This window comes from Triticum dicoccoides, chromosome 1B (assembly GCF_002162155.2).
Source record: "Triticum dicoccoides isolate Atlit2015 ecotype Zavitan chromosome 1B, WEW_v2.0, whole genome shotgun sequence".
Taxonomy (NCBI): domain Eukaryota; kingdom Viridiplantae; phylum Streptophyta; class Magnoliopsida; order Poales; family Poaceae; genus Triticum; species Triticum dicoccoides.
This window is the reverse complement of record NC_041381.1, coordinates 264,039,858-264,111,946: the sequence shown is the minus strand read 5'-3', so window position 1 is coordinate 264,111,946 and position 72,089 is coordinate 264,039,858.

Sequence of the window (72,089 nt, the reverse complement as noted above, 5' to 3'; positions counted from 1 at the left end):
TCTATAACATGTAGCATTTCGGACTGCGTCATGTACACATGAGTACAAACGGATCGTGAGGTGTAAGACGGGGATGGTCAAACCATCTATGTAGAAAGCACTTGGTTGTCTTGAAGTTCTAGCTGAATAGTTCCGAGCTCGGAGCACAAAGAATCGAAAGATGAACAAGAGTCATATGGAAATATGATCGACAAAAGTTTGCCCACTAGTCTAAGTTCTCGTCATCAGTGATGTATGGCGTGGCTTGAATCTACGTCGGTATTTCCCCATAGAGGAAGGGATGATGCAGCACAGCTACGGTAAGTATTTCCCTCGGTTATGAAACCAAGGTTATCAATCCAGTAGGATAACCAAGCAACACTATGTAAATGGTACATGCACACAAAGAACAAATACTCGCAAACCCAATGCAAAAGAGGGGTTGACAATCCCTCTAGGTAAAAAGATAGATTAAATTGTATCAGATTGGATAAATAGACCTAGCAAAAACACAAAATAAAATAAGTAAAGAAAACATGTAGCAAGGTATTTTTGGGTTTTTGGAATAATAGATCTGAAAACAATATGATAAACGATAGACCTGGGGGCCGTAAATTTCACTAGTGGCTTCTCTTAAGAAAATAGCATATGGTGGGTAAACAAATTACTGTTGGGCAACTGATAGAAGAGCAAATAATTATGACGATATCCAAGGCAATGATCATGTATATAGGCATCACGTCCAAGATTAGTAGGCCGACTCCTGCCTGCATCTACTACTATTACTCCTCACATTGATCACTATCCAGCATGCATGTAGTGTATTAAGTTCATGGAGAAACAGAGTAATGCAATAAGAACGATGACATGATGTAGATAAGATATATTCATGTAGGAATACACCCATCTTTTTATCCTTAATAGCAATGATACATGCGCGCCTCGCTACCCCTTCTGTCACTGGATGAGGACACCGCAAGATCGAACCCATCACAAAGCACCTCTTCCCATTGCAAGAAAAATCGATCTAGTTGGCCTAACTAAACCAAAGATTCTGAGAAGAAATACGAGGCTATAACAATCATGCATATAAGAGATCAAAGATAACTTAAATAATATTCATAGATAGATCTGATCATAAACTTGCACTTCATAGGATCCCAACAAACACACCGCAAAAAGTCATTACATCAAATAGATCTCCAAGAACATCGACATGAACATTGTATTGAGAATCAAAAAGAGAGAATAAGCCATCTAGCTACTGCCTACGGACCCGAAGGCCTATGGTGAACTACTCACGCATCATCGGAGGAGCACCAATGAGGATGATGACCCCCTCAGTGATCATGTTCCCCTCTGGCAGAGTGCCGAAAAGGGCCTCTAGATTGGATCTCGTGGTTTTGGAACTTGCGGCGGCTGGAATTGTGTTTTGATCCCTCCCCTAGGGTTTCTGGAATATTTGGGTATTTATAGAGCTGAGAGGTGGTGGAGGAGACCTCCATGGGCCCCACCACCCATCAGGGCATGGCAGATGCCTCTAGCGCGACCAGGTGGGTGGTGGGCCTCATGGGCCTCCCCTCTGGTGCTTCCTTGGCTCCCAAGTTATCTTCTGGTCCAAAAAATATCCAAAAGTTTCGTTGTGTTTGGACTCCATTTGATATGGATATTCTTCGAAGTAAAAAACAAGCAAAAAACAGCAACTGCCACTGGGCACTATGTCAATAGGTTAGTCCCAAAATATGATATAAAGTTGCTATACTCTGAATATAAAACATCCAAGAATGATAATAAAACAACATGGAACAATTAAAAATTATAGATACGTTGGAGACGTATCAATGTACACATCAATGGCTAAGAAATAGACTTGGATCTTGAATCACTTAAAATCAATTATGAGAGATATTTATTTGAGTGGGAGCACAATTATGTATTCATTTAGTTTAATCTCTAGTGCAAATTAATTATGAATAATGTCTATGGTTTGCATTATAGTTATAGAATTATGCTGATGGTTCCACTTTTGTTATTGAAATTGATTGTATGTTATTTATCTGGTTGAATCTTTATATTTGAGAGGATCGTCCTCTAAAAGTGCCCAAAAGGATATTTTTTCTACTACATGCTTACAATACTCTCTTGCTAATGCTATTGATGATGGGACACACGTCCTTCGATCCAAAAGTTAGAATCGCATTATGGTCTACTTGCTTCCGAGAAACCCAAACTTCAAAATGTTTGGGATAGTTATGTGATATTCTTGGAACTGAAAATTGTTTTCAGAAACAAACCAAGATTAGAAGATATGTGATATCTAAAGGAGAGTTTTGTCTGCAAGACCTAGTGAAGTGTTCAACTATGATTAAGACTAATATGTGTAACATCCGAAAGAACGACAGTCATGAGTTGGTGATGGGAACTTAAAGAGAAATAAAAAAGCAAAGGATGTAATGAGACTTACATGCCATGGAAGTTCGGGGCTCACGCCACTCTTAAAAGTTAGATGATTCTTCTGTTGAGTGGGAGAAATATTGTAAGTAAAATTATAATAAGTTTAGAGGTGGAAGGAAAGAAGACTGGAATGTCTAGTTTAGGTATGAATGTCATACAAGTTATAAGATGTAGAGATAGTCGGTCAAGTAAACTGTGATTATTGAGAATTGTGATTAAAATGTTAAGCACTAAATTCTTCGGGAATTGTAGTCAAAAGTTGATCACAAGGATCCCGACTGGATTGCATAATGTTGCGAACCGATGCAAGAATTACTATGGCCTAATGACCAACAAATGAATGAGGTTAAAATATGTGTTGAAAATTTTGTAAAAGTTATGACACTTTTTTATCAACATACTACCTCTGAATTTATTATCATAATTCATTTTAGAGTTTTGTACCCTCTAGCCCATTGCATAGAAGTTGCAAGGAGATTGTTCATAAAGAAAACAGTAGTTGTTTGATGTAATGAACAAAAGGGGCATACTCCTATTTTGAATAGGATTGAAGTTATGAACATTGATCATAAAATTAAACATCCATAACATTCATGCTAAATGTCGCAGGAGTAAAATAATACCACATATGTGTGGCACTGCATTTAATCACATTGGAGAAACTCGCATGGAGAAATTCCATAGTGATGGATTTTGGAGTCATATGATTATGAATCATCTGACATTTACAACTTCCGTCCAAATAGTGAAGTAAACTAAAATACCATTCATAGGCCATAAAGAACAAGCAACAAAATAATTGGAAATATGCATATTGATGTATGTAGTCCAATAAGTGATGTTACAAGCAGGGGATTTATCTATCTTCAAGCATGAATCAAGTAGATATTTATATTTACTAACTGAGACATAAATCTAGATCTTTTGAAATGTTTCAAAAAGATTTTCAGTATGAAGTAGAAATTATGTAATAAGAAAATTATGTTTCTACAATTGGATTGCAGGAAAGAATATTTGAGTTACAAATTTAGGGAATGTCTGATGAGCTACAAAAGAATTTTATAGCTTGCACCTCCTAGAAACACTACTAAGAGTAGACTGTTTTTGAGTAGATGTAATCAAGCTATGTATGACACGGTGAGATCAGATATGACATTGATTGTTCCACCAATATACTTTTAAAGTGATGCTTTAGAGACTATGGCTTTTACACTAAAAAGACCACCATCAATTTTTTTGAAATAAGTGCTACTTTGTAGGTCATCCCAAATGGTTGGGTATTCCTCAATCACTACGCTAAGACAAGTGTTTTGTCATAGAGTGCGAAACTTTTGAAGAAAATATTTTCTATAAAAGAGTGAGTGGGAGGACTGTGCAATTCGATGAGATTACAGAATCTTCATGATCAGGTCAAAGAAAAGAAATGCTAGAAGTGGTTTTAAAATTTCTTACCGTGACTGATACAGAAGCCTCTACATAGGATATAGAGACTTCGGTCGAACGTGCAACTGAACTATATAGGTCGGAAAATTCGTACAAACCTTCATGGTGTGCAGACGAAATATTGTTGAAACAAACAATGAACCTATAATAAACATAGAAGCGTTGATGGGCCCTGACTCCGGAATTGGCTATACGCCAAAATAATCCGAGATAGTATCCATACACATAATTCAAGTTTATAACTTGATAGACCCTCTGAAAGACTTAAAGTCTAAATTTTAATGATGCATCTATAAAATTGACAAAGATAAAAATGTTTTATAATGCTTGACTTGTTGCAAATACTTTATGACAAGATCGAGAAGTTGATTATGACGAGATTGTCTCATCATAATAATACTTAAAGTCAGTTTGGAATAAACTAGCAATTACTAAATATTTCAGTTATGAGATATAATAGATGGATGTCAAAATGATTGCCATGAGATGGAAATAGAACCAAGGATGTATATTTGATATGGTCCAAGGTAATTTTCTCAATCCAGATGATGTTAAAGTGTGCAAACTTCAAGAGATCTAGTAATGATCTGAAGAAAGCATAGTGGAGTTGGAATCTTTGTTTTGACGAATTGATCAAGCAATACGATTTCATCGATAGAAACAAATATGCTTGTATTCACAAGAAAGTAAGTGGGAAAAGATAATATTTCTAAACACTATGTGTGCATGACACATTGTTGGCTGGAAATTATATAAAGTTCTTGACATGGATTAAGAATTTATTGGAAATAGTTTTCAGTAAAGTACTTAGGTAATATAGTCCTTATATTAGACATAATAATATGTGGAGATAGTAGTGTCTAATCAGGCTTAGCGCTGAGTGGGGCACTGAAATGTCTTGTGGCATCGGCCATGACATGTGAAGCATTTGATGGAACTTGTCTTGACGGTTTCATCCACTGGAGTTGTTTATGAGCAAGCTCTCGGCTTGAAGTTGATTGTAGTAGGAGGATGACTTGAAGATGTCAAAGTCTTCTTGTAACTTGACTTGTCATTGTTGGTTGGTGTAGGTTTCGTCGAGGTAGAAGGCGTTGCAGTGGTTGAAGCTTGAGTGTATGAACCGTAGGTATTGGAAGAGTACTTGTTGTATTTGTGATCATCTTGCACTTGTCGCTCCACCTTGGTAGCTTGGTGCACTAGCTCAAGGAGGTTCGAATATGGTTGGAAATCCGCAATCTTCTTGATAGAATGGTTGAGTCCATTCAAGAATCTTGCCATGGTTTGCTCTCCATCTTCCATGACATTGGCTCGAATCATGACAATCTCCATTTCCTTGTAGTAATCTTCAACGAACTTGGTTCCTTGCTTGTGGAGTTGCAATTTGTTGAAGAGGTTGTGGATATAGTACGTGGGTACAAAGCACGCTCGCATGGCATCCTTCATTTGATTCCATCTTGTGATGGGTGGGTCGCGTTTTGCTTCTCGTCGCTCAGTGACTTGCTCCCACCAAATGAGGACATAGTCTTGGAACTCTAGCAATGCCATGGCAATTTTCTTCTCTTCGTCATAGTTGTGTAAGCGAAAGATCTTGTCAACCTTCAATGCCCATGAAAGGTAGTCTTCAGGATCGTTGCTTTCGTAGAACTTGGGCATGGTGAACTTGAGCTTGTCTAGCATTGCTCTTCATCACGTTGTTGTCAAAGGGGATGACGCTCTTGCCGTGGTGGAGGATCTTGAGCCGCTTGCTCCTCGTGCTCCACTTCATTAGCTTGAGGTTGAGGTTGTGGAATTCTTGCATGGTTCCTCATTTCTTGGCACTCCTCAAGGTGTGTCGGCTTCTTCTTATCTCTCTCGTTGGAGGCCTCTTCTTGTTCACGCACACGGCGGTTGCGTTCATTGATGGCTTGTGTGGATTCGTGTAGGGCACATTGAGCTTCCATGCCTTGTTCTTCACAGTGTTGTTGTTCTTGTCGAAGGGTGTCGCCATCTTGGTTCACTTGGTAATCTTGGCGTTGTTGAGCTTGCTCTTGTGCCATTTGATCATTAGCTTGGCGACATAATCGTTCACGTTCCCAGAGGCGGTCTTGTAAACTATTGCCATGAAATGGTTTTGTGGAGCTTGGTGATCCTCATGGTCTTGGAGACGACATGGACAAGCTTGTGAGAGACTTGCATTTGAGGACGTGTCCGAAGAGTGTCGACTTGAATGGCGCCGTCTTGAGTATGGCAAAGTGGTAGAAGAGTGATTGGCCATCATGCCTCGTAGGTCTTTCTTGAGAGATGCCATCGATGTGTCGAAGTAGTCTCTTGTACATTGATCGGATTGTCGCAAGTCAGTAGAGAGTTGATTGATGTGATCTCCCAATGCTTCATTCTCATGAAGTCATGATGCAAAGCTCTTTGCGCGCCGAAGAGGTGATTCTTGGTGACGTAGTTGTTCGGGTCCTCTTCTTGTTTGATGAAGAGTGGGTTGGTGGAAGTACTTGGCCTATCCATCATCTCAAGCAAATATGTGAGTGGAAGGATGGAAAGAACTAGACCCAATGTACCTTATCTGATGTTCAAGATGGATCAATGATCACTCAATAGTGTAGCAAGGAAATAGAACAATTGGTACCGGATCTTGTCGAATCTCACACCTCCACAAATAAAGCTTTTGGAGTAGCTTGGTGAGGATGGTGGCACAAAATTTATGCGATTGTTAGCAAGATTTAATAATGTTGGAGAAGATTCACAAATTTGCAAGTGTAACAAGTAGACCAAAGCAATATGTGGCACACGGTAACACACACATGCACACACACGCAACCAAGGAACAAGCTCAAAATGTGTAATCCACAGAAAATGCTCTTGTTGCACAACTCTAGAGAGACGCTAGCACGATTGCTCAACAGGCGGATACGAGACTTGTGCACAACCTATGAAGCAAAATGCAATGACTTCTATCCCAATTATGCTATATATGTATGATGTTCCGGTGAGTTTTCTCACAAAGTCACGATGAACCGAGATGATCGAGTATGGCAATTGGACATGCAATGTGGTATGATGCTATGGCACTTGCTTACAAGATCTTTGCTTATCTTTCTTTTGCTTAAAAGCTTTTTGGCTCTTTCTCTTTTGAGCTCTTTCTTTGGCCACTTATGCAAAATTTCACGAACCAAGATAGCAATTGTGTATATGCGGGAACAACCTTGTGACACAAGAGAAGATATGAGGATACCAAGATTATGTATGTATGCAAAGGAATCAGTGATCACTAATGTGCACAAGTAATGTTGCCAGGCAATACTCAAATGGCTAGTCTCGGTAGGAAAGTGATGCAAAATGGGCCCGGAGTTAACAATGCAATGGCAAGGGATAACATACGAGTGCGTCATCGAGTTTACTGCCCTTGCTTACGGTTGACGGTGTCAAAATGGTGACATGGTTGTTGTCGATGAAGAATCCATGGCAAAGATGAGTGGCAGTGATGTCATTGTCGAACCGTCCCTAAGTAGCCGAAATATGTTAGAAAACGAAAAACCACAACTCAAATTCTCAAAACAAACGTGTCAAAATCGGAGGTGGTAGAGAAAAGCGGTGGTGTCAATTCAGAAGGGTGAGATGCCTATGCAAAAATGCAATGATGGGTTATGGAGTGGCAATGCGAAAGAAGGAGTGGTAGCTGAAAAATTTCGGGCGAAAAAAATTCAGTTTCATCAGGAAACATCGAACGTCCAGTATTGGTCGGACGACCAGTGTCTGTCGGAGGTCCAGTAACTGTCGGATGTCCTGTGCCTGGGCGATTTCGGGTTGCGGGGTGAACTTGAAGAACTCGTGGGAAAAGGAAAATTTAGGGTCAAAATTGCTCAAATTTCGTGGATGGAAGTGATGAGAAGGATGGAGGAAAGCTAGATCCACCTAAAACACATCAAATCTATAGATCAAATCCAACAAAACTTCATCAAACCTAGAAATCACAAAAAAAATCGGTATGGCTATATTGTGGGGATTTTTGAAATTGGACAAAACAAAGCAAAATTAGACTAGAAAGTGGGGGTAGGGACTCCAAATTCACGATCAACCTTGGCTCATGATACCAATATGATGTAGGATGGAACCCTATTAGCCGATCTTTCATGAAATGGAAGGGATTTCCTGAAGAACACGATGAACACAAAGAGAGGAAACACTCAAACCAATGAGATTCGATTACACATGTGCTAGATCCAAGTACACGAAGAGGATACAAAGGTCGAAATCCAACAAAGGAGGATACACGGTAACAAGTTCATCCCAATCCGTGAGGAAAGAGGTCTTGAATCCACTAGGGGATCTTCCCACAAGGTGGGTCTTGAATCCACTTGGGGGATCTTCTCCTAGGAGGCCTTGATCTCCAAAGGAGTAGGGGTACAAGTGGATGAGCAAGGCTCTATCTTCAAAATGAGCTATCACAATGCTAACCCTAAAATGTGGGCGGAGTCTGAATATATATAGTCTAAGGGGGCGAAGGGGTACATGGGCCTCGGCCCTAGTCACTGTGCGCACACAGGCGTCGGACATTCAGTCTTTACCAGTCGTCCGGTGGCTCGTAAGGGTCCGGACATCCAATAGCTAGAGTCCTGACTTCCGGTGTTTTGGTACTGTGATGGTGGCGCGGGAGTTCCAAAGGTTGTCGGTCGTCCGGTGCATCGGTCGTTTGGTGGGCTTTGGACTTCTGTCCTTTCAGTTCTGTGATGGAGATGTCGGATGTCCGAAGGAGGTCGGTCGTCCGGTCGCTAGGGTGTGTCGGGCACCTAGTCCGGACCGGTCGTCCAGTCGATGTAGCACTCACTGGCTGGGTCTTTGGGTCGGCTGATCTCCTAGGTGTGAGATGTCTGGTAAGGGTTGATCATCCGATGGCTGTGGAATTTTGTCAGCCCTTCCCCTTGGTGCTCGCACTTGTCATCCTCGCCATCTTGTCGATTAGATGCAGTTGATCCATGGCTTTCCCCAAAGTACCTGATCATACACAAGGTCTCCGCTTGGGGTAGTAGCCCATGTCTCACATGTGGAATGTGTTAGTTCGGAGAGGAGCGAGTTCACCTTAGATTCGATATCCCTTGTTCGAGCTCTTGTCATTGGTCCATGTGTTGTCATGGAAGACGAAGGTAGGTCCATGGGGATGACAGTAGGATGCTCCACATCACCTGGCTATAAGACCTTCTAGGAGCCCCCCTTGGAGAGGGTCGACTCATTCATCACTCACACACACACACATGCAAGGAGAAGTGGAGAGCTAGATCCTTCTTCCTCCTCCACCCAAACAGCTCAAGGAGCACCATTGTAGTTCTCTTGTGATCCTTATAGTAGATCCGGCAGGATTATGGGGTGTTACCTCCCTCAAAGTGCTCTGAACCTGGGTACATCGTGTGTCTGGCAGCGCTTGTCCCCAATCTCGTCTCTGGCCCACCGGCGTCCTCTAGCCCCAACCACGTTCGATAAGCCTACCCATGGCATATGTCATGAGGACACCATGATAAAGTCCCTACAATGATAGAAGTGCATATTGAGGACGCCTCGCAAGGTGGATATCGTTACAACATACCATGTACCGAATAGATGAGAATAGCAGATAAAGGCTTATACCCGCTACAAGCTACAACATGAATACATCAATACATAGCAAACATCATACAGAAGAGCAAGATCCGACTACGGATGAAATCAAATGAAAAGAAGAACGACGTCCACCCTATTAATCCTAGGCTGCCAATCGGTAACCATCCTATGAACAAAGAAGAAGAAGGAGCAGAAGAACTCCAAATAGAACAAGCATCGCTCTCACATCAACGCATCGCTTTACCTGTACCTCCACATGTTGTTGTCGTAATATTTGAGCCATGGGGACTCAGCAATCTCACTACCATGGGTATCAAAACTAGCAAAGCTTAATGGGTGAGGAATGCTTAAGTGGTGAGGTTGTAGAAAGCACTGAGCATTTTTATGTTGCTAACTTACAAGTACAAGAATAACAAGAGTAGTCTACACATAAACGGTCATGATCTAGTAATGATCAAGAAGTGATCCTAAACACCTACTTATGAGTCATACATAACCTCACTGTGTTCGCTTCCCGAACTCCTTCGAAAAGAGACGATCACGGTTACGCACGCAGTTGGTGTATTTTATTTGAAGTTTAGTGTCAAGTTCTATACAACCAGATATTATAAATTTACAAGTCGCCACATAACCCCTGGCACTTATTTCCGAAAGATTTAACCCTATAGGGGTGCTCCAAGTAGTCCATCACAAATTACCACACGCATCTGATGGATAAACCTCACACCATGATAACACGATGCCTATATGGAATATCGGTGGAGAAGTCACTTGTCAAAGGTAAAACTAAACCACCAAGACCCCCCCCCCCCGACATGTGGACGATCCCAATAGGAGCTGTGTATCTCTTTCTCAGGACATGGTGGATAAGCGAAGCTTGCGGTTAGCTGAGACCCAAGTTTCCCAGGGGGAGACGCAAGGTGCTCTGTTTTGGACCAACAGTTATGAGGAGCATCGGCCCAGGTTGTTGATTAACTATCCACGAGGTCCAGAAAGTCTCTATGCTTAGTTGTTATTAGGAAAATTTGAAACCAAAGTTGGGCCTTGCTGGAAGAGTTTTATCCTAAAGTGAATGATCGAGGGGGTCCCCATAAAACCCCACGCATGTTAGGAGCATTAATCATGGAACATAACACCGGTATGATGGAAACTAGGTTGGCAAGAATGGAACAAACCACCAAGCAAAAGGCTTTCCACCCTTTATACCAAGTATATAGATGCATTAAATAAATAAGAGATATTGTGATATCCCATGATATCCATTGCCCAACATGGAACAACATGCACTGCACCTGCAACTAGCAACGCTATAAGAGGAGTTGGGCAAAGCAGTAACATGCCCAAACAACAGTTTGCTGGGAAGGTAGAGGTTAGAGGCTTATCATGGCATATTGGGAGGCTTGACAAACAAGTGGTAGGTAACGAGACATAGCAATAGCATCAAGAGAACTAGCAAGAAAAGTAGTAGTGATATCCAAGGTAATGGTCATCTTGCCTGGAATCCCACTTGGAAGACGGTCGAATCCATGAAGTAGTCGAACAATCATAGTCGAATGAGTCCTCCCAATCGCAACGTTACTGGAACTATCGAGAAGAAGCACAACCTGAAACAAGCAAATAACATGATAAAGAAAACAAGCATAATCATGGCATGATGCACAACCATGCATGTCCGATTTAAAGATGCATGGCATGGCAAAGCACACAAACAATCACTACACATTAAGTGAAGCTCAATATGCAATGAGTTGCATATTGACGAAACTCCACATTCAGTACTTAGTTCACTCCCATTTATGCTACTCAACAATGTTAAATGTTGTTAAACATGGCAAGAGGTGAATCAGAATAAGACAACCTATCTAGGCAAGTTTAAATGAGGCTGGAAACCACAAAGAATAATTTCAGAAAATCCTCATAGGTAATTTTTGAATTTGGTAATATTATGCCCTAAACAAAACTTTATTGTTGTTAAACATACAAAGTAAGTGTACCATATTAATCTACATGTTTTTTAATCAAGTTGCATATATAATTTATTCAATTCAAAGTTGTAGTTATTTACTTATGAATATACCATTTTAGCATATCATTTATGAAAATTAATGCAAACAGAAAATTTAAACAATTTAAATGTTGTTATCATGATGTGGATGACATATTCAAGTTATATGAAATTTTATGAAATGGTGGCTAATATGATATGAAGCATCGATCGCTGTGGCGGAAAGAAATGGGTGCCACGGCGGCGAGAATGGAAATGGTACCACAGCAATGTTTTGATGATCCGGCAACTCGTATAGATATCGATGCAAAAGATAAGTGTGGGTGTGAGTGTGTGTTGCAAAAGTGACGAGTGGAGTGATCCCGGTAACTGGGTGTCCCATGTGTCGGTGGCATGGCAAAAGAAGGGTAACGGGCAACGAACAATCGCATACAGTGCAAACACACGGTTCATCTCATACATCATACATGCATTCGTTCACGGGCGTCATCTCAGTGGTATACCTTCGAAGCATGCGTTTTGGGGTGGACCAAGTTTGGTGCTATGTAGAGGAAGTAGTGGTACACTGTGTCAGTAGAGGTACTCGCGATCTTGGCACGATAAACGTACTCGTTCGGAGAAGAACTTGACGTATCCATGTTCTTCATGGGTCATCATTGAACTTGGTGATCCGTTGCGGTAGTTGAACTTAGGGTTTTGTGGAATTTGGCGGTACAGGGTATTTGCTATGTTTTGGTCGGGGCGGCGAGAAATCGTCGATCTTGGTGGTTTTCAAGGGTCCTAGTCGAACCTGAGGTGGTCTTAGCTTGGTGATATTGGCGCCCTGGGGCAGTGTGGTCGCAATGTTTCAAAGCCTTGACTCAATGTGCAGGGACATGAGCAGACGAAGCAGAGCATGGAGAGCCGAGGTGAATGGATACGCACTCGATCTTGGATAGGGAGCAGCGCCATGGATAGAGGAGACCCACGTGATGGCAATTGGTGGTTGTGGTGGAGGACAATGACCATTGCAGCAGCAGGGGAATGGCCATGGAGCTCGGACAAGGGGGTTGCAAGGTGGAGCTCGGCTCAAGGGGAAACGAATGACAGCACAACGTTGGAGGGGCGAGCGACGGTAACATGTACATGCAGCAGGTGGCTCGGTGGTGCACTGAGTGTTTGAGGCAGAGCTCGGGGGCAAAGACCCCAACAGATAAAACCTACATACAGTGACGGAGCCAGGATTGGCCGCCGCCCCAGGCGAGAAATTAAGGGCCAAAAACTACCCAAAAAAACTGAAGTTTCAAGGCATAGGAAAGTCAATGTATGTTGCATAACTAATAAGAAACCAAACATAATATTCAACGACATCATTTGTTCCTTGATGGGTCAACTAATAAAGCAAGATAAATCAAAAGACAATATGTAGCATATACAGAAGATGCAAAAGATTGATACCAAATCAAAGGATTGGTTTATCTAAGCCTCCCATGACTAGATATTCAATAGCAGAAGAAGCTAAACCTTCAATGACAAATTTTGAAATGCAAATCAGTGCATAATATAGCAGATAAAAAATAGTTAATAATAGACGCAAAATGTGAAAGCTTACGTCCAGGATGAGGCAAAAGGCATTTGCGATCGCGATAACCTTGAAATCGCTCAATGATCTTTGATTCTTCAATACTCACAAATACATCTTGCTCAATGTAACATACCATTCAATGATTCATCCAGTCATCACCTATTTTTTTCCTCAATCCAGTCTTGATAATGCTCATTGCTGAGAATGCCTTTTATGCTGTTGTGGTTGCAACAACTAAAATCAATGCTAACTCCACAATAAATTAGTCATGCAACATACTGAATATTTCATTTTTGAAATGACGATTGTAAGCTACCAATTACCCACCCCAAGTCCTTGAACGCCCATTAGCAGTTCTTGTATCTTCCATATTTGGCACTACAATGTTGTATTTGACACAAAAGTCTGTTACCTCTTTACAAAACTCATCCAACCATTCTGCCTTATATCCAACGTGGTTTTAATCAATCCCATAGCATGTACAATATGCTGATTTTTAATTGCAAGCTTTGTGAAAGATTGCTAGTCTTGCCCAGATCACAGACCACCAAGTGGCAAGTGGATAACTGGATATATAGAAAGCCCAATAGTACACTCCAGATTGTTGAAATTGTCATAATTTTGCTTGAAAATATAGTGAACGTACAAGGAACTCTACCTAATGAACCCGTTACATAGATGCACATAGGTCAAATACTAAACATGCACTAGATACACTTAGTAAGTTTGACCTAATTTCTTAACATTGTGGTTGAGATAAACAGTTTTAGTTGACATAAATCAATGTAAAACGCTAGCAACAACAACAGAATGTAGGTTATCTAGTGAATCCTAAGTGAGGGGGCAATGCTTACAAGATTAGGACTAATCTGGAGTAGCCTGCTACATGACAGATACTGCTACATTCCTAGTTCCTAAAAGCTATACATCAGAAGTACAAAACAGAGCTCCAGGCCTCCACCGAACAGAGCTATAAATCAAGAGAACTAGGAAGGGATACCTTTGCTCCTACTCTACTGTCTGCTCTGCGTTGCATCTCGCCAGATGTCGGGCAGCCTTCCGCCTTGCTAGGGCCGCCGCCTCGTTGGACAGGGCAGCAGCCCGCAGCGCCGCAACCTGATGCCGCAGAAGGGGATCGAAGGCGACGGAGCTGGCCGGTTGGGTAGGTACGACGGCAGCCGGCAGGCGGCGGTGGCGAGTTGCGCCGGCGGGCAGGGATGCAGGACACGCAACCACCTGACACCTAGAGTTCGTCTAGGTCGGGGGAATGGGCGGCGGGCAGCCGGTTGGTTTGTGTTCGTCCAAGACTCCAAGTCGACGCACAGGCAGGCAGCTTTTTGAGAATGGGCCTCACGCCCCATGCCGCCTTTGATTTGCTACAGTATATTTGCTACAATGTACAGGCAAGATGGGTCTCACGCCCGAGGCAGCCGCCCGGGCTGCCTGGGGCCTGTCTCTGACCATGCCTACATGAGAGCATCTCCAGCCGTTCGGCCCCCCAGGGCACCGAAAAAGAGCGGCCTGGGGGTGAGCCGGTGCTAGATCGGCCCCTGGGGTTAGTTTCTCCCCAGCCACGCCCCCAGGTGTCGCCCCCCCCAAGGCTCCCCATATTCGAACTCCATCGTTTCCGCTCAAAGAAACAACAAAGCAGCGATCATCGCAATAGTTTGGTGATTCGGCGCCACAGTTTAGCGATCAAATAAAAGGACACGCAGTAGTTCAGCGTACAAAAAAGGAAGGACGCGGAAGGAGTACATCAAACGTCGAGCTTAACCTCCAGCGGCGTCGGTGTACGCAGGCTGGGAGGAGTCGGCGTGGCTTCTGTGCTGCTGGGCGCGGCGGAGGCAACATCGGTGGGGCTGGGTGTCGCGGAGGCATTGTCATCAGCCGCCGGGCTGGGCGGCGGCGGCGGCGGCGCTGGTATCTGGTTCAAGATGAGGCCGCACTCCGCCAAGAACCACGCCTTGAGCTTCTCATCACCGCTCTGGAGCATGTCAGCGACGTCCATCAAGAAGGCGAGGTCATTGTTCCTCTTCTTGGCGTCTTGAGCTTTGAGTTTCACGGCGGCGTTGGCCCGGAGCAAGTCGAGTTTGACAGTGTTGTTCGTCATCAAAACAGCCCACCTCGCCTCAGTTTTCTCTTCTCGCTCGGCGGCCCTGGTCTTGGCATCGGCGAGGCAGTGTTCGATGGACTCTTGCACGCGCGCGGCAGCCGACTCGGCGTATTTGGCCTTCTTGGCACCTTTGTTGCCATTCGGGTGCCCGTCGGCCGCGCCCGCAGTCAGCGCGTCTGGCTTGTATGTCTCTTTGGCCTTGGCGATGGTGCGTCGGACGGCCGCCCATTTCTCGCACTTGTCGATCCTCTTGAAGACGTGGAGGTACTTGAACTCTGAGTCGCTGTTGTCATCACAGAACATGGCGAACATGCGTAGCAGCTGCGCCGAAGCAAAGAACATCAGTCGGCATGCGCGGCGCGCACACGGCGTGCACGCAGTGAAAGAGCGCGCGCAGGGCAAAAGGTAGCAGTAAGGGTGGCGTGCGTTACCTGATCCTCTATGCTGGTGCCGCTCTCCGGGCGAGCCGCGACCTCCTCGATGATCCCATGCCATTTGTTGCACGCCGTTTGGATGAGCCCCTAATGGTTCGCCATCGCCTTCGACCCACACTTCATGTGCACGCTTTTGAAGTAGGGATCGACGAGCTTCCGCTCATCGAACTCAGCCTTGATGTGGTCCCAATACATCTCGATGCTCTAGTTCGTGCCGGTGACCGGGTCGAGGCAGACGACCTTCCACGCTTCAGCAAGGCACTCCTCTTCCTTGGACGCCCACTTGATGCGTGGCTCGCCGGGCTTGGCCGCCTTCTTCTTCTTCTTCTTCTTGCCTTTCCTCGTCGGTGCCGGTTCCTCCTCCTCTTCTTCCTCCTCCTCCGGCTCTTCCTCGCTGTAGTCGAGCTCGTCGTCCTTGTCAGCGAGGTCAACCGAGGTGTCCTGGGTAGTGAACCCGGGGGAAGCGGCGGCGGCAGCCGAGCCAGCTGCGATGATGTCATCCATGTTGGCCTCCTCGCGTCGGCGTCGCCGAGATGCGACGAGGATGAGGCTTGCGAGTAGAGGCCATGGCGAAGAGGTGGCGTCGGTGAGGCTGCATAGTCCGGCGGCGAGTACGTGTACGGTGGGTACTGCACGCCGGTGAACGCGAGCGAGGGCGTGCGCTGGACTGGGCGCCCATGGGGGAAGGTGATGTTGGGGTTGAAGCCACCATGGGCGTCCCCATCGGCATAGCCCGGCGATGGCGTGCTCCATGGGTGTGGCGACGATGAGAACCCGACTAGAGTGCCGACGCTTTTCTAGCTTCAGGCCACGTACAGGTGCCCACCGGGTGGATTCATCATCGCCGCGCGCGCCGCCTCTGCTTGTTCGGCTGCATGCTCTGCCGCCACCACAGCCGCAGCGTGCGCCGCTTTTTCCCTGGCCTTCTTGGCCCTGTTGTGCCTGTCAACGGTGACGGCCTCCCAGTGCTCCACATCCTCCTTCCACTCGGTCTTGCTCATGCTGGGGGGCTTGGACAGCGGTGCCCTCGGCTTCCTTTGCTTCGGCTTAGTGACGGTGGCGGCTGTGGGATCCGCCGCACGGCATCACGTACTTCTTCGGTGGCATGGCGGGCGAAAGGGTAGAGAAGAGGCGGGGGTTTGGCGGGAGGAATGGAGAAGAGAGGGGAGCCTAGGGGGGAAGCGGGAGGAAACGGCGGGAAAAGGGCTTCCAATCGCCGACAGAGCGGCCCCACGTCACTTTTCGCTTGTGCCAGCGCGCCCAGCCGGTACCCGGTCGCTTGGGTTCGGGGGGGATCGCCGGCTCTGGATTTTGCCCAAACCAGCGCTAAACGAGATCCTGGGGATGCGACTGGGCTGATTTTTGGCCACCGACGCTAAAAATTGGACTGGGGCCTGTTGGAGGCACGGCTGGAGATGCTCTGAGACCTTGGCATGGCAGCGGTCAAAGTTTGCAATGCAAGTGGCGGGAGGTGGTCAAGGCAGAGGGAAACCACGGGCAAGGTGGTGCTGTCGGGCACTGGTAGTGGTGGAGAAGGGGACCGAGGTGGTGCAACACCCGCAGCTGGTCGGAGCTGCAAAGGTGGCCAGCACAAGAGGAGGTTGAGCGAGCTGCTCGTGGCCGAGGCCTGTCGTTGGAGGTGCAGCAGAAGACGGGCGCGGGCGGCACACTGCCCGACCGAGAGGGGAGGCGCATGAGGTTGAGGCAGCTAGAGGGGGCGGCGCGACTGCAGGGGCTTGTTGTGGACCCCGACGATGCAAGCTAGCCAGGGTGGTCATGGCGGGGAGGCGACGCCATGGACGTCGTGTGCGTGTCACCATGGGAGGAGGTCGTAGACGGAAGGAGGACGCCGAACGAGGCGTCTCGATGTATGGAAGAGGAGAAGGCTCGCCAGATTGGGAGGCGCGGGGCTTTCATTGGTGTTGCGTGAGGGGGAACGAGGCTTGGGCACTCTAGTGCGTGTGTCTGTGCGGGACTGGCCGCATGCGGGGATCGAGAGAAGGTGGAGATGGGATCGGGGCTAGGTTAAGACAGGGTGCGGCTGGGCCTAGCTGGACCTAGTGGCCGACTAGGCTGGCTACGGCTTAGGTGCAAAGGGCCGGCTAGGCCAGCTCTTTCTTTTCCCTTCTTTCATTTACACAAAAAATAGAAAGAAAGAAAAAGAGAGAGAAGAAAAGGAATTGGGCATGAGGTTTATTTCCTTGGACTCACATAAAGGAGCTTGACCAAAGAAAATAGAAGTGGGCATGTGTATGAAGTTTAAATTCAAACTCATTTGAATTAAATTGAAATGGGTTTAAATAGGAAGTGGGTGTTTGGAAGGTCCCAAAAATGTTCAGATTTTTTGTGGGACTTTGATGAATGAAGAAATATTATTGACAAGGTTTGGAGGTCAAACTTGAAGCAGAAAAGGGCATGGGATTATTTGCAAGTGTGTTCAAGGGTGATTCCATGGAATATTTTATTATAGCTATCTAATAATATTGGGAGACTTTTTATATGTTGTAAAGAGAAATCATCATGTGCATCTCCCTCGATTTAAATGGATCAAAGATCCATACAATTTATTTATTTGAGTTTTAGTTGGGTTGCAAAATTAATGGCATGATGACGTGATTTAATGCAACACTAAAAAAACAATATAATAGCAATCATGGAAAGAATTTGTCTCAGGCTGTCACAACTCCCCCCCCTTTCAAGAGATCTCGCCCCAAGATCTATGAATGAAAACGAAGAGAAGAGGTAAACGAAGTTTCTTCTGTGACAAATGAGTGATACCATAAACCTTGAGAGGTTGAACAACTTGAAAGGAGGGTACATAACAAGGACGAACAAAGTTGAAAATACTCGGCATAAAACAGAAACAAGGAACACCATTGATGCGGAGCATCCTACGGTGATCCCCATGGAACCTCATCTCCCAAAGTTCCAAGTGGACCGATGACACGAGCAGGTGAAAGATCTCTCAGGACCAAGGTCACATCTCTCATTATTGACATTATGTATGACCCACGTGAGACATGGCTACTTCCTCGATCCGGATTGCTATTTGTGCTTAGGTACCAAGAAGACCCTCTCGTAGATGCTCGGAATCACGGACAAGCCCCAAGTACAAGGATGAAGGAGCATAACGAGAGGAACCGCTGCAACAGCCACAACAATAGCCCAGCAGTGAAAGAGCTATAGGGCCCGGACATCCGGCCGAACCCTACGGCACCAAAGCCAGTGCCAGCCCGGACACAGGATGGGACATCTGGCTCGTCCCAAGTACATGCATGGAGATACAAGGCACAACATCGAGGGCCAAGTACAACAACTCACGGCCACGATCAACATCACTAAGCACCCCATGCTATTCAACCCCAGAGATCTTGTGTGGCTACACCTCTCAAGAACGCTTCCCCAATGAACGAAGGTCCAAACTACTACCTCGAGCTGATGGACCATTCAAGGTATTCGCATGGTACAACAACAACACCTACAAGATTGACATACCACACGACAAGTACAACATGAGCGACATATTCAATGTCAAGTATCTATCTCCCTTCGATGGTGATGAGGTTTTCGATCCGAGGTCGAATCTTTCTCAAAGGGGGGACATGATGTGGAGCATCCTACGGTCATCCCCATGGACATACCTCCGTCTCCCCGAGTGCCAAGTGGACCAATGACACAAGTACGTGCAAGAGCTCTCAAGACCGAGGCGACATCTCTCCTTAGTGACATTCCGTATGACCCATGTGAGCCATGGCTACTCCCTCAATCCGGAATGCTGTGTGTGCTTAGGTACCAAGAAGACCCTCTTGGAGATGATCGGAATCACGGACAAGCCCCAAGTACAAGGATGAAGGAGCGGGAAAATATGAAATAGGTTATAGTACAAGGATTATCCATCCAAAGCCTGTCTGGTTTCATCCCTACATGTGAACCTCTGTTTAAACCTATATATGCACAAAGGTGGTCAAGTAGTATATAATTTTTAGAAAGGAGGCGCTTGCCTGGCCTTAGAATGAGGCCCTTACGAGTCCGACAATCCCGCCCAGTAGCCAGGACCAAGTACCAACTACAAAGCGAAACTAAAAAGTGCCAAAGCGAGAATAAAAGGATACAAGCCCATAGGCGGATACATAGTGGTGCAGCTCTAGTGAAGGCTAAGTGACCAACGATGGCTCTCGAGGTAGCAAGTGCCCTATAGACGTCTGGAATCTGTGCCCTATGATGTGCGTCAAAGCTTGGTGCATCTTGCCCGCACCCTTCTGACGAGATCCTCCACGAGTTCTCTGTCCCGTCGTTTTGCCAGAAGCTTCCATAGCTGCAGGAAAGACACCATTTTATATAACATATCAGTCGGATGCCAGATAAAACTCCCTCTATTAGCGCTTTATTTTGAGTAATACAAAGAAACCATGCTAGGGCCCCAAATCCTAGCCCTGTCATCATCTTATCCCTTCCAGGCGTAGTGGCCACAAGCCGGTAAAATTCTGTGAACCCACTTGGGTTCCACGTAGACCCAGTTGCCGAGCGTATTGCACTCCACATAAATCTAGCCATGATGCAGAGGAACAGAATATGATCCTGGTCTTCACTTTCGCCACACCACACATATCTGCCATCTCCAAGGCCGTGTCACTTTTGGATCTGATCCCCGCTTGCGATTCTATTACGGGCGACTTGCCATAAGAAGATCTTGATTTTGGATGGCAGTCACTCACCCCACAACCCCGACAAGTCGCATGGGGTCGAATTTTTGAAAATCTCCTTGTACAATGATCCTGTGGAGAATTGTCCGGATGACTCAGGTCGCCAAACAACCTCATCCTTTTCGTGACTCAGGTTATACCCTCTCAACTTATCCCTTGACTCTTCCCACTCGGGATTTTCTGCATTCCCTAATGGGCGCCAGAAGCGTAGAGACCACTGTCCCTGTCGCCAACACTCTGCCACTTTGGCATTCTGATTTTCGGCAATCGCAAATAGAGCCGGAAAACCATCCCGGAGACTTCTATCCTCGCACCAAATGTCGAGCCAGAAGCATGTTGCCTTGCCATTACGCACTTTAAACCTAGTCCCTAGCCTAAGAAGAGGATGTACTTTCTTAACATCCCTCGCGAATTGCGACAGTTTAGCATTTCTCCTAAATTCCACCGCTTCTTCATCCAAGTATTTTCGTCTGAATATATCTAGCCAAAGGCCCCCTTGGCCGGTTAGAATTTTCCACGCCCACTTAGTCATGAGACACCAGTACATTATTTTGGAATTGATCACCCCCGAGCCCACCTCTCTCCTTGGGCTCACAGATGTTCTCCCAACTAACCATATGGTACCTCTGTTTCCCATTCTCTTTCGCCCAGAAAAAACGGGATCGAACTTTATTTAGTTCCGCATGGATTCCTTCTTGGAGGAGGTAAAAACCCATAACAAACATTGAGAGTTTGTTAGGCAATCGTTTATCAGTACCAAGCGCCCACTAGAGGCTAGAAACTTTATTTGCCATGGCTCCACTTGCGCCACTGTTTTGTATACTACCGGTTGTAATTCCCCATGGTTAAGGCTCTCGCGAATACAGGCATACCCAGATACTTCAATGGGATGGATCCCAATTCACAATTCATCATGTGGGCCGCCCGAAGTTGCGACTCCAGATCTCCCCCCGTTACTATTGCCTCACTTTTCTCAAAGTTGATTTTTGGACCTGACATCCCCTCAAAACACATCAAGATGAATTTGTGATTCACTATCTCCCTTTTCGAGTTTTTGATGATTATTAGATGCGTTATCCCTCCCAGAATTATACTTGCTGCCACCCCAGTAATATGACCTGTCATCTTGGCATGGTCCAGAATGGATGCCAACGCGTCCGCCAAAATTTTAAATAAGAGTGGGGAGATCGGGTCACCCTGTCGTACCCCCCCCCGCTTGTTCCTAAAGAATGGTTCTATCTCCCCATTGAGATTGACTGTCGTCTGACCCCCTTGAATCAATTGTCGCATCCAGCTAATCCATAGGGGGTCGAAACCCTTCGCTTTCATTACCTCCTCTATAAAATCCCATCTTACTCTATCATATGCCTTCTCAAAGTCGATCTTAAGGATGAACACCTCTTCCTTAGTAGATTTGATTTCATGCAGGACCTCATGCAATACCGCTATGCCGTCTAAAATGCTCCTCCCACGGATGAAGGCGGTTTGATTTTGGTTAATGATTTTGTTAGCCACGGCAGACAGACGAGTTGCGAACCCCTTTGCGAGAAGTCGAAAACTCACATTGATTAGGGTGATCGGTCGGAATTGACGAATATTGTCCGTGCCCTGCACTTTTGGCAAGAGGGCCAACACCCCATAGTTTAGCTGCTTTACATCAATTAATCCACGAGTGAAATCATGAACTATTTGGAAGAATTGGGGACCCACCAAGTTCCAAAACTTCTTATAGAACGTCAGCGGAAAACCATCAGGTCCTGGAGCCTTGTCACCCTTCATTGCTTTTAAATTCGCAGTTATTTCTGATAACGAAAAAGGGCGGATTAAGTCCGGATTGTCTTGCCTAGACACCCTCCCCTCGGGTCCCCACATGTTGGGGCCTATGGCACCTGCGCCACCAGATGTGGATCCCAGCAACTGCATATAGAACCCGTCTATATGCGTCCTAAGCTCGTCCTCTCCAACGAACATTCCGTCTCCCTCTTGAAGGAAACTAATTGTGCACCTCCTATGGCGCCCATTGGCGATCGCATGAAAGTAATCTGTGCTGGCATCACCTTTAAGTATCCACCGTTGTTGTCCTCTCTGCTTCCAATACATCTCTTTATAGGTTAAGATAAAAATCATTTCATCCTCGACCGCATATATCGTAGCCCATTCATCAGGCGAAAGCCCGAGGTCTGCCTTAGCATCGAGCAATCTTATTTCCGCCAGCAGGGCCTCTTTGCGGGATTGCAACTGGCTGCCCACGTTTGCCCCCCATCCCCTAAGGTGGTGCCTAGACCGCAGAATACAATGTTTCCGTTCGTTTAACGAGTCGCACAGCGGCCCATATATGTGCGGCCGGTTAGCCTTCGCCTCTCCCCAGATTCTATTCACCCTCTCCACGAAACCTGGCTGAAGAATCCATTGTTTCTCAAGCTTAGGAATTGGACGATGCGTCTCCCCAGAGTATAAAAAATGTGGCACGTGGTCGGAGCCTAGGCGTGTCTCCGCAACGAGAGAACATACGGGAAATTTTACCTCCCACTCAGTTGCAACAAAAATTATGTCCAGAACACATCTAATTGGATTGTCCTGGTTATTTGTCCATGTAAACCGATGAGCGCAAGCTCGGCCACCCAATCATTGAACGCATCTACCAACCCTTGATCGTTAATGATATGATTGCTCTTCCTCTGCCGAACGAATCAGGTTAAAATCCCCCTACCACCACGAGCAAAGCTGAGGTATGAATCTTGTTATATATTTCGTGCAGGAAATCATACGATCTCGCATGATCGGTCGGACCGTAGACCACTAACAATTCCAATATAAAGTTATTATTTTTTGAATCACCTCCACCCCCACAAAGAACTCGCCCTTGGAAAATGCCACCACCTCAAAAGTATCTTTATTTACTCCCAACAAGATCCCTCCGGATCGGCCAGTCGCAGGAGCCCATTCCCAATGAAATGCCATGACTCCGGCCAAGGAGTCCCAACTCCACCTGCGAGAAGGACGCTCGAATCGTTTCCTGCAGACCCACAAAATCTAGCTGCTGATCGCCAAATGTACTTGATGAGTTGTCTCCTTCTATCCTGCTGCCCGAACCCCCTAAAATTCCAGATGATTCCTTTCATTGTGCTGCCCGAGGGGATTGCGTCTCCACCCCGACGTTATTGTGATCACCTCTACCCATTCGCCCCTTGCCTCGGCCGCGACCATAGCCCCGACCCCGACCACGATCGGAAACTGCGCGACCAGACATCCCTACCTCCTCCCTGGTAGGGTCGTCTGGCCCTCGTGCACGGGCAGCAGCCGCTGCAGTACGGGCCAAGTCTCTTCGGGCCATGGCCCCGGCAATAGCTGCCTGAGCCTCTTCTTGTGCTCTGAAAGACTCCAGAACCTCTAAAGGGGACCGATCAGCCGTCCTAAGAATCACGTTACTCTCCTTGAAAGAAGACATGGATCGTGTAATGGGTTTCGACATAATACCTTGCAGTCCCTTGTTTGCCTTGAGGGTCATGGCCTTGTTCATCATGTTCGCGGCCTTGGATCCCGTCATCCTAAAAATGGTGCACGAGGCCCTGACCAGAGAGGCTCGCGCGCCCACTTGCTCCATGGGGGACCACGCCTGGACCTGCTCCGACCCCGCCCGAATGCTGTCGAAGGCCGTGATGTCTACTACGCAACTTTCTCCTTGTAGACGTTGTTGGGCCTCCAAGTGCAGAGGTTTGTAGGACAGTAGCAAATTTCATTCAAGTGGATGACCTAAGGTTTATCAATCCGTGGGAGGCATAGGATGAAGATGGTCTCTCTCAAACAACCCTGCATCCAAATAACAAAGAGTCTCTTGTGTCCCCCAACACACCCAATACAATGGTAAATTGTATAGGTGCACTAGTTCGGCGAAGAGATAGTGATACAAGTGCAATATGGATGGTAGATATAGGTTTTTGTAATCTGAAAATATAAAAACAGCAAGGTAACTAATGATAAAAGTGAGCGTAAACGGTATTGCAATGCTAGGAAACAAGGCCTAAGGTTCATACTTTCACTAGTGCAAGTTCTCTCAACAATAATAACATGCTTGGATCATATAACTATCCCTCAACATGCAACAAAGAGAGTCACTCCAAAGCCACTAATAGCAGAGAACAAACGAAGAGATTATTGAAGGGTATGAAACCACCTCAAAGTTATCCTTTCTGTTCTATCTATTCAAGAGTCAGTAGTAAAATAACACGAAGCTATTCTTTCTGTTCGATCTATCATAGAGTTCATACTAGAATAACACCTTAAGACACAAATCAACCAAAACCCTAATGTCACCTAGATACTCCATTGTCACCTCAAGTATCCGTGGGCATGATTATACGATATGCATCACACAATCTCAGATTCATCTACTCAACCAACACAAAGTACTTCAAAGGGTGCCCCAAAGTTTCTACCGGAGAGTCAAGACGAAAATGTGTGCCAATCCCTATGCATAGGTTCATGGGCGGAACCCGCAAGTTGATCACCAAAACATACATCAAGTGGATCACGTGATATCCCATTGTCACCATAGATAAGCAAGGCAAGACATACATCAAGTGTTCTCAAATCCTTAAAGACTCAATCCGATAAGATAACTTCAAAGGGAAAACTCAATCCATTGCAGGAGAGTAGAGGGGGAGAAACATCATAAGATCCAACTATAATAGCAAAGCTCGCGATACATCAAGATCGTGCCATAAAGAGAACACGAGAGAGAGAGAGAGAGAGAGAGAGATCAAACACATAGCTACTGGTACATACCCTCAGCCCCGAGGGTGAACTACTCCCTCCTCGTCATGGATAGCGCCGGGATGATGAAGATGGCCACCGGTGAGGGATCCCCCCTCCAGCAGGGTGCCGGAACGGGCTCCCGAGAGGTTTTTGGTGGCTACAGAGGCTTGCAGCGGCAAAACTCCCGGTCTATATTTGTATTCGATGGTTTTAGGGTATATGGGAATATATAGGCGAAAGAAGTCGGTCGGGGGAGGCTCGAGGGGCCCACGAGACAGGGGGGCACGCCCAGGGGGGTGGGCGCGCCCTCCTATCTCCTGGCCTCCTCGAAGCTTCCCCGGCTTGTACTCCAACTCTCTCGGATCATGTTCATTCCAAAAATAACGCTCCCGAAGGTTTCATTCCGTTTGGACTCCATTTGATATTCCTTTTCTTCGAAATACTAAAACAGGCAATAAAACAACAATATGGGCTGGGCCTCCGGTTAATAGGTTAGTCCCAAAAGTAATATAAAAGTGTATAATAAAGCCTGTAATCATTCAAAACAGATAATAAAATAGCATGAATGCTTCATAAATTATAGATACGTTGGAGACGTATTAGCATCCCCAAGCTTAATTCCTGCTCGTCCTCGAGTAGGTAAATGATAAAAGAAAGAATTTATGAAGTGTGAATGCTAGAAGGTGCACAAGTTTGATCAATGATAATTTCAATCACCTTTTCTAGCATCATTATTTGTCATAACAGTAGTTCATCTCATAAAATTTCTCAAGATCAAGTAACAAGCTATTCACATGTTAAAGCATAGACCATAAACTTTCTTGAGAACTAGCAAACTTCATTCTTAGTCATCAAACAATTACAATTCATCTTATTTTCAGGAAGGGTCTATGTCAGAGGTTTGATTTAGCAAACTTCACATACTCAACTATCATATAGTCTTCTACAATTGCTAACACTCACGCAATACTAATGGTTATGGAGTTTTAATCAGACACTGAGAAAGATAGGGGCTTATAGTATTGCCTCCCAACGTATTCACCTTTGGGTGATGTCAACAATAATAGTTCATGCTAACTTACATCCAATTGGATATATATATCAGGATCTTTCCAACACGAGGTGCTTGCCAAAGGATAAAATGAAAAAGGGAAAGGTGAAGATCACCTTGACTCTTGCATAAAAGTAAAAGATAGGCCCTTCGCAGAGGGAAGCATGGATTTGCAGAGGTGCCAGAGCTCAATTTTGAAACAGAGATAAATAATTTTGAGAGGTATGATCTCATTGTCAACATAACAACCAAGAGTTCCCAATATCTTCCATACTACATACATTATAGGCGGTTCCCAAACAGAATAGTAAAAGTTTTTACTCCCCCTCCAGCAACAATCATCAATCCATGGCTTTCCTGAAACAATGGGTGCCTCCAACTAACATCAAACCTGGGGGAGTTTTGTTTGCAATTATTTTCGATTTGATTTTGATCTTTTGATCATGGGACTGGGCATCCCGGTTACCAGCCATTTTTCTCGTGAATGATGAGCGGAGTCCACTCATCTTAAGAATAACCCGCCTAGCATGGAAGATACTGACGGCCCCTAGTCTCTACATGAGTGATTCGGGCATACAAAACAGATTATTGTTTGAAGGTTTAGAGTTTGGCACATGCAAATTTACTTGGAATGGCAGGTAAATACCACATATAGGTAGGTATGGTGGACACTCATGGCAAAAACTGGGTTTAAGGATATTTGGAAGCACAAGTAGTATCTCTACATGGTGCAAGGAATTTGGCTAGCATGAGGGGGAAAGGCAAGCTCAACATGTTTGAATGATCCATGACAATATACTTTAACTGAGATGTGAGAAAACATAACCCATTACGTTGTCTTCCTTGTCCAACATCAACTCTTTAGCATGTCATACTTAATGAGTGCTCACAATTATAAAAGATGTCTAAGATAGTATATTTATATGTGAAATCTCTCTTCCTTCAATATTCTTTCATGAATTGTTCAAATGACCAATACAATGCTTGCTAACCTTCAACAAATTTACAACCTCTACTTCTTAGATGTGAAGTCATTACTCCCTATGGGATAAGCAAATGAGACATATATAGTTTCAGATTTATGACAATCAACTCATTCAACCATTTACTCATAGGATATAAGTGAAGCACACGAGTAAATGACAAACTACTCCAAAAAGATATAAGTGAAGATCAATGAGTAGCTAAATAATTGCGTAACTATGTGAAGACTCTATCTCATTTAAGAATTTCAGATCTTGGTATTTTATTCAAACAGCAAGCAAAGCAAAATAAAATTACATTGCAAGGATAGCACAACTCATGTGAAGAAGCAAAAACTTAGGTTCAACCGATACTAACCGATAGTTGTTGAAGAAGAAAGGTGAGATGCCAACCGGGGCATCCCCAAGCTTAGATGCTTGAGACTTCTTGAAATATTATCTTGGGGTGCCTCGGGCATCCCCAAGCTTAAACTTTTGTGTCTCCTTAATTCCTCTCATATCATGGTTTCTCTTTTTAGCAAAAGCTTCATCCACACCAAACTCGACAAGAACTCGTGAGATAGATTAGTATAAACCAATACAAAACCTTATCATTTTCTACTGTAACAAATCACTAAAACATTATTCAACATTGCATCCTAAATGCCTCTACATATTTAATTCTCCTATCCTCAAATAGAATCATTAAACAAGCAAACATATGCAAACAATGCAAACATAACAGCAATCTGCCAAAACAGTACAGCCTGTAAAGAGTGCAAGAGTATCAATACTTCCCTAACTCCAAAAATTCTAAGAAAAATACTACGCTGTAGAATATTTATCAGAGATCAATATGCAAAAAGTTTCAACATTATACCATTCTAACTTTTCTAGGGAATTTTTGCAACAACGGTAAACTTTCTGTTTTCAAATAGCAACATGTATACTAGCAAAATAAGCATGGTAAAGGCTATCCTAAATAACAGCAAGCAAATACTAACACAAGAAAATGACACTCCAAGCAAAACACATATCATGTGGTGAATAAAAATATAGCTCCAAGTAAAGTTACCGATGAATGAAGACGAAAGAGGGGATGTCATCCGGGGCATCCCCAAGCTTAGGCTCTTGGTTGTCCTTGAATATTGCCTTGGGGTGCCTTGGGCATCCCCAATCTTAGGCTCTTGTCACTCTTTATTCCATAGTCCATCGAATCTTTACCCAAAACTTGAAAACTCCACAACACAAAACTCAATAGAAAACTCGTAAGCTCCGTTAGTATAAGAAAATAAAACCACCACTTAGGTACTGTAGTGAACTCATTATAAATTCATATTGGTGTAATATCTACTGTATTCCAACTTATCTATGGTTTATACCCTCCGATACTACTCATAGATTCATCAAAATAAGCAAACAACACATAGAAAACAGAATCTGCCAAAAACAGAACAGTCTGTAGTAACCTGTATCAAACGTATACTCCTGGAACTAAAAAATCCTACCAAATTAGGAAGTCCTAAGAAATTTGTGTACCAATACATATCAAAAAGAACAAGATCAAAATCACGTTTATGTGAATTATATAAACTAATTTACTGGGTGCAAAAGTTTCTGATTTTCAGCAGGATCAACACAACTATCACCATAAGCTATCCTAAAGGTCTTACTTGGCACTTTATTGAAACAAAACCTATGAAACATGATTAATATAGTAGCATAATCATGTGGACACACAAAAATAGTAAGGATAAATATTGGGTTGTCTCCCAACAAGCGCTTTTCTTTAATGCCTTTCTAGCTAGGCATGATGATGACAATGATGTTCACATAAAAGATAAGGATTGAAACATAACGGGAGCATCATGAAGCATATGACTAGCACATTTAAGCCTAACCCACTTCCTATGCATAGGGATTTTGTGAGAAAACAACTTATGGGAACAATAATCAACTAGCATAGGAAAGCAAAACAAGCATAACTTCAAAACTTTAAGCACATAGAGAGGAAACTTGATATTATTGCAATTCCTACAAGCATATGTTCCTCCCTCATAATAATTTTCAGTAGCATCATGAATGAATTCAAAAATATAACCAGCACCTAAAGCATTATTTTCATGACCTACTTGCAAGGAAAATTTACTACTCTCCACATAAGCAAAATTCTCCTCATTCGGAATAGTGGGAGTATCATAAGAGACTTGAACACTAAAAACTGTTTCCACATTAAAAGGATAGTGTTCAGAAAAAGGGTAATCATAATCATGACAATTTTTATAAATATAATCATCACTACTTTTTATAGCATAAGTTTCATCACAATAATCATCATAAGTAGCAACTTCGTTCTCATCATAATCGATTGAAACCTCTTCCAAGATAGTGGAATCATCACTAAAAAAAGTTGACACTCTTCCAAATCCACTTTCATATTTATCACAATAATATTCAACATCCTACAAAATAGTAGGATCACTAATTCCTAAAGTTTACACTCTTCGAAACCCACTTTCATCAATATGATCATAAGTAAGAGGCATGCTATCATCATAACAACTTTGCATATCAAAACTTGGGAGGCTAAAAACATTGTCTTCATTAAACGTAGCATCCCCAAGCTTGGGAAAAACATTAACTTCAGCAAATATATTCTCAAATATGTCATCCTCATCAAACATAGCTTCCCCAACCTTGGGCCTTTTCATATCATAAGCATAATCACTCTCATCACTAATAGTATGGATAGCACCAATAGTATAACAATTATTATCATCACAATGAGTAGTAGGAGAAACATCATTTGGGAGGGATACCTTTTTACCTTTGTTGCTCCTTCTTTTCTTTTTCTTCTTCACATTTTGTGTGGGTTCAACTTTCTTCTTTGAGCTCCTTATTGATGAGATTGGTTGAATAGAAAGCTCCTCCTCATTACCTGATTCATCATAAGAAATAATAGGAGGAGATTGGGAAGTCTTTTCACTTTCATTAGTATTATCATCATCTTCTATTTGCTTTCTTTTCTTTAGGTAATTGGCAATATAAGGATTTTCAATGCAATTCGCCGCACAATACAAATAAATCTTATCTGGACCAAAATCAAGAAATCTATCAAGACTAAATTTTGGAATACCCTCAGTTATACATTTAGTTTCTTCATACCCCAAAAGAAGACTAAGCTCTTTATGATGCTCAAGGGTAATCAAGTTATCACAATTTTTGGACATGATTCGATCATGAAACAATTTGCATTGGAGATTTAAATGACCACGTTCATTGCAAAGTTCACAAGGAGCACGAAAAATATTGAATTTTTCAGCACAAACATCAAGACTTTCTTACAACCCTTTAGTTTCTAAATACTTGTGCCTCTTGCAATATCTATTTTCCCTATTTGGTGTGTACTTGCAAACCCAATCTACTCCACAAAAATTGACATGCTTATAAGAGATATTTTCATCATAACTAGTACAATCATCATTAGTACTATGGATATTCAAAGAGTTCATACTAACAACATTGCAATCATGCTCATCATTCAAAGATTTAGTACCAAGCATTTTAATGCATTCTTCTTCTAGCACTTGAGCACAATTTTCCTTTCCATCATACTCATGAAAGATATTAAAAAGATGAAGTGTATGAGACAAACTCGATTCCATTTTTTTGTATTTTCTTTTATAGACTAAACTAGTGATAAAACAAGAAACAAAAAGATTCGATTGCAAGATCTAAAGATATACCTTCAAGCACTCACCTCCCTCGCAATGGCGCTAGAAAAGAGCTTAGTTGACGGGGTGTGAGTGCCGCTTACCTAGCCTCCCCGGAAACAGCGCCAGAAAAGAGCTTGATGTCTACTACGCAACCTTCTCCTTGTAGACGTTGTTGGGCCTCCAAGTGCAGAGGTTTGTAGGACAGTAGCAAATTTCCCTCAAGTGGATGACCTAAGGTTTATCAATCCGTGGGAGGCGTAGGATGAAGATTGTCTCTCTCAAGCAACCCTGCATCCAAATAACAAAGAGTCTCTTGTGTCCCCCAACACATCCAATACAATGGTAAATTGTATAGGTGCACTAGTTTGGCGAAGAGATAGTGATACAAGTGCAATATGGGTGGTAGATATAGGTCTTTGTAATCTGAAAATATAAAAACAGCAAGGTAACTGAGGGAGTCCTGGACTAGGGGTGTCCGGATAGCCGAACTATCACCATCGGCCGGACTCCAAGACTATGAAGATACAAGATTGAAGACTTCGTCCCGTGTCCGGATGGGACTTTCCTTGGCGTGGAAGGCAAGCTTGGCGATACGGATATGTAGATCTCCTACCATTGTAACCGACTCTGTGTAACCCTAGCCCTCTCCGGTGTCTATATAAACCAGAGGGTTTTAGTCCGTCGGACCAATAACAATCATACCATAGGCTAGCTTCTAGGGCTTAGCCTCCTTGATCTCGTGGTAGATCTACTCTTGTACTACCCATATCATCAATATCAATCAAGCAGGAGTAGGGTTTTACCTCCACTGAGAGGGCCCGAACCTGGGTAAAAACATTGTGTCCCTTGTCTCCTGTTACCATCCGCCTAGACGCACAGTTCGGGACCCCCTACCCGAGATCCGCCGGTTTTGACACCGACATTGGTGCTTTCATTGAGTGTTCCTCTATGTCGTCACCTATAGGTCCAATGGCTCCTTCGATCATCAACAACAACGCGGTCCAGGGTGAGACTTTTCTCCCCGGACAGATCTTCGTATTCGGCTACTTTGCACTGCGGGCCGATTCACTTGGCCATCTGGAGCAGATCGAAAGCTACGCCCCTGGACATCAGGTCAGATTTGGAAGTTTGAACTACACGGCTGACATCCGCGGAGACTTGATCTTCGACGGATTCGAGCCACAGCCAAGCGCGCCGCACTATCACGATGGGCATGATCTAGCTCTGCCGCCGGACAGTGCCTTGGAGGCCGCACAAGTGTCCGCTCCGACCCTTAGCTCGGAGCCGACTGCGCCAATCGAGGACGGTGGCTGGACACCGCCTCGGGGGTTGTTACCTCTACAGCAATAGAGCCGAATACCAATCCTATCCTTCGTGAAGCTCATGACTCCAAGGTGCCGGACTCCTCTCCAGACTCCGAACCTTCCGCGCCCCTGCCAATCGAATCCGATTGGGCGCCGATCATGGAGTTCACTGCCGCGGACATCTTTCAACACTCGCCTTTTGGCGACATCCTGAATTCACTAAAGTCTCTCTCTTTATCAGGAGAGCCCTGGCCGGACTATGGTCAGGTAGGTTGGGATGCGGACGACGAAGAAATTCAACGCCCACCCACCACCCACTTTGTAGCCACTGTCGATGACTTAACCGATATGCTAGACTTCGACTCCGAAGACATCGACGGTATGCACGACGATGCCGGAGACGACCAAGAACCAGCGCCTACAGGGCACTGGAAGGCCACCTCAACTCACGATGTATATATGGTGGATAGACCTAAAGGAAGCGATAACGAGGAACAACGGGACGCTGCGAAGGATAATTCCCTCGAAAAACAGTCAAAACGGCGACGTAAGCGCCGCTCAAAGTCCCGCCTCGACAACGACAGCACCCATACAGACCCAGCCATAGAGCAGGGCGAACCGGTGGACGACGAACATGCTCTCGAGCAACCATCCGAACAGGATAACTTGGATAGACAATCCATCCCCGGCGAAAACAACAGTCCGGACGATCTCACGCCGGACACATCGTTGGAGCAGAAGAACCTCCACAAAAGGCTCGTCGCCACTGCACGAAGTCTGAAGAAGCAGAAGCGGAAGCTCAAAACAGCGGAAGACGTACTCAGAATGAGATGGAGCAAAGTACTCAAGACCGCAGACAAATACGGCGATAGTCGCCAAACAAAGAGCTACCCGAAGCGCAAACTACTGCCCGAATTTGACGAGGAGGCCGTAGAGCCCCCACAATCAAAGAACAAAGAGGCCGCCCGATCGGATAGACGACCACATGACAAACAAAGAGTGGCAAGCGGCGCCACACACAAGCCGGCACGCGATCCGCATAAGGATCCTCACCAAAAGGATGGCCCGGTGAGGTCCATTTATGGGCCAAGAAAGCAAGCTCTAGAAAGCAATACAACACGTCGAGTATTCGAATATCATGGCACACCCAAATACAGGGGCGCCGCACACCCCCTATGTTTCACCGATGAGGTGCTGGATCATGAATTTCCAGCGGGATTCAAGCCCATAAACATAGAGGCATACGACGGAACAACAGACCCTGGAGTATGGATTGAGGATTACATCCTACACATACACATGGCTAGAGGAGATGACCTCCAGGCCATAAAATACTTACCCCTCAAGCTCAAAGGGCCAACCCGGCATTGGCTCAAAAGCCTCCCAGAAAATACCATTGGAAGTTGGGAAGAGCTCGAGGATTCGTTTCGGGCAAATTTTTAGGGGACTTATGTCCGCCCTCCGGATGCAGACGATTTAAGTCACATAACTCAACAGCCCGGAGAGTCAGCCCGCAAATTCTAGAACAGGTTCCTCACCAAAAAGAACCAAATATTCGACTGTCCGGACGCTGAAGCCTTAACAGCTTTCAAACATAACGTCCGAGACGAATGGCTCGCCAGACACCTCGGCCAGGAAAAGCTAAGAACAATGGCCGCATTAACAAGCCTCATGACCCGCTTTTGCGCGGGAGAGGATAGCTGGCTGGCAAGATGCAGTACCAGCGACCCAAGTACGTCTGAAGTCAGGGATGGAAATGGGAAACCACGACGCAGCAAGGACCAACGCCGGACTAAGGGAAATGGTCCGAAGAGCACGGCAGTCAACGCCGGATTCAAAAGCTCTTGGCAGAACAACAAAAAACTGCCTCTCAAGGACAACATCGACGAGCTATCCAACCTAAACAAAATCTTGGACAAGATATGCCAAATCCACAGTACCTCCGGGAAGCCTGCAAACCACACCCACAGAGATTGTTGGGTCTTCAAACAGTCCAGTCGACTTAATGCCGAACACAAGGGGCTCGACACACCAAGTGAGGACGATGACGAACCCCACAAGCAGAGCACCGGAAAACAAAGGAATTTCCCACAAGAGGTCAAAACAGTAAACTCTCTTCAAGTGACAATAGGAAAAAATAGAGCGGCGCCCATTAAAGTACGCGCTGCACGGTCCACCCCAGCGGAGTCCCGACACTGGATGTCAAAACCAATCACTTTCGACCATCAGGATTACTCCGGAAGTATCCGGAACGCAGGATGGACTGCTTTGATAATAGATCCTATAATCGACGGACTACAATTTACACAAGTCCAAATGGACGGCGGCAGTGATCTAAACCTGCTATATCAGGACATAATCCGCAGAATGGGGATAGACCCAACCAAAATTCGCCATAGCAACACTTCCTTTAAAGGAGTGATGCCAGGCCCATATGCCCATTGTACGGGCTCTCTACTGCTAGAAGTTGTGTTCAGCTCATCCGACAACTTCCATCGCGAAAAGTTAGTCTTGCACATCGCCCCATTTAAAAGTAGCTATCAAGCACTATTGGGATGCGAAGCTTTCGCCCGCTTTAACGCAATACCGCATTATGCGTCTCTTACACTTAAAATGCCCGGTCCACGTGGCATCATCTCATTAAAGGGAAACTTCGGGTGTTCCTCAAATACGGAAGAACGTGAGACTGCCTTGACAGCCACACACTAATCCGGCTTTGCTGTTCAAAGCACCTAAACAGGTCATTCAGATCCCGGACACGGTTAGGCGAGTCCGGCATAAATAAAGAAGGAGCTTACTAGCCGCGTCCCCCCTTATAAGGGGCTGCACGCATGTACAATAAGAGACAATAAAGCTCAATTTCATTCATTTTTTGAATCATACTTTGTTTATACATTTTTCGCACGATCCTTTTTTCCAACTAAGTTCTTCTCTTTTACAGATGAACACCGTGCTACACCCGTCCAGGATACGGCACAACGGAGACACAGGCGCAGACGTGCAGTAGGGACCCGTTGAAAGGATTCTTTTCAGATTAAGACCCTGCGTAAACCTTTTTTATTGTCTCTTGTTGATACACATCCCCCGGTTTCTTACTATAACCGAGGAGGAGGCTGGTGTTTTGGCATCGGCCGCGTTAGAAATTTTTGCGCGTACCTGGACACTAGGGGCTTAGGGCATTGTTCTGCCCGTTTTCATAAAGACCGAATACCTTAGGGAGTGTTCGGCGTCTCGAGTTAGGCCTTATATGCATCAGCTCTGAATCATGTCTTTGGTCAAATCTTGGGTTTGCCCAGCTCCTGTGTTTTGCTGCCTTACGTTCCGCTCTATCGGCTAATGCGGCACCAGGAGAACTACTGCGATTGTGCCCCGGTTCGTCCAGGTGAGCACCCTAGTAGAGAAAGCCAAAAACTGACTGTCATGATATAGCGAGAGACTTGTCAACCACTCGATCGACCACTGGAATGTTTAGAATTCCTCCGCTTTAACGAAGGACCGTTTCCCGGTCAGGCACATACGCGCCCCAAATTCGGAGAGCGCGGTGCCCCTAGGGGCTATATAGTAGCCCCACCATCGAACTCCTATGGCTAAGTGAAAGTGATAAAGCATTATAGTTTGGTTGCCTAGTTTGCTACGCTATCACCTCCTTCACAGGACCAAGACGTTGGATTAAGTGTGAAAATGCGCTTTTTTTTGCAAACACCCCCGCACTATGTGCGTGGGGGCTGAAGTCGAAGACTGCCACCTTTCAGGTTATATATACATATACATTAACGGCCGCACAGGAGATATTTCAATACTTGAACGCACAAGTATAAAAAGCCCTTATATTATATTTGAAACATGGTTTCACAAATCATACATGTCATTTGAACATAACATTCTTCAAGCACTGCGTCTCTATTAAACAAGCGCCCTGTAGGACTTCCTCAAAATAGTGCTCGGCAGGTACTCGGCTTCTGTCCGAATCCTGGGATGCAACGTCGGTGGCCTTCATCTCTGCCCAGTATGTTTTGACACAGGCAAGAGCCATCCGTGCACCCTCTATGCATGCCGATCGTTTCATTGCATCGATATGCGGCACCGCATCAAGGAACTGTTGCACCAAGCCAAAATAACTCTTCGGCTCGGGCCTTTTCGGCCGCAAATGAGTCACGACATCCTTCATGGCAAGTCCGGACAACCTATTCAGCTCAGCCCATTCGGTAACCGATCGGTTAATGGAAGTGGACGCTCTGGACTATGGAACTGCGACCAAAAAAGCTCTTCCATTCCGTGATCCTTTTGGCCTTGGAAGTGTGCGACCGCGTCTGCGGCACTCGCCGCCAAATCTAGATAAGCATCCTCCGCACCCCACAGCTGGCCCAACTGAGCATACTTCGGATCCGTGAACTTCCTCCGCAGCAGAAAGGGCTTTCCAGCCGCGATATCCCCGGCTTGACCTAGCTCCTCCTTTATAGCTCTCATCGCGGAGCGGGCATCCTTGGCTTCGGCGGTGGCCTTCTTCAGGTCCTCTTGCTCCGCTCGGCGTTCTTTTTAAAGAAACTCGCAGCGGTCGGTAGCATTCTTCAGCTTCACGGCCATCTCGGCCATTTCCTCCCTGCTTCGGCAGTGAGCAGCCTGTTCGGCTTTTAGCTCTTCAGCCGCCTTCAAGGCAGCCGCATTACTTTTTCTGGCTTGCTCCTTGGCTCGGGCGAGCTCCGCCCGAAGGTCCTCCATAGCAGCGGCACCATCTGCATTAAGCATACATGTTGTAAGGCACGGTCGTCAAGCTCCCATACCAGGTGTCCGCGGAGAAGCCGCATACCTTGTGACTCGTCAAGTCGCTTATTGACCAGCGTGATGTCCGCATCCGCAACGTCAAGTTGCCTCTTCAGTTCGGCAAATCCATCAGTCCGGCTGGCCACCGAAAGCTCCGCCACCTATATAGGAAAGGTGACATCTTACAACTGAGATTATGATCCTCGGCATGCTGTCACCTTTGACAACGTACCGAGTCTCAGGGGATACTATCTATACAGGGCACATTCTATATGCAAAATTGTCAGAAGGTATATCATTTTCGCGTACCTCAAACCCCGTCAGTAAACTTCTGATGGCTCCGTGCAATCCGCTCTCAGCGGATGAAATCCTTTCAATCACCGCACCCATTAATGCACGGTGATCTTCTGAGATAGACGCTCGCCCGAGAAGATCTTTCAGCTCCTCCGACCAGACACCAGTTGGTGCCGGACCTTCCGGCCCCGCCGGACTTGGGGAAACCCTCCGCGACGACACCTCAGGGTTGTCCGCCCCACCTGACGGTGTGGAAGATCGAGGCGTTTCGCTCTCCATTATCTCCGGACGAAGATCCCCCAAAGATGAGCTCTGCTGAGAAGGGCTGAGATCCGAACTACAAGGTAAAACTCCGGTTATCTTCAGAAATAAAAACAGGGATGTCCCTTATTACAAAACTCCCCTTTCTACTTACGGCTCGCTGGAGGGATGATTCCCTTGGGGAAATAGTGCGGCTGGGGCTTCTCCCGACGTAGGACCCTCTGGCGAAGATTTCTTCCCCCGCTTTGAGTCATTGGCCTCCGGATCTTCAGAAGCGGTCCTCTTCTCCCGCTGGAGGGAGGGATTCTCGATTCCCCCTTTCTTGAGAGCCTCCTTAGCGGACGCAGCAGCTTTCCTGTTCCCCCCTTCACCCTCTTCCAAAGGCGTAGCCTTCAGCATCTTGGTTAACACAGGATCCAGCATGGTCTCAGGGAGGGGGGCCGAACACCTTATTAGTTTTGCTTTTGCTATCCACTCCTGTTCAAGGGGCAACTCTTTAAAGGGCAAGTTTATGATAAATGTACCGATAGCGTGTCCGGGCACAGGACTACTTACTTGAGTATCTGGGCGATTGCAGCTCAGACCTGCGTCCTCGGTCAAGTTCGGACACATCTCTTGTGATCCTAAGAACAGTTTATACATCTCTATGGGCGTCGCACCCATGAAGTGTTGGAGAGCTCGTGGTCCCTCCGGATTGAATTCCCACAAGCGGAGGGGGCGACGTTTGCAGGGCAGAAGGCGCCGAATCAGCATGACCTGCGCCACTACAACCAGATTGATCTCCCTCTCTTGGAGGTCTCGAATACGGCCCTGCAACAGAGGTACGTCCTTGGACGGCCCCCAGTCAAGCCCTTTGTTGACCCATTACGTCAGCCGTTGTGGAGGGCCCGAGCGAAAGGCAGGTGGCGCCACCCATCTGGTGCCCCTGGGAGCGGTGATGTAGAACCACTCCTGTTGCCACGAACCAAGCTCCTCTTGAAAAGAGCCCTTGGGCCATGGAGCGTCAGCACTCTTGCTTATAACAGCCCCTCTGCACTCTGCCTGCTGCCCCTCGATCATCTTCGGCTCCACATTGAAGGTCTTGAGCCACAATCCGAAGTGAGGGGTAATGCGGAGGAAGAATTCGCATACGACAATGAACGATGAGATGTGGAGGATGGACTCCGGATCCAAGTCATGGAATTCCAACCCGTAATAAAACATGAGCCCCTGCACGAAGGGGTCCGTCGGGAAGCCTAAACCCCGACGGAAGTGAGACACGAACACCACGCTCTCACCAGGATCGGGAGTAGGAATAACTTGCCCTTGGGCAGGCAGCCTATGCGAAATTTCGCCGGTTCGATACCTGGCGTCTCTCAGCTTTAGCACGTCTTCTTCCGTGACGGAAGAAGGCATCCACCGGCCTCGCAGGTTGGAGCCGGACATTGTCGAAGGTCCGAAGCGCCTGAATCTGGAGCTTTGGGTGTTGGAACTCAAGGCGAGGGGCGGATTCGATTGAGATTGAAAGAAAGGAGCAGGCCTTGGTCTTGTTATAAAGAGGTTGAATACCAAGAGCCCTCCCCGTAGCCATTTGGGACTCGCCTTCGATAGAGGGGGCGCGCCAACGGGCGCGGTTGGGTTACCCACGCCCGTATTGATGAGAATCCCGGAATAAGGGGACACGATCTCTGCTTTGACAAGACGTGCCATGGAAACCGCTTCGCTAAAACGCGTTGAGGTGGAACAATAAAAACAATTCGAATAAAGGCTTGGCCGTGGTGAGACATCATGCCACGAAATACATCAGCAGATTGAACTTGTGTAAATATTATTCTCTCTACGGTGGTATGTGGAACTTATTTTGCAGAGCCGGACACTATCCTGGTGTTAAAAATCTTCTATGAATTATTCTGAGGAGGAACCCGCCTTGCAATGCCGAAGACAATATGCGCGCCGGACTCGTCGTCATTAAAGCCTGGTTCAAGGGCTACCGAGGGAGTCCTGGACTAGGGGTGTCCGGATAGCCAAACTATCACCATCGGCCGGACTCCAAGACTATGAAGATACAAGATTGAAGACTTCGTCTTGTGTCCGGATGGGACTTTCCTTGGCGTGGAAGGCAAGCTTGGCGATACGGATATGTAGATCTCCTACCATTGTAACCGACTCTGTGTAACCCTAGCCCTCTCCGGTGTCTATATAAACCGGAGGGTTTTAGTCCGTAGGACGAACAACAATCATACCATAGGCTAGCTTCTAGGGTTTAGCCTCCTTGATCTCGTGGTAGATCTACTCTTGTACTACCCATATCATCAATATTAATCAAGCAGGAGTAGGGTTTTACCTCCACCGAGAGGGCCCGAACCTGGGTAAAAACATCGTGTCCCTTGTCTCCTGTTACCATCCGCCTAGACGCACAGTTCGGGACCCCCTACCCAAGATCCGCCGGTTTTGACACCGACAGTAACTAATGATAAAAGTGAGCGTAAACGGTATTGCAATGCTAGGAAACAAGGCCTAAGGTTCATACTTTCACTAGTGCAAGTTCTCTCAACAATAATAACATACTTGGATCATATAACTATCCCTCAACATGCAACAAAGAGTCACTCCAAAGCCACTAATAGCGGAGAACAAACGAAGAGATTATGGTAGGGTACGAAACCACCTCAAAGTTATCATTTCTGTTCTATCTATTAAAGAGTCCGTAGTAAAATAACACGAAGCTATTCTTTCCGTTCGATCTATCATAGAGTTCATACTAGAATAACACCTTAAGACACAAATCAACCAAAACCCTAATGTCACCTAGATACTCCATTGTCACCTCAAGTATCCGTGGGCATGATTATATGATATGCATCACACAATCTCAGATTCATCTACTCAACCAACACAAAGTACTTCAAAGAGTGCCCCAAAGTTTGTACCGTAGAGTCAAGACGAAAACGTGTGCCAACCCCTATGCATAGGTTCATGGGCGGAACCCGCAAGTTGATCACCAAAACATACATCAAGTGGATCACGTGATATCCCATTGTCACCACAGATAAGCACGGCAAGACATACATCAAGTGTTCTCAAATCCTTAAAGACTCAATCTGATAAGATAACTTCAAAGGGAAAACTCAATCCATTACAAGAGAGTAGAGGGGGAGAAACATCATAAGATCCAACTATAATAGCAAAGCTCACGATACATCAAGATCGTGCCATAGAGAGAACATGAGAGAGAGAGAGAGAGAGAGATCAAACACATAGCTACTGGTACATACCCTCAGCCCCGAGGGTGAACTACTCCCTCCTCGTCATGGATAGCACCGGGATGATGAAGATGGCCACCGGTGAGGGATCCCCCCACTCCGACAGGGTGCCAAAATGGGCTCCCGAGAGGTTTTTGGTGGCTACAGAGGCCTGCGAAGGTGGAACTCCCGATCTATATTCGTATTCGATGGTTTTAGGGTATATGGGAATATATAGGCAAAAGAAGTCGGTCGAGGGAGGCTTGAGGGGCCCACGAGACAGGGGGCGCTCCCGGGGGGTGGGAGCGCCCTCCTATCTCCTGGCCTCCTCGAAGCTTCCCCGGCTTGTACTCTAAGTCTCCCGGATCATGTTCGTTCCAAAAATAACGCTCCCGAAGGTTTCATTCTGTTTGGACTCCGTTTGATATTCCTTTTCTTCGAAATACTGAAACAGGCAATAAAACAACAATATGGGTTGGGCCTCCGGTTAATAGGTTAGTTCCAAAAGTAATATAAAAGTGTATAATAAAGCCCATAATCATTCAAAACAGATAATAAAATAGCATGAATGCTTCATAAATTATAGATACGTTGGAGACGTATCAGGCCGCCACACACTCCTCCATCGCCATCAAGTTATCAGTGAACGTCTCCCCCTCGAAGCGCTCATCGAGCTGGCCGGAGGCATGACCGAGGCTCGCGCAGTGGCCTCTGCCCCGGAGTGTGCCGTTATGGATGCCGCCGAGCGAACAAGAGGAGATGAGCAGGGGGTGACCGAACACGGGGTCGAGGTGGCGCTCGGGATGGGGGATTCCGCGGCCATGAGACCCGAGCCCGCAGCACGGCCACCGCGCACCACCAACTCCTTGCCCGAATAGGGGGCACGGGGGGAAACTTCCCACTGATCAGCCCGGCTGTGATGCCCCCGATTCAATCGTACACTAATCATGCACGCAAACGTGTACGATCAAGATCAGGGACTCACGGGAAGATATCACAACACAACTCTAAAAGTAAAATAAGTCATACAAGCATCGTATTACAAGCCAGGGGCCTTGAGGGCTCGAATACAAGTGCTCGAGCATAAACGAGTCAGCGGAAGCAACAATATCTGAGTACAGACATAAGTTAAACAAGTTGCCATAAGATGGCTACCACAAACTAGGATACAGATCGAAAGAGGCGCAGGCCTCCTGCCTGGGATCCTCCTAAGCTACTCCCGGTCGTCGTCAGCGGCCTGCATGTAGAAGTAGGCACCTACAATGTAGTAGGACTCGTCGTCGATGGTGGCGTCTGGCTCCTGGGCTCCAGCATCTGGTTGCGACATCGGAGAAGAAGAGGAAAGAGGGAAAAGAGGGAGCAAAGCAACCGTGAGTAATCATCCAAAGTACTCGCAAGCAAGGATCTACACTACATATGCATGGGTATCTGTGTAAAGGGGCAATATCGGTGGACTGAACTGCAGAATGCAGAATAAGAAGGGGATAGCTAGTCCTATCGAAGACTACGCTTCCGGCAGCCTCCATCTTGCAGCATGTAGAAGAGAGTAGATTGAAGTCCTCCAAGTAGCATCGCATAGCATAATCCTACCCGGTGATCCTCCCCTCGTCGCCCTGTGGGAAAGCGAACACCGGGTTGTCTCTGGAACTTGTCTGGGTGTGTTTTATTAAGTATCCAGTTCTAGTTGTCATGAGGTCAAGGTACAACTCCGGGTCGTCCTTTTACCGAGGGACACGGCTATTCAAATAGATAAACTTCCCTGCAGGGGTGCACCACATAACCCAACACGCTCGATCCCTCTGGCCGGACACACTTTCCTGGGTCATGCCCGGCCTCGAAAGACCAACACGTCACAGCCCCACCTAGGCACAACAGAGAGGTCAGCACACCGGTCTAAATCCTATGTGCGCAGACGTCTGGGCCCATCGTCCACTACACACCTGCATGTTGCAAACGCGGCCGGTGAGCAGACCTAGCAACCTCCATTACAAAGGAAGTCGCGTTACGCGGTCCAACCAGGCGCGCACTGCTCAGTCGCTGACTTCAAGAAGGCTTTGGCTGATACCACGACGTCGAGTGCCCATAGTTGTTCCCGCGTAGTTGGTTAGTGCGTATAGGCCAGTGGCCAGACTCAGATCAAATACCAAGATCTTGTTAAGCATGTTATTAGGAAGTAACCGCGAACGCTGACCAGGGCCAGGCCCACCTCTCGCCTAGGTGGTCTCAACCTGCCCTGTCGCTCCGCCACAAAGTAACAGTCGGGGGCCGTTGGGAACCCAGGCCCACCTCTACCGGGATGGAGCCACATGTCCTTTCAGCCCCCATATCTGAATCACTTGCGGGTACTCAACGAGCCGACCCGACTTTAGTCACCATCTGTATAGTATGTATATATGTATAGTATATACCCGTGATCACCTCCCGAGTGATCACGGCCCGATAGTATAGCAAGGCAGACTGACAAGAATGTAGGGCCAGTGATGATAAACTAGCAACCTGTACTAAGCATTTAGGATTGCGGTTAAGGTATCAACAACTGTAGCAACAATGACAAGCTATGCAATAGAATAGGAGTAAGCGGATCAGTACCATGCTATACTACTCTAATGCAAGCAGTAGAGGGAAGAATAGACGATATCTGGTGATAAAGGCGGGGGGCTTGCCTAGTTGCTCTGGCAAGGAGGGGTTGTCAACTCCCTAGTCGAATGGGGCAGCGGCAGTGTCGGTCTCGTAGTCTACCGGAGAGAAGAGGGGGAAGAAAAAATAAATATAATGCAAACATAAGCATGACATGACAAGGAGCGTTGCTAGGTGTGCCCTAACGCGGTAGTAGGTGATATCAGCGAAAGGGGGAAACGTCCGGGAAAGTATCCCAGGTGTTTCGCATTTTCGGACAAATGAACCGGAGGTGAAATGTTGCAGGTTCGCTATGCTAGGGACGTGTGGCTAACAAACGGGCTGCATATTCAGATTCATCTCGTCGTTCTGAGCAACTTTCATGTATAAAGTATTTTCATTCGAGTTACAGATTATTTTATATGAATTATCAAAGTTTATTGCATTTTTAGAATTTGTTTTAATTCGTTTTTTCTAAAGGAAATTGCTAGGTGCACGTAGCAGCAGCTTAGCTACAGTGACTTGCAAGTGGGGTCCAGTGGCTGGGTTAGCCCAGTCAACATTTGACTAGTCAACACGTGAATAGTAAAAGTGGGTCATGCATGTCATAGGCTTATATATTTTTATTTGTTTTAACCTAGCAGCAGGGTCCACATGTCATTTGGCTATACTTAATCACTAATTAGTTTAACCAAAATAAACTAATAGGCCGGCCACCACACAGCCATACGCAAAGGCACAAGACCATGGCCACGGCACGTACATGAGGCCTAGGTGCCTGTGGCCTCAAGCAACAGCAGTAGTAGCTATGGCAGTACAAGCAACGACAGGTAGCAGCGGCAAGTGCATAGCAGCAGCTAGCGGGAGCAGTAGCAGGCTGGAAGCACCAGCAGTCGTGCAGTGGCAATAGCAGCAGTACAAGCGGATAGCGGCGACTAGCGAGCAGCAGGGGAGGAGCAGTAGCAGCTCGCAAGGCAGCACGAAGTAGTATGCGTGTCACGCCCAATATGCAACCCTATCCTAAAGGAACTCGAAGGTCCCACCAAGGATAGAAGCGCATATTGGAGACGTTTTTGCAAGGTGGATATCATTACATCGTACCATTACATAATAGTTGGGGATACATATAAAAGGCATACAATGCCACATCAATACAACAAACTCATACATAAGAGCTACATCCGACTACAGATGAAACACAAACAGAAACTTAAATGACATCCACCCTGCTAGTCCAGGCTGCCGACCAGGAACCTAACCCCTGAACGACGAAGCAGAAGAAGAACTCAAAGCAAGCAAGCATCACTCTCACGTCTTGAACATCGCATTACATGTACCTGCAACTATTGTTGTAGTAACCTGTGAGCCACGAGGACTTAGCAATCCCATAACCATGGGTATCAAGACTAGCAAAGCTTAATGGGAATGGAATGGATAAGTGGTGAGGTTGCAGCAAGCGACTAAGCATGATATGGTGGCTAACTTATGAGTACAAGAATAAGATGAGAAGCTACGCAAACGATCGCAAACTAGTAATGATCAATAAGTGATCCTGAACTACTTATGTTCAAACATAACCCCACCGTGATCTCTTCTTGACCCACTCGAAAAGAGACCATCACGGTCACACACGTGGTTGGGTTTTTTAGTTCGAATCTGGTGTCAAGTTAGCTACAACCGGACATTAAAAATTCACATCTCCCACATAACCGCGGGCACGACTTTCGAAAGTTTAAACCCTGCAGGGGTGTCCCAACTTAGCCCATTGTAAGCTCACGATCCGCGGAATCCTCCATCGCGGGACATGTGATCAGACTCGGGGTCCCGGTGCACAAGGCATTTCGACAATGGTAAAACTAATTCAGCAAAGCCTCCCGGCATGCCGACACCCTGATAGTACCCGTGCGTATCTTGTCTCAGGCCACGTCCAGTTGAGCACAGCGTACAGCAACTGAGACCTGAGTTGCCCCGGGGGAAGCCGCACACGACTCTAGTTTGGACCAGCACCATCAGCACTGGCCCCCCTGTATGTAGAAAAGAATCCTCGGGTTCATGATGCCCTATGCCAATTAATTATTTAGTCTAAGTATTATTATGGCAAATGTTAAAACCAATGTTGGGCCTTGCTGGAAGAGTTTTATTCAAAGCAAACTATCAAGAGGGGCCCATAAACCCACACTGTGTTAGGGACGCAAAATCAAGGAACATAACATCGGTATGACGGAAACTAGGGCGACAAGAATGGAACAAAACACCAGGCATAAGGCCGAGCCTTCCACCCTTTACAAAGTATATAGATGCATTAACTAAATAAGAGATATTGTGATATCCCAAAATAATCATATTCCAACATGGAGCAATCTTCAACTTCACCTGCAACTAACAACGCTATAAGAGGGGCCGAGCAAAGTGGTAACATAGCCAAACAACGGTTTGCTAGGAAGGGTAAAAGGGTTAGAGGCTGACATGGCAATTTGGGAGGCTTGATAAGCAAGTGATAGGTAGCGCAGCATAGCGATAGAACGAAGCAACTAGCATCACAATGATAGTAGTGAGATCCAAGGTGACTGTCATCTTGCCTGAAATCCCGCTAGGAAGAAGAACGAGTCCATGAAGAAGACGAACGGGCGAAGACGAACCAAGCGTAGATGAACGAATCCTCACGATCGCAACGAAACAGGAACTATCGAGAAGAAGCGCAACCGGAAAGAAGCAAACAACATGGTAAACACACAACACATAAACATGACATGATGCACAACCAAGCATGATGCATGACAAAGGCTATATGATTCTATTCATGGCAATAGATGATGCATACAAGAACAACACACCAAAGCAAGTTTAAATGAGGCCGAAAACAACATATAACTACTCCGGTAAGTCCTCATATGCAAATTTCGAAATTGGTCCAGATCTTTACAAACATTAAGTTGAAGTTGTTAAACAGCAAGTTAAAGAGCCCCATGATGATCTACACGAAATTCTAGTCAAGTTACATATAAAGTTAATTTAGTTCGGAGCTACGGCCTATAAGATATGAAAAAAGCAAGTTAAACATGGCATTAATGCAAAATGCATTCAAACATCAAGCAAACACTCTCAAAACATGGATTCAACATGACAAGATGAAACTACATGCAAATCAAGCAAGTTTCATTTAGAGCATGCTCAAAACGGAGCAACGTTGCAACACATACACTCCAAACAAGATATAACAACAATCTGCCCAAAACAGCAAGTAGGCACTTTGCAAACATCAAAACAACATGCTACAGGAATCTTATGAGCACAAACTTGACATGCACTTCATATAAAGATAACATATTTAAAATATAATTAAGGTTCAGGTTCATAGGCATCAATATTAAACCAATATGATCAATGCAAAATGCAACTTTATAACACAGGAGTATATACATGAGCAGAGTTAATATGATGGCAACTTGAGAGCAAGAGAGAGACAAGCTACAGCAAGTTTATATAGCAACCAAGGGCATGGCATCAAATTACACATAACAAAGAGCAAATAACATCATGTCATCATATACATATGGCTCATGGATTAGTGGGAACCAACATGACAAGATTGAATGTTGAAACAGTTTCAGCAAGTGTAAAACAGCAACATTATGATAGCATGTTTGCAAGCATGAAACAGAGGCATATTATATCCAAAATTAGCAAACATGGCATGTGAACAAATTACTCATAGCATACTTCAAAACATGTAATTGGAGCATCTCCAGAAAAGGCATGTACCACTCAATAACAAGCTCACAACAAGGCATCGTGAAGTTTATCAGAAATCTGGAACATTATATAAGCATGTTCGTAGCAATGCAAACATATGTTACATGACGTATATAGGGCATCAAAAGGCATGGCATTATAGAGAATAACATAGACAACAAAACATGCCAACTAAGCATCTCCAGATTATGCATGGATTAATTGATAGCATCAACCAAACATGGCAACATGATATAGCAGTTTCAGCATTGACAGAAAGTTAACAGCAAGTAGCCCATTTCACAAGCTTGATACATTCGCTACATGATATATAAAAATACACGGATTGCACCCCTGTAAATATGGCATAAATATGTCCCTAAAACATGTAGATATCATGCCCATAGGATGCACACACAAAATGCAACAAAAATGACAAAACAGCAAGTTACAGCAGTTAACAGCAACATGCACTTTTGCAACAGGTATTAATACGTCAAGATGCACCCTAACATGAATGCAAAGCACACCAACATGTAGAGCATGAAGATACGAACATGTGCATATCAAGATCATCATCATAGCATCAGCAGGGTCAAAGTTGTGGCACTCACAAGATGAATACATAAAGTTAACAACCAGCAGATTCCAGCAGTTTATATTACATAGCAGTTTTGCAACAAAGTTTAAGGCATCAAAATGAACTCAAACAAGCATGTCACAGTACAACAACATGAATATCATCACATAATGAACATTTTGATATATCAAACACGCAAAATGAAGCAGTACACACAAAGTTATGATGGGTCAAACATGCACACATGAAGTTTGAATTTCAGGGACTTGGTGAAAACTACCAGCGCGAAAACGGGTCCAGGTCGAGGAAAGCTCCAGTCCTCCTACAGAACCGCTCCGGCGGAAATAAACGGCAACGGTGGGGCGACGTGGGACTCCGGTAGTCGTCGGGAAGGCCGGGAATGGGTAGATCGGGGCGTGGGGAACCCATTCCCGATGTTGAGGCGGCTTGGGGCGACGCGAGCACGGAGATTGGGGCGGCCATGGAAGCTCCTTGTACAGGGAGAGAGAGAGCTGTGTGAGGGAAAGAGAGAGATCAGGTGAGGGAGAGAGACAGGAGAACGAGGGAGATGGGGATGGGCACGGGGCACTGGCCTGGTCACTAGGGCTCGCCTGCGCGGCTACAGGTGGCCGCGCGGCGAGGGCGCCGGTGCTCGGTCGCGGTAGGTGCTGCGGGAGCAGCTCGAGGAGATGAACGGGAGGAGGGAGCGGGTGCTCGAGCGGCGGCGCGGGCTTGTCCGGGCCCAGATCGGCTCGGGCATGCCGCGGATAGGCTCTGGAGGGCCGCGGCGGTCGTGGAGGCTGAGGAGGCGACGCAGGGGATGTGTGGCGGCCTCCTGTTGGAGGAGGGTGGCGGCTGCGGTGGCGCTGGCCGCTCAGGCAGCGCCAAGTGGCCGAGGCGGGGTTGGCCGGGCACGGAATGCGAGGAGGAGGGTGGATGCTGCGGCAGGAGGTAGGTGGAGGGGTAGGTTTAGGCTAGGGATGTCCAAAAATGGACTAGGGAGTCTATTTGTAGGTAGGAGGGGCTAGGTTTGGGGGTTTTGCTCCGTTTCGGAGCCGTTCGATCGCTATCGGACGGTCCGGAGTGGAGGGGGTAGGTAGGTGGGCTAGTGGGCTATGTAGAAGGCCTCGGGCTGAGAATAGAGGGGGAGAAGTGCGGCCCGGCACGTTTTCCGGATACCGAAAACGTCCGACAATTAAACCGACTATATGCAGCTATAAGTTTAACGGTTGGGCTATCAAACGGACTCCGAATGCGACGAAACTTGACAGGCGGTCTACCTACACTATAATAAGACCGCACGCCAAGTTTCACCCCATTCCGAGAACATTTTTATGCCACTTATAAAATAATATTTCAGAGGTACCACGGGCGTGTGCGTGTGTCTGTGCTCAGAACGGACAACGGAGAGAACCGTGGGAACCCGAACGGATGCAAGTTTTTAAAAACATGCTAATGAAATGCAGATGATGACATGGCAAAATGCAACACGCAAGCAAATAATGTGGCAACGATGGCGAATAACTGGAAGACACCTGGCGCATCGGTTTTGGGGCATTACAACTCTCCTCCACTAACAAGAGATCTCGTCCCGAGATCTTAGGAATGAGATGGAAGGGAAAGAGGAAGAGGTTAAGTGAGAACGCAAGAGAGAAGAAGAACAGAGTTGAGAGCACTTGATAGAAAAGAGGAACGACGAATATGACAAGAATCTAAAGCTCAAGGAATGAGATAGACTTTGAAAACCACTCCGATTAGAACAAGATAGAAAAGGAATAAGAATGAAAGAATTTATATGATGACAAAGGAAGAGGAATGCTGAAGGAAGGAACCACCGTAAGAATTCAAAAATGACTGATGAAAGAGAATGAATCACCGGGAAGAATTAGAAGAACAAATATGCTCGAGGGGATTTAGATGCAAAAGAACGAAGAGATAACGAGCTGATTAAAGAGTACTTGACAGATGCGTCGGGGTGATTGGAGAACGACAATTGGAATTTGAGGACAAAGAATTCTTCTGGAATGATGGCCTCCGGTGAAACGAAACAGAAAACAACTCTTGACATACTCCAGATGGGTAAGACAGAATATCTAACAAATGGAATAAATCGAGAGGATAACATGAAGTTAGAACCACGAATCTTTGAGAGAAAGGACAAGATCTAAGAGGAACTCCTGTTCTTTGATCTTCAAATGACGACGAGAAACACCACCAAAATTACTGAGATACTCCGGTAGAATGAAAAGCGAAAAGGTTGAGCCAACAATGAAAAGAATTTGAAAGCGATCTTGGGGAAGGCATGTGATTGATGGAATCCATTCTTATGTCACACTTTGAAAAGAGTTAGGAATGGCTCCAGGATAATTAGAAGAGTCGGGTAAGATCCTGGGAAAAGACATGTGGGTTAGGGCCCACTAAAAAGAAAATAGCTTTGAAAAGGATTGTTGAAGAGATAGATGATGCACCGGAACAATTGAAATATTTGAATGAGGTGACAACCTCGAATTAATTCGAACACAGATGAATCTCCTAAGATGACTTCCGTACTCTGGAATGATTAAATGGCGAGAGGCAAACGAGCAAGGGGAACACTTGATCCAAGGAAAAGAATATGATCAAACTGAAAAACTTGAATTGAATCCACCGGAAAGAAAATGAGACGAACAAAGATGAACTAGACGAGACTTCACCGGTTGAAGGAAATGAGAGAGACTGACGAACTAGAATCCACTGGTTGAAACAATTAAGGAAAGAATGAAGAGGCTCCACACGAATGAGATTGATGGTTAAAAGAGGCTCAGACTCCATGAAGAAAAGGGGTGGGAGGGCGGGAAAAACAAAGGCAACTTGGAAGGGAGAACCGACGAATAACTTGAAGAGAAAAGCACCGGCTGAAATAATTGAGGAAAGAAAGCCAAGGCTTCGCACGAGTAGGATGGATACTCGATTATGGACTCCGGCTCCGAGAAGAAAAGGGGTGGGCGGGTGGGAAAAAGAAAACAACTAAGGATTGAACTTGGCAAAGATGAAGAGGCTCGAGTCAACTTAATGAGAAATGCACCGGATGAAAAGAGCTGAGAACCAACGATCGGAAAACTAACTGCGTAATCCTAAAGAAATTTTGGAAGGGGAAGAGAAGTAATTCAAAACACCTACATCAAGATTCCTCACCAGAGCGACGAAGGGGCAAAGGAGTAAAAAGAAGTCCTACTCTCCAATATAACTAGACTCCAAAAACAGTTTTCTTCTAGACTCGACAACGGCCATGATAAGAACAATCAAGGGGGCTCCTATGGTCGGTCGCGGCTCTGATACCAACTTGTCACACCCAATATGCGCTTCTATCCTTGGTGGGACCTTCGAGTTCCTTTAGGATAGGGTCGCATATTGGGCGTGACAATACGGGCGCGGGCGGCATGCAAGGTCGGCGAGGACAGGAGGGGCGCGGCGTGGGCGCAGAGGCCGCACGCGTGGGAGGTTGCAGGGCACACCAGGGGCACGGACTAGACGCAGGTTGGGTGGTGGGCGCGGTCGCGATGACCGCGGCCACTGGAAGGAACATGGATGGCACGGGGCGCAATGAAGCGACGAACGGAGGGGGGAACGAGGGGAATGGGGGTGCCGCTCACAGGGGGAGGCAGAGGACGTGTCCAGCGAGGCGGAGGAGCTCCGGTGAGGCAGATCGGGCGCGGGGCAGTGACGGCCGTAGATGAGGAAGACGCTCGATCCCATCGGTGTAGCGTGGTCCTCGTGGTTCCCTGGTACGGATGCGACGTAGTCCAGGATGACGGAGCTCCTTGACACCTTGGCACGATGAGGGGAGGCCGGTGGTCGCGGGATCGACAAAGGCGAGGCGACGACTCTGCTCGATGAAGAAGAAAACGAGGAGGAAAACGAGAGTGAGGGGGTCAGGGGATGGTTAGGGTTCCTGACGAAGAGAGAGGCATCAAGGGAGTCCTTATCCATCTCTGCGACCGCGGGATGGCCGACAGCGCGGCATCCGCGCGCTGGACGGACGAGCAGCGTCCACGACACGAGAGGTTGGGGATGACCAATGACTTGGCCTGGGCTTGGTCATGTGCGTGTAGTGCCCATAAGGCATAGTAGGCTGGCTAGCTCTTGTTCATAGTGGGCCAAAGTGCACAGGGCAATTTTAGTTTTAATCTTTTTTTGTTGTTATACACTTAGCTACTGTTTATACTATTTTGCTATCAAATGAGTTTTGTCTAGTATGAAACTTCAGACATAAATGTTAAGCAATATTATTAGGTTGCACAGAAAGTTTCAAATATTTTTAGTAGTATAAATATTTGTTCAACCGTAAATAGTTAATTTAATTGCAGTTGTTTCCTGTTTTAATTAAATTAGAGGCACATAGTTATTTACAATATGTTGATTGATGCTCTATAATTAGTTAGTGAATACCTACTACCTTTTGAACATTTTTAAATCTCAGTTTGATGAATTTATAATTTTGACTTGTTATTTAAATTTGAAATTGAACTCGGTTCGAAACGAGTGAGGTTTAGAAAAATTCATTATGATGACCAGGCATTATTAGTCAGAGGATTACTGTAGCTTAATACAGTGATGTCACAAACCTCCTCTACTACAAGAAATCTCGTCCCGAGATTTAAGAGGTGGAGTAAGGGGGAAGGTTCTGGTTACGAAGGTCTAACGGATCTTCTCTTTCTTGGTTGCTCTTCTCGAAGAAGTTGATCCCTTTCGTTGATGTCTTCATTTCTCTGCACTAATGCTTCATGATGACCATGTCGTCCTCCTTTCAGAATCTTCACCGTACTTATGACAAGGAAAAAGGGGTAGCTTCAGAAGAACGGACCTCTACACGATGCTTATCTGTTAGATAACTCAAGGAAGGTGGTAGAACGTATCTATCGAATTGAAACTTAAGAAAATATCAAGAGCAAGGTAAGAAGGTGCCATGAAAAGCTTCAAGCGGGTAAGCAGTCGTTCAAGGTCTAATCAAAAGGTGAAAGGGTTTCAGAGCAACGAAAATAAATATTGCGTCTGATACCAGAGTAGATCATCTCTAGGAAGGTGGCTCGTGATTTACATACGAAGTCAAGCGTGAGGAATAACTTCGGAAACAGCGGTGTACATGAGAGTTAGGTTTTGATCCTGCAGAATTAAGAAACAGTATAACTAAGCGAGCTACGGCTCTCCATAGCGATTTGGACCTCGCAGCCATCGGATCCCTCTATAGTATGATGTAGATTGTCCTAGGTTTCAGGCGCTTCTGCACCATCTCGCGGGCCGCTGCTCCGCAGAACAAGATCCCGTTCTTTCTGGTAATCGGGCCGTGAAACGCCTAGGCCCACGTCACGCTCAGGTTTCTTCTGGCTCAAAGAACAAAAAAACTTTGCCAGGTTTGAGTTGCTAGCGTTATCCCATGGAACTGCTTCTCTCTTCCTTCGCATCCGATGCGCCGCCGCCGTCCTCCGTCCCGTTGCTGAGCTCCTGCTACGCATCTGCCTCCGCGTATGTGCCCTCCACTCGCCCTGTACTCTTGCTCCTCAGGCCCCTTACTTTTTTCTCTCCTCTCCTTCGATCTCTTGTCTCATGAGACCTCGCTCATGAACCCTAGCAGCAGCTCCTCCTCTCTGTACAGTCGCATCAATAGGATGTAATCTCATCCGGTCACCCCCCTGTGGATGGAAACGAAGGGCTCGGGTGGAGGAGAATGGTGGAGGTGGGAAGGCGGCGATGGCTACCATGGAAGAAGAGATTCGAGTGGTTATGGTCAGGGCGACGTCGATGGCCGACGGTGGTTGCCCCTTCCGTTGTCCGCCTTCCCTAGCTTGACGGATGCCATCGAGTAAGCATTCTCCGCACCACAGCCAGTCAGCCACACCATCTTTCGTTCTGACCGGATTGTTCTCACCCATCATCGATCTTTTACATGATGGCTGGCACTTAACAATGTGTTCGTACCTCGCCTCGAATTTCTCTACCAGAGCAGGATACAAATCCGTATGTGTAGATTCACTTACTCCCTCCGTCTAGGTGAATAAGTCATCTTAGGTTGTGCACCATGACCAAGGAGGGGAAAATGAGAGAATTTAATGTTTATTTGCTAATTAATAGCATTGCATGCAATGAACTAATTGCTGCATGTCGTGTTTGGTAGTCTTGAGTCACTGAAAACATGGACGCCCCACATCTCTTATTGGTTGATATAGAAACAAGAAACGGGATGGGAGTTAATGCATCGCGCCTAAGTGTTTTGAGATTATTTGGTTTTTGTAAGGTGACTCAAACTAGCCACAATGGGTATAGTAACATAGAGTAGTAACATGTCCTACCTCTATAGTGGGGAGTAACATATGTGTGGTAACATGCAACACTTCATTTATTAGGCTATAGACTCATCTTGCCTTGATATGTGTGATATTACTCATACTAATAGTAACTAGCTATGTTACCACATACCTCTCATTTTTCATTTATTGTTTGCCACATCATCTATTTTCTATGTGTGATGTTACTACCTATGTTACTCCCACTGTGGGTAGTCTTATACACCTAGACGGAGGGAGTATAATTAGAGACTATACATTCTGGAGTTCAAATATTAAACCCAGCGTTCTTATGTCATTTGTGTACTTCAGGCCGCAGCTCATAAGTTTCAGCCATCATCGATCTTTTGAATTGTTTCCTTATATGTCTATCTTACTGGTTTGCAAAGGATTTGTGAAATCTCATGCAGGTTAGGTTACGTTGTACAAAAATATTTGATGATTGTTTGAACCGGCCTCTCCTCTAGGGGTATTCAATATATATTTTTACCCTGGCATACAAAATATACTGTAGACCATGCTACAAATTGAGGAGCTGAATTCAAATCTTTATTGATAATTATACATTTCTTTTCCTCATAAATATTTTTATTGTGTTAAGATGGCGGGCGCAGCAATGCGCGCCTTGATGTTCTAGTTGTGGGTTATGGGCCCACCATGTGGGTTAACAAGTAGAAAGGCCGATGTCATCTTGCACAATCATGATAGCAAGTCATGTCGGAGTATAGACTTTCAGTTATGTCGGCAACAACATCGGTACCAAGGGCGAGGGATGAAGAGAACCATTTTCCTGCTCGTTGAGCGAGGCGGACCAATAGGCAAAGTTCTCGTCCGTCGATGGTTATCAGAAAGTCATCCACAAAAGTAATAGGGTCTTACTGACAGGGTGGTATAATGAGGTGCTTACCTAAGCAGGCAATTATCACTACTCAGCTAAGTCAAATTACAAGAAAGGTTAAACGAAACAATGCAAAGGAAAATGCGATTATCAAATTAAACAGAACAATGGGAAGGAAAATGTGTTTAAACACATATTTCAGGGGTATATCCTTCCCAAGGACAAGCAGAGCATGATATCCATGACAGGATATAATGTAGAAAACCCTTTAGGAAAGGGAAGAGAAGTTGCATGACATTACCCATACAACAGTGTTTGGATAATTGATAAAGAAATTTTAGCATTGTGCTTCAAATGTTCTTATTAAAAACCGGAGTACCACAAACATGCTTCGAGATAGCATCGACATGGTATTCAAGCAAAGGTCAGACTTTGGATACACAAAGGATTCATCAGGAACACTCATAGAATAAGTCTTACAATTTCCTCATAGAAGAATTGATAACCTTGCTAAAAAGGAAACTATAACAATAGGTCCTTCGGCTAGGGGTGCTAGGCATGACATCACCTTACCGGGTTGTATAAAGACCAATGTTATAACTCTTTGAAATATATTCCAACCATCATATCTAACCAAGATTCAGATCTGATTGGTGTCAGGATACCTCAGACTCAGGATGCCTGAGAAGGAAGGGGTGCAACTCAATTTGACGTGATGGCGTTGCAAGATTCTTGTGAAATGAACTATGGAAGCAAGTTCCGAATCATGAGTTCGTCATTAAACCAAGGAGAGGATGGGGAGGTGGTTGATGAACTCAGCAACAATTCATTGGGAGTTCCAAAAGGTGGATTTCCACAATTATGTGAACAAGGAGATAACATTTGTCAGATCAAAAGATATAATGATGTATGCTCAAGGAAAAGATACACATTTAAACATTGATTGAAAGGTGCACTCAAAATATGGGCTGGGTTGCGCGACCAATGTCAGAATGGTGATTCAGCAACCAGCTCACTAAGTTGGAATTATTGTCCATTAACTCCGAAGCAATAAGGTTGCTAGAAATACTGAAGTCTCACAACAGAGTTCATTTATTGGTATTCTGGTTAGAAGCAACACGGGGACCAAAAAGAAGGGTGATGGCGAGAGGCATCACAATACCAAGAATACCTTAAGAGGTGGAGTAATCCTCACAACATCCTTGACATAAGAGACGGTATTACTCCAAGGTAGAACATAATACAAGCTGGATAGCAAGTTGCATCCATAACAAGAACAAGTATGTGATGAAAGAAATGCAAGGATGTTGTCGATGGTAAATCAAATTACCAAGGAACAAGGAGGGCACTTATCATCATGAATTCGGTTGATATCCTAGAAGGAGTCAAAATGTTGATGGTGATCACGACAATTTCTGTCGAGGGGTTCCACGAAGAAGCAATCGAACAGCGACTGCATCAAGCAAATTGACTGATGCAGCAAAATATTATTGGAACCACGGACATGATATGAACTCGAAATCAAGCTTGATGTTCAAGCTGAAATGACATGACGAGGGAGATTGACGTAAGTTTAGCTCACCGTCAAAAATTGTGCTCCGGGAAGAAGGGTGGCATAGTTTAAATTTTAGTACAACAATGATATAGCCGATCAGGCTAGGAATGACTTGAAGGATTATTAAACTCATAGGCAACGAAAATTACTTAGAGTTATTGAATCAGAGTGCATAATCGATTCACTTATCGGTGTCTTTGAGTGTTTAATAACTCAAAGCCCATGAAAAAATTGGAATCGGTGAGAATGTAGTACTTGATGAAGAACTCATAAGAAGTTATGCAGTTCCGTGATAATCCCGAGATACCAGGGGGTAATACTCGATGATAGATCAAAGTAGAGGTTGGGTTGGGGTATTGCTCTGCAGAAGGCAAGTGCTTAAACTTGCATGAGAAATGGTATTTAAAGGAGAACATGGTCGAAACCACGATTGCAAGAGGCTAGATCCTAGATATAAGATGAATTTATACCAAAGGGATAATTCATTTAAGAGAAGCTTTAATGATAAGATCTACATCGTGTCGATGGGCATGAACACAAAGTTCAAGGTCGGCTCCCACTTCTCCAATGCATAACCTTTCATTCACTTCTCACGTTCGATGAAGTTGTAGTGTTGAAACTTTATCTGGCAAAATACGAGAAGAGTATGACTCATGAAAACTTTCGAGTTCACACCTATTAAGGAAGGCATAGGTTCAACCCATCGGGGCATCGTGGAAACATATACCACAAGCTTCAATAGTAAATATCACCAGCTCGAAAGCAGAGCATGGTTGGCCAAGTTAGAGAATAGGATTTACCGATGGTATTATGTATTCCGGAAAGAACTCCTCGAAGTTTTTGTATACGAAGGACACTGTCGAATGATAATTCAACAAAGGGTTTGATGGTTCACAGGGGAGATGATGTGAGCATCGACACACAACCAGAGGAAGAAAGAATGCAAGGAGATCCGATTATAGAACAACTGACTAATTCAAAGCTCAATTGCAAAGGAATTTATGATTTCCAAATCAAGGGATCAAAAGCAAACATTCTGATCGAAAATGAATAAGTTCAATAGACTTAGAAGCACAACCGATCAACACGTTGATTGGTCGAGAACCATCTCATATCCAAATGATGTCTGAGCCGGAAGGATGAATTCTAGGATCTGACTGAGGATTGCAAGCATTCGCAACATATTGAATCAACAGACTCAAAATGATAATGACAAGCGATGCCAATAAGATTACGAGACTGATGGGATTAACCAAAATGCAAGCAAACAATAATTTCAAGAGCAATAGGTTGCTCAGGATTTTCAGAAGATCGAATGGTATTACAAAGACTTATGTGAAACACATGAACAAATGGGAAGGAGCAAATACTCGATAAGTGGAAGGAATTACCTGCAGGGGTATTCTTGCGGCAAAGAACTATAAGGCAGTATGCACAAGGTATTCTTGGAACAATAGAGAGAATTTCGGAGTATCTTGTAATAACAAGATCCACAGGAAATGATTGTATGAACGGCAAGTGTACATGGTTACCAATAGGGGTTTATTGAGGGAAGGGAATTGCAAAAGCAATGGCACAAAGCCTCGGGAGAACATCGGAGAGTATCACTGAAATCTGCTAGAGATTAAGGCTATCGTCGAGAATGAGGGCTCTCCGGGAGGAAGTATTTACGAGAACCTAAAGTTAGAGTTGGCAAAATCATTTAACCCGAATAGAAGAGAGAACAGAGTCCCAGAGTAAAGGCGAGGAATAAAAGATCCTAATACCACTTAATGGCGACGTGGGACCATAACCCACATGTCCCAGGATCGAAACCTGGCTCTGATACCAACTTGTGACGCCCCCGATTCAATCGTACACTAATCATGCACGCAAACGTGTACGATCAAGATCAGGGACTCACGGGAAGATATCACAACACAACTCTAAAAGTAAAATAAGTCATACAAGCATCATATTACAAGCCAGGGGGCTCGAGGGCTCAAATACAAGTGCTGGAGCATAAACGAGTCAGCGGAAGCAACAATATCTGAATACAAACATAAGTTAAACAAGTTGCCATAAGATGGCTAGCACAAACTGGGATACAGATCGAAAGAGGCGCAGGCCTCCTGCGTGGGATCCTCCTAAGCTACTCATGGTCGTCGCCAGCGGCCTGCACGTAGAAGTAGGCAACTACAGTGTAGTAGGAGTCGTCGTCGACGGTGGCACCTGGCTCCTGGGCTCCAGCATCTGGTTGCGACATCCGAGAAGAAGAGGAAAGAGGGAAAAGAGGGAGCAAAGCAACCGTGAGTACTCATCCAAAGTACTCGCAAGCAAGGATCTACACTACATATGCATGAGTGTCTGTGTAAAGGGGCAATATCGGTGGACAGAACTGCAGAATGCCAGAATAAGAGGGGGATAGCTAGTCCTATCGAAGACTACGCTTCTGGCAGCCTCCATCTTGCAGCATGTAAAAGAGAGTAGATTGAAGTCCTCCAAGTAGCATCGCATAGCATAATCCTACCCGGCGATCCTCCCCTTGTCGCCCTGTGGGAAAGCGATCACCGGGTTATCTCTGGAACTTGTCTGGGTGTGTTTTATTAAGTATCCAGTTCTAATTGTCATAAGGTCAAGGTACAACTCCGGGTCGTCCTTTTAGCGAGGGACACGGCTATTCGAATAGATAAACTTCCCTGCAGGGGTGCACCACATAACCCAACAGGCTCGATCCCTCTGGCCGGACACACTTTCCTGGGTTATGCCCGGCCTCGGAAGATCAACACATCACAGCCCTACCTAGGCACAACAGAGAGGTCAGCACGTCGGTCTAAATCCTATGCGCATAGAGGTCTAGGCCCATCGTCCACTTCACACCTGCACGTTGCGAACGCGGCCGGTGAGCAGACCTAGCAACCTCCATTACAAAGGAAGTTGCGTTACGCGGTCCAACCTGGTGCGCGCTGCTCAGTCGCTGACGTCAAGAAGGCTTCGGCTGATACCACGACGTCGAGTGCCCATAACTGTTCCCGCGTAGTTGGTTAGTGCGTATAGGCCAGTGCCCAGACTCGGATCAAATACCAAGATCTCGTTAAGCATGTTATTATGAACTAACCGTGAACGCCGACCAGGGCCAGGCCCACCTCTCGCCTAGGTGGTCTCAACCTACCCTGTCGCTCCACCACAAAGTAACTGTCGGGAACCCAGGCCCACCTCTACCGGGATGGAGCCACCTGTCCTTTCAGCCCCCATATCTAAATCACTTGCGGGAACTCAACGAGCCGACCCGACTTTAGTCACCATCTGTATAGTATGTATATATGTATAGTATATACCCGTGATCACGTCCCGAGTGATCACGGCCCGATAGTGTAGCAAGGCAGACTGACAAGAATGTAGGGCCACTGATGATAAACTAGCATCCTATACTAAGCATTTAGGATTGCGGGTAAGGTATCAACAACTATAACAACAATGACAGGCTATGCAACAGAATAGGAGTAAGCGGAACAGTAACATGCTATACTACTCTAATGCAACCAGTAGAGGGAAGAATAGGTGATATCTGGTGATCAAGAGGGGGCTTGCCTGGTTGCTCTGGCAAGGAGGGGTCGTCAACTCCGTAGTCGAACGGGGTAGCCGCAGTGTCGGTCTCGTAGTCTACCAGAGAGAAGAGGGGGAAGAAACAATAAATATAATGCAAACATAAGCATGACATGACAAGGAGCGTTGCTAGGTGTGCCCTAACGCGGTAGTAGGTGATACCGGCGAAAGGGGAAACATCCGGGAAAGTATCCCCAGTGTTTCACGTTTTCGGACAGATGAACCGGAGGTGAAATGTTGCAGGTTTGCTATGCTAGGGACGTGTGGCTGACAAACGGGCTGCGTATTTGGATTCGTCTCGTCGTTCTGAGCAACTTTCATGTATAAAGTATTTTCATTCGAGTTACGGGTTATTTTATATGAATTATCAAAGTTTATTACATTTTCAGAATTTGTTTTAATTCGTTTTTTCTAAAGGAAATTGCTAGGTGCACGTAGCAGCAGCTTAGCTACAGTAGCTTACAAGTGGGGTCCAGTGGCTGGGTTGACCCAGACAACATTTGACTGGTCAACACATGAACAGTAAAAGTGGTCCTGCATGTCATAGGCTTATATATTTTTATTTGTTTTAACCTTTATTTAGCAGCAGGGTCCACATGTCATTTGGCTATACTTAATCACTAATTAGTCTAACCAAAATAAACTAATAGGCCGGCCACCACACGGCCATACGCAAAGGCACAAGGCCATGGCCACGGCACGTACAGGAGGCCTAGGTGCCTGCGACCTCAAGCAACAGCAGTAGTAGCTATGGCAGTACAAGCAACGACAGGTAGCAGCGGCAAGTGCATAGCAGCAGCTAGCGGGAGCAGTAGCAAGCTGCAAGCACCAGCAGTCGTGCAGCGGCAATAGCAGCAGTACAAGCTGGTAGCAGCAGCGGCTAGCGAGCAGCAGGGGAAGAGCAGTAGCAGCTCGCAAGGCAGCACGAAGCAGCATGCGGGCGTGGGCGGCATGCAAGGTCGGCGAGGACAGGAGGGGCACGGCATGGGCGCAGAGGCTGCACGCGCGGGCGGTTGCAGGGCACACCAGGGGCGCGGACTGGACGCGGGCTGGGTGGTGGGCGCGGTCGCGATGACCGCGGCCACTGGAAGGAACATGGATGGCACGGGGCGGCGCAACTGATGAGGACATCAATACCATTGTTACACCCACAACCCCTACTGTTACATATACTGGACCAATTACTAGAGCTCGCGTACGCCAATTAAATTACCAGGTACTTTCGTTTCTTGGTAATGATTCTAATGTTCATGAGAATATGATGTTGCCTAATTGGATACATTTGTTTTGCTTACAAATGAAGGGCCTAGCTTGGAGAGGGATGAACATTGGAGCAAGAACACGCATGGAGTTGATGCCATGCGCAAGGGGATCAAGAACGGAGTTACAAGTGATGATTTCAGGACTTTGAAGCCACCATAAGGAGTGCATGAAGCCTTGGACGAAATATACAAGATGCCACTTTATAAATTTCGTCTAGAGGCTATTCTAGGTGCTGCGTCACCTTATTATTGGGCCAGGCCCATGTATTTTCGTAATACTTAAGTATAGGCTGTTTTTAGAGTCCGTATGTGTGGGGAAACAAGAGTTAGGGTTGGTTTCGGACCCCTCCTCCAAGGGCCATGAAATTCCCCCCCTCTTCCTCCATATATACAGCCCTTAGGGCACCGTTTAGACTTTGGGTTTCGTTTAGACTAAAGTTCGCCATAGCTGCAACTTCGCGTACTTCGTTTGTGTTCAACGACCAGACAAAGGCGTCACAGAACCCCACCTTGATCAATAAAGCTTTCATCTTATATTCGCAATATCCAGATTGCAATCTCAGTTTCTTGCTTGTTCTTCGTTTGCTCGCAGGAAATAGACCCTCGTGGTCTGGTTGATCGTGCTCCGGCGTGGTCAATAACCCCTCGGAAGTTGGTTTAGCGATTGCTAAGGCGCGACGTCTTCGCACGTTCGTAGTCGGATCGTCAAAGTCGACTCCCACAGAAAACGATTGCTATCTCATCGAAACATCGGGACACCTTTGCCCCTATCAAGTGGTATCAGATTTCCAGGTTGCTCGGTGAGATTTTACAGTTTTTCGTAGTTTAGATCGAGTCCGTTCTTCATACCTATAGTCCACGAAAAAGCCAAAAACAATTAGGGTTAGTTCATCTTATCCGAACCAATCTGAGCCTTTGCATAATCTTTTTGGTATTTGCTTTGTTGAATTTGCGGTTGCATCGTCATGTCAAGTTGCTGGTCCTAGAGTCTAGTCCTTTAGAGTTTCGAGTTCTGCTCACAATTTGTCACACCGCCATCGCACCATCGTCATCACCGCTGCCATATACCACCATCATCACCACCGCTGCCATATACCACCATCATCATCACCGCTGCCATATACCACCACCGTCATCACCGCTGCCATATATCACCATCGTCATCGCCGCTCCCATATACTACATATCCACCGCCATCACGCTAATCCGAGTCCACCTCCATCACAGATTCGCCACCAGTCCGTGTTCCACCGCCCTGCATATATCCGCCACCAGTCCGAGTTTGCACCAGATTCATCTCCGCCACCAGTCCTAGTCCGAGTCTAGTAATTGTTACTTTGTTCTCGATTTCCAGATCACGCGGTACTCCGAGTCGTGATAGAGTAGGACTCCCCAACTTTCGAGCCATCCGCAGAAGAAAAATAGTTCCAGTTTCAAAAAAAACTAAGTCTGGAAAATTCTGGCTAGGCAGTTTTTAGGACATTTGTAGACTTTTTCGAAAAAAGTTTGTTGCGGAGCAAAAAGAAAACAAAAAGAGGGAAAAAAGTGCAAAAAAAGTGAAAAAAAAAGAAAAAAAATCAGAGTGTGCTCCTCCCTTGTTTACGTGCAGCGCCGTGATTTTGTTAGTGTTATAGGCTCGCGTCTCTAGTGCGGTCTAGCCTAGGACCGGCACAATACCGTCGTTGAGCGTTTATTCAACTTTGCATATCTGAATTGATTATTGCTGACCATTTTTGCTACCATATTATAAGCCTTCCCAGCTCCACATACATCTACATCGTGCGTTTGACTCTCCCTGGTAATCGCTTTATCCAAGCTTTGAGAGTGACTACATTGGATGCCAATCACCGCCTGTTGCTGGGTAAGAACTAGTAAGAATTTGAGTTTTGCTTGACGGATTTGTGACACCCACCACCACCACCACTTGTTAGTAGTCTGTAGGATCATATTCTTGTGTGGTTCTATTGTTATAGAGGCAAAGGTGTCCCGTCTTTTGATGAGATGATGGATATCGCTTTGGTGGAAGTCGACTTTGACGATCCGACTACGAACGTGCGAGGACGCCGCGCCTTAGCAATCGCTAAACCAACTCCGAGAGGTTATTGACCACGCCGGAGCACGATCAACCTGACCACGAGGGTTTGTTTCCTGCGTGCAAACGAAGAACAAGCAAGAAACTGAGATTGCAATCTGGATATTGCGAATATAAGATGAAAGATTTATTGATCAAGGTGGGGTTCTGTGACGCCTTTGTCTGGTCGTTGAACACAAACGAAGTACGCGAAGTTGCAGCTATGGCGAACTTTAGTCTAAGCGAAACCCAAAGTCTAAACGGTGCCCTAAGGGCTGTATATATGGAGGAAGAGGGGAGAATTTCGTGGCCCTTGGTGGAGGGGTCCGAAATCAACTCTATCTCTTGTTTCCCAACACATATGGACTCTAAAAACAGCCTATACTGAAGTATTTCGAAAATACATGGGCCTGGCCCAATAATAAGGTGATGCAGCACCTAGAATAGCCTCTGGACGAAAGTTATGAAGTGGCATCTTGTATATTTTGTCCAAGGCTTCATGCACACATTATGGTGGCTTCAACGTCCTGAAATCATCACTTGTAACTCCGTTCTTGTTCCCCTTGTGCATGCCATCATCTCCATGCCTGTTCGTGCTCCAATGTCCATCCTTCTCCAAGCTAGGCCCTTCATTTGTAAGAAAAACAAATGTATCCAATTTAGGCAGCATCATATTCTCATGAACATTAGAATCATTACCAAGAAACAAAAGTACCTGGTAATTTAATTGGCGTGCGCGAGCTCTAGTAATTGGTCCAGTATATGTAGCAGCAGGGGCTGTGGGTGTAACAATGGTATTGATGTCCTCATCATCCTCCCCTTCTTGAAATGAAGTTGACCTCGACGGAAGCTCATCTTCCTCTCCCAAATAAGGCTTCAAATCTGCAATGTTAAAAGTGGGACTAACCCCAAAATCTGCAGACAGTTCAAGTTTATATGCATTATCATTTATTTTCTCTAATACCTTAACAGGTCCGTCAGCACGTGGCATTAGCTTTGATTTGCGCAAATCAGGAAATCTATCCTTACACAAATGTAACCAAGCAAGATCTCCAGGTGCAAACACAACATCTTTTCTACCCTTATCTCCAGCAAGTTTACATTTAGCATTCATACGCTCAATGTTTTCCTTAGTTAACTCATGCATTTTTAAAATCAATTCAGCACGTTGTTTAGCATCAAAATTAACCTTCTCCGAAGATGGAAGAGGCAACAAATCAATAGGTGCACGAGGTAGGAAACCATACACAATTTCAAAAGGGCACATCTTAGTAGTAGAATGCAATGAATGGTTATAAGCAAAATCAATATGAGGCAAGCATTTTTCCCACATTTTCTTATTATTCTTCAAAACAGCCCTAAGCATAGTAGACAATGTTCTATTGACTACTTCAGTTTGTCCATCAGTTTGGGGGTGACAAGTAGTACTAAAAGGCAGTTTAGTCCCCAACTTAGCCCATAAACATCTCCAAAAGTGGCTAAGAAATTTAGTATCACGATCTGAAACAATAGTATTTGGCACACCATGCAAGCGAATAATTTCACGAAAGAACAAATCAGCAACATTAACAGCATTATCGCTTTTATGACATGGTATAAAGTGTGCCATTTTCGAGAATCTATCCACAACAACAAATATGCTATCCCTCCCCTTCTTTGTTCGAGGTAAAACTAAAACAAAGTCCATAGATATATCCTCCCAAGGAACACTAGGTACAGGCAAAGGCATATATAAACCATGAGGATTGAGTCGTGACTTAGCTTTTTGACATGTAGTGCAACGAGCAACAAAGCGCTCAACATCCCGTCTCATCTTTGGCCAAAAGAAATGTGTAGCAAGTACGTCATCCATCTTCTTCACGCCAAAGTGTCCCATTAGTCCTCCTCCATGTGCCTCCTGCAACAACAAAAGACGAACGGAGCTAGCTGGAATGCATAGCTTGTTAGCACGGAACACAAAGCCATCATTAACGACGAATTTGTTCCATGTTCTACCTTCATTACAATTCTGCAATACATCTTTAAAATCAGCATCATGCACATATTGATCTTTGATGGTCTCCAAACCAAATATTTTGAAGTGAAGTTGTGAAAGCATAGTATAGCGACGGGACAATACATCAGCAATAACATTTTCTTTACCCTTCTTGTGTTTAATGACATAAGGGAAAGTCTGAATGAATTCAACCCATTTAGCATGTCTACGATTCAGTTTAGCTTGACTTCTAATATGTTTCAAAGATTCATGATCAGAGTGTATAACAAATTCTTTGGGCCATAAATAATGTTGCCATGTTTCTAAAGTCCGAACAAGAGCATATAATTATTTATCATAAGTAGAATAATTCAGACTAGGCCCACTCAATTTTTCAGAAAAGTATGCAACAGGTTTGCCATCTTGTAATAACACACCTCCTAATCTAATTCCACTAGCATCACATTCAAGCTCAAAAGTCTTATTAAAATCAGGAACTTATCTTTCAATACCGTGAAGGCTTCTTCCTGTGCGGTACCCCAAACAAAAGGCACATCTTTCTTTGTAAGCTCATTGAGAGGTGCAGCAATGGTGCTGAAATATCTCACAAAACGCCTATAGAATCCAGCGAGGCCAAGAAAACTCCTCACTTGTGTGACCGTTTTGGGTTGCGGCCAACTCTCAATAGCTTCAATCTTGGCTTTATCAACTTCAATTCCTTGTGGAGTAACAACATAGCCAAGAAAAGATACTTGGTCGGGGCAAAAGGTGCACTTCCCAAGGTTACCAAAAAAACGTGCATCACGTAAAGCAATAAAACTAGCACGTAAATGTTCCAAATGTTCCTCTAAAGATCTGCTGTAAATCAGTATATCATCAAAATAGATTACCACAAATCGTCCAATAAAAGCACGTAAAACTTCGTTCATTAATCTCATGAAAGTACTAGGTGCATTACTTAACCCAAAAGGCATGACTAACCACTCATATAATACCAAACTTAGTTTTAAATGTTGTTTTCCATTCATCTCCCAATTTCATACGAATTTGATGGTATCCACTACGCAAATCAACTTTGGAGAATATTGTAGAGCCACTCAATTCATCAAACATATCATCTAGCCTAGGAATAGGATGATGATAACGAATAGTAATATTATTAATGCCTCTACAATCAACACACATATGTGATGTACCATCCTTTTTCGGCACTAGAATAATAGGAACAGCACAAGGACTAAGGGATTCGCGTATATAACCTTTGTCGAGCAGCTCCTATACTTGACGCATAATCTCCTTCGTCTCCTCTGGATTGGTGCAGTATGGTGCACGGTTGGGTAATGATGCACCGGGTATTAAGTCAATCTAATGCTCAATCCCTCGAATGGGAGGTAATCCCGGTGGCACGTCTTGTGGAAAGACGTCAGCGAACTCCTGCAAAATGTTAGTGACAGTAGGAGGCAAAGAGGAAGGCACGTCCTCAAATGAAAATAATGCCTCTTTGCACACGAAAGCACAGCAAACAGATTTGCTGAAATCTAGCTCATCAATATCAGATTTAGTGGCAAGTAAACATGCACTTTTCAATTTAATTTCAGAAGCAACACTAGATGGTTTACTATTAGGCTTCATTTGTTGCTCAAATTCTTTTGCCACAATCTGATTTTCACTCTTATTTTTCTCCTATTTTGCTTTATTAGCTCTATTAATATCATCTTTCAAAATGGAATCAGGAGTCATAGGAAGCAAAGTTATATTTTTATCCTTATGAACAAGAGTATAATGATTTTTTCTACCATGGTGTACAGAATTTTTAGCAAATTGCCATGGTCTACCAAGTAATAAGGAACATGCTTGCATAGGTACCACATCACAATCAACATAATCAGCATATGTAGAGATACTAAAATGCACACGAACAGTACGCGTTACCTTAACCTTGCCGCTATTGTTGAACCATTGGATGTAGTATGGATGTGGATGTGGTCTTGTGGTGAGAGAAAGCTTCTCCACCATCTCCATGCTAGCCAAGTTGTTGCAGCTCCCTCCGTCTATGATAACACGCACAGAATGTTCCTTCACAACTCCCTTTGTATAGAACAAATTATGCCTCTGATTTTGCTCAGCTTGTGTGACCTGCACACTCAAAACACGTTGAGGAACTAAACATTAGTACCTGTCAGCATCGTCAGGAGCCATGTATTGCGTCTCATGATCTGAATCATCTCCACCGTGTTCTTCACGTGTAATAAGTGCCAAAGTCTCCTCATCATAGTCACTAGCGGACTCATACCCACCATCCTCAGTAGCAATCATCACACGCTGAGATTTGCATTCTCACGCATAATGACCTCTTCCCTTACAACGACGACAAATAATATCACTTGTGTGCCATGTTGATGCCATGGACGAAGAAGAGCTCTGTGTAGGCCCGGCAGGTGCGCTCTTGGCAGATAGTGGTGGTTGTGCCTGCTTTCTTGTATCACGGCTGGAGGTAGCAGCTGATGAAGGTGCTGGTGCAGTGGAAGTAGAGGATGCACGCGGTGTCCATGATGAAAGTCGACCTGCAGAAAAGTTAGTTCGCGCCAATGCTTGTCGATCATGCACTTCACGTTCAGCTTTACAAGCAAGATGGAATAAACGAGTGATATTAGTATACTCCTTATACTCTAGAATGGTCTGAATCTCTCTATTTAATCCACCCATAAAACGTGCAAGCATAGTTTCATTCTCCTCAACAATACCACATCTAATCATGCCAGTTTGTAATTCCTGATAATATTCTTCTACAAAAAATTTCCTTGTCTTAAACGCTGCAATTTTTGAAGCAATTCACGTTGATAATATGGTGGAACCCAACGAGTACGCCTAGCAGTTTTCAAAGCAGCCCGAGTAGCTGGAATAGGATATAATCTACAATGTTCAGACCACGGTGCCGTCCACGTTCGCAAGGTTACGAAGGGTTCCATCCAGAGAAGTTGCTACGTTCCGCCAAGATCGTATTGACCCTGTACGCGTGCATGCAGTCCTAGCTAGCTACGAAATCCATTAGCTGCTAGCTTGCTTGCTAGCTAGCTTTGCACACACGTGTTTCTGCTATTGGTGATTTGGTCTAGCGTTCTAAATCCAACAATTGGTATCTAGAGCCTAGACGATCTACGATCTACGATGACGGACAGCGATGCTGAGTCGGTCAAGTCCGGCAATGGTGGTTCCAAGGCGAACAAGAACGGAGACAAGGTGAAGAAGGACGGCAAGTCAGCAACAAGTGGTGGCGGAATGGGTGGCGCCAACGTAAAGGCGCATCGCAACATCCCCATCAAGTATCCGATGCTCACCGATGCCAACTACGGCATGTGGGCGGTGAAGATGAATATTATTCTCCGAACCCTTCGAGTGTGGCAGGCCATTACGGACGACGACGTCGACGAGGAGTGCGACGAAGGTGCCATGGCCTCCATAGCCCAGTCTATGCCAGATTCCGTGCTGATGACATTGGCGGAGTTCGAGACAGCAAGAGAGGCGTGGAACACACTCAAAGAGATGAGGATCAGAGAAGATCGCGTCAGCAAGGCTCGGGCACAAGTGCTGAAGCGCCAATTTCACAAGTTGCAGATGGAGGAAACTGAATCGGTGAACGACTATGCCATGCGTCTGACTACTTTGGTGGGAGAAATCCGCGCGCTTGGTGCGAAGCTCGAGGAGACCGAGATTGTGGAGAAGTTTCTCAGTTCGGTGACTGATAAATTCACATACATCATCGGCATGCTCGAGCAGTTTTACGACATCGACGACATGACCATAACGGAGGCGATCGAACGCTTGCGGACATGGGAAGAGAATGCTCATGGTTGTCGGAAAGGCAAAGGAGGAGGTGGTGACCAACTCATGTACTCACGCGCAGATTGGGAGTCCCCAAGTAGCAAAGGAAGGCGCAACGTTGGCGAAGGCTCAAGCAACGCGAAGCGCGGCGGACAAACCAAAGAAGGCAAAGGAAAAGGCAAGCCACAAGATCGTGGTAAGGCGGACCGATCTAAAGAGCGGAAGCCACGGAACTTGGATATGTCCGAGGTCAAGTGCTATAACTGCAACGAGATGGGTCACTTTGCAAAGGATTGTCCGAAGCCTAACAAGCGGGAGATCAAGGCAAATTTGGCGAAGCAAGAAGACGAACGTCTAGGTCTTCTGCTGGCCGAAGTTTGTGATCTCGTCCAAACAGCGGTTGTAAAACCAAACCGGAAGGTGCTACTTCATGAGAAAAAAGTAACACCAAAGTTATTAGGATGCCAGAACGTGTCGTGGTATCTAGACACAGGTGCCAGTAACCACATGACGGGGTGCAAGGAGAAGTTCCTCGAGCTGGAATATGATGTTCAAGGCTCGGTCAAGTTCGGTGATGGTTCAAATGTGGAGATTTGCGGGCAAGGCTCTGTCTTCTTCGAGGGTCTCACAGGAGAACATCGCATACTCATCGGAGTGTACTACATCCCAAGGCTTCGCAACAACATCATCTCTGTCGGGAAACTTGACGAGAATGGATGCAAGGTGAATATCGAGAACGGAGTGATGACGATCTTCGAAAACCTCTAAAACGTGCTAGCGCGTGTGAATCGCACGCGGAACAGGCTCTATATTCTCAACCTTGATCAATCTCAATCGGAGTGTTGGCTCGCCAAGAGTGATGATGATTCGTGGTTATGGCATGCTAGATTTGGACACGTTAACTTCTACGCCTTGAAGAAGATGTCGAAGATGGAGATGGTATCTGGGATGCCGTTTATCGACCATGTTGATCGAGTATGTGATGGGTGCTTGGTTGGAAAACAGCACCGCAGGCCGTTCCCTGCTCAGTCTACCTATCGTGCAAGTGATGCACTCGAGCTGCTCCATGGTGATCTATGTGGCCCTATCACCCCAGCAACTCATGGAGGAAAGAAGTACTTCTTCCTTGTGGTAGATGACTACTCGAGATATATGTGGGTCATTCTCCTACGATCTAAAGATGAGGCGTTTGAAGCGTTCAAGAAGCTGAAGGCTGCAACGGAGATGGAACACAAGCTGAAGGTTCGCGCTCTACAGACAGATCGCGGCGGAGAGTTTACGTCGAATGAGTTCAACGACTACTGCGAGAAGATTGGCATAAAAAGATACCTCACGGCACCTTATACGCCACAACAGAACTGGGTTGTTGAAAGGTGCAATCGAACCGTCGTTGACATAGCGAGAAGTTTACTCAAGAGCAAGAACTTGCCGGGAACATTTTGGGGAGAAGCTGTCTCGACAACGGTCTATCTTCTCAATCGGGCTCCAACGAAGGCGGTGATCGGCAAGACTCCGTATGAAGCAATTTACGGACGAAAGCCGAATGTATCTCATCTACGAACATTTGGGTGTGTGGCGCATGTGAAGACGGCGAAGCCGCATCTCTCAAAGCTTGCCGATCGCAGCACCAAGATGGTGTTCATCGGATACGAGAGGAGTTCCGGCACCAAGGCATACCGCTTCTACGATCCACGAACCAAGCGTCTACGAATTTCACACGATGTTGTGTTTGAAGAAAATCAAGCATGGAATTGGAGTGCAGCAGACGATGCTCCAAACGGTAACATATTCACAGTTGAATTTCCAACTGATGATGATGCAAGGGAGGATGTCCAGGTGGTTGGCAAGACGCCCAACCAAGGTGACCACAATGGTAGTGATCATCATGGTGCCGACACCGACGACGACGTGCATGGGTCACAAGGTGATAGCGACAACGACGTGCACGACACAGGCGGAGATCTCGACAATGAGGCGCATAGTGATCATGACAATCAAGATGATGGTCACGATCACGACGACTACGCCAACGACGCGGATGCCAACGACCTGGCATCTACCACGCTCGAGACTCAACCGTCTTCCTCAAGTGCATCGACGCTGACACAATTTATGTCGCCTCCTTCGCAAGCCACGACGGATTCTTCCGGGCCTCGTCGCTACAAGACCCTCAAGAAAGTCTACAAGTACGCAAAGCCAGTTACGCTTGAGTACTCCGATTTGTGTTTACTCGGAGTTGAGGAGCCGGCGAACTTCGTAGAGGCGAGCAAAATTTCAAGTTGGATGCACGCCATGGATGAGGAGATGAAGGCAAGACTCGTTGCAAAGGGCTACGTACAACGTCAAGGAGTTGACTATGAGGAGGTGTTTGCACCGGTTGCTTGAATCGAGACGGTGAGAGTGCTCCTAGCCTTGGCAGCACAAGAGGACTGGAAGGTTCATCATATGGATGTTAAATCCGCTTTCCACAACGGTGACCTCACAGAAGAATTGTACGTGGAACAACCCCTCGGCTACGAGAAGAAAGGCGAAGAAGGGAAAGTTTACAAGCTCAAGAAGGCACTTTACGGGCTGGAGCAAGCTCCAAGAGCTTGGAACGCAAAGTTAGACCAAAGTTTGGTCACGCTCGAGCCCCTTGATGATCCAAAAGATAGTCTACCAAGCACCGAAGAACAGGTGGAGGTTGAAGATGCGACCAAGGAGGAGTGCTGGCGTCAAGCTATGGACAAGCCGATGACAGCAAAGACGGTCCCTGAAATGCTACGAAGAACGGCAAAAGCAATGCCAAGGATATTTACTATGAGTAGTAGTCATCGCATTTGGGATCCAGGTCGCACCGTGGACGTCGTGATTAGGGGGGTGACATGCAAAACTAGTGAAAGCACAAACAGCAGCAGCAACCCGTCTCTCCTCGGGATATTGCAAACATGTAAAATGTTGTTCAGTTTCTAACTCCCAAGTAAGATATATATATCAGTAACATATCTACCCTCAAATGGTGGAATATTCAATTTCAATTTAGGAACATGGTCATGATCTCGTACCTGAGGTGGTGGTGCAGGCCTACCATTGCGAATAAATACCTAAGGTCGACCTGCTGGTGGTGGTGCTGGTGGCTGCACGTAGTTCT